Below are 62,312 nucleotides of genomic sequence, written 5' to 3'. Positions count from 1 at the left end.
GTTTCAGAGCCTATAGTGGGTGATGCAGGTAGAGCTCATAGAGTTTTTGCAGCAGTTGATCAGCGTTAGGCAGATCATCAAGGTACAGTGGTTGAGACAATAGGTGCTATTAGAAGTATATCTCTTTCAATATTATTTGACTCAGGAGCTACATATTCATTTATTTCACCATCTATAGTTCCTAAGTGTAAGCTAGATGCGGTGAAGCAAGATCATGGTTGGCAAGTGGAACTAGCCTCAGGCATTAAGGTCTCCATAGATTTTGTAGTTCATAAGTGTGGGCTTAGTTTAGGAAGCTTCGATACGGTAGTGGATCTTTGAGTCATACCCCTTGGTTCCTATGATTTGGTTCTAGGCATGGACTAGCTTGGATCTCATAGAGCCAGTATAGATTGGCCGACACTGACTAATGTGTTAGAGATTCGTAGTTTCATGGGTTTAGCTGGTTATTATCGCAGATTTGTCTAGAACTTCTCTAGGATAGCACATCCTATCACTTCTCTTCAAAGGAAAGGAAAGAAGTTCATATGGACAGAGAAATGTGAGGAAACTTTCCAGAAGCTCAAGGAGCTTTTGACCAGTGCACCGATACTAGCTGTACTTGATCCAAAAGGTGATTTCATGGTATGTACAGATGCTTCTCTTGAAGGGATTGGGGCAGTGTTGATGCAGAATGGACGAGTGATTGTGTATGAATCACGCAAGCTCAAGGATCATGAGTTAAATTATCCTACACATGATCTTGAGTTAGCAACAGTAGTTCAAGCTTTGACTAGGTGGAGACATTTCTTGTTGGGGCATAGACTTGAGCTACATAGTGATCATCATAGTCTTCAGTACATTTTTACTCAGCCTAATTTGAATGCTCGCTAGAGGCGATGGATGGAGTTTCTATGCGAGTATGATTTTGAGGTTAAGTACATTCAGGGTAAGGAGAATGTGGTGGCAGATGCTTTGAGTCACAAGAGACATGTGGTATCATCAATGACTCTTAGTGTGGATTTGAGGAGTTGGATTCTTCAGGCACTTCCTACAGATTCTTGGTATCAGAAGTGTGCAGAGAGATTGATTTAGGAAGATCTTTGGAAGGTAAGTTTGCAGGTTACGTTCGAGAGTTAGATGGTGTTTTGAGACATTTGGGGAGGATTTATGTGCCATTTTCGGATGAGCTTCGTACCTTGATACTAACAGAAGCCCATTGTACACCTTACTCAGCAATTCCAGGTGTCAAGAAGATGCATGCTGATTTGAAACGTTTGTTCTTTTGGTCTGGGATGAAGCGAGATATTGCTGATTTTGTGGCTAGGTGCCTTGAGTGTCAGAGAGTTAAGGCAGAACATTAACACCCAGCTAGAATTTTGCAGCCTAATCTCATTCCTTCTTGGAAGTGGGATATCATCTCCATGGATTTCATTGTGGGATTACCTATGAAAGTTCGATGTCATGATGCTATCATGGTCACCGTTGATCGGTTGACTAAGGTGGCACATTTTTCACTGATTAGGTCTTCCTACACAGTAGCTTCTATAGCTAATGTCTTTATGCATGATATTGTGAGATTACATGGTATTCCTAGAAAGATCATTTCTGATAGGGATCCTGCATTCACATCTGCATTTTGGACATCGCTGCAGCATGAGCTTGGAGCACAGTTAAACTTCAGTTTGGCATATCATCCAAAGACTAATGGTCACACAGAGAGGGTGAATCAAGTTTTGGAGGATATGTTACAGATGTATGTGATGGATAGGTAGACACATTGGGAGGATTATCTCTACTTAGTGGAGTTTGCTTACAACAACGGATATCATAGTTCTATTGGTATGGCACCATTTCAGGCATTATATGGGTGTCCTTGTCATACACCATTGAGTTGGGACAGTCTTGAGGATCGCATCCTGTTAGGTCCTGAGATGCTTCGTGATATGGAGCAGTAGGTAGTGCGTATCCGTGAGCACTTGACTACATCACAGGATAGGCAGAAGAAGTATGCCGATGCTCATAGGATTGATAAGCAGTTTTCTGTGGGTGATAAGGTTTTCTTGAGAGTGCGACCGTGAAGGATTCCGATCCGATATGGAAAGGGTTCTAAGCTAGCACCTCGCTTTGTGGGACCATTCGAGATTCTAGAGAGGATTGGCTCGGTTGCTTACCATCTTGCTCTACCACCCAACCTAGCTCACATTCATGATGTTTTCCATGTTTCAGTACTTCGACAGTATATTCCTGATATTGTACATGTTCTTGATTGGAATGCGTTACAAGTAGAGGATGGGCAGCTGGCTTTGGAGCCAGTTCATATTCTGGAGCAGTAGGAGTTGACCCTCAGGGGTCGAACCATCGAGTAGGTAAGGGTCCAATGGGACCCTACTGATGATTCTTCAGCTACTTGGGAGGATGCAGCTAGATTGAGGGAGTTATATCCCTACTTGTTTGTAGGCTTCCAGGAGTAAGCCTAACCCAAGGGGGGGTGGATGTAGTGCCTACCCTCATTCACATCTTTTTTGGACATTGTTATTATCTTCAGACTATGATAGACTAGTTTTATGTTGATGGATTAGTGGTACTGACACTATCAGACATTATGTTATGGATTCAGTGGTTATATGATGAGATCATTTAGATTTTACATTTCATGCATACATGATGATCATTATACTATTTTTAGTTATTATTGATGATTAGATGGATGGTTTATTATCTTATGTGTTTTATTATGGATACTTACCCCATACTTGCATGTGTATGGTGTGCGTGTTTTCTTATTGTATGGCATTTCTGATGTGGTTAAGGAAGGGAGTCGTAGTCACCTGCTTAGTTAGGATCTACATGATGCACCACTTCCTACCATTGTCTATTTAGCTTAGCATTATATATATCGTATGTACATGTATGGGTTTTCTGCAGGTTGCAGGTATCGAGTATTGACTTCCCTGAATTGCCAGGATGAGCGTACCCTATTATACTATCTCAATGATAAGAGAAGGGAGATAAATTCTCAAGTCCAAATCCCAAACCTTTAAACCAATTGTCCTAGTGACGTAGGAAAAGTATTTGGATATTTTACCCATCGAATGTGTCGGATGACATGATTCGTAATTTTTAACCCTTTAGACTGATTGTGAGTGATTTGATCTATGATGGGTTTTCATATTTTATCTTGGAGGTCTATGGTGAATTTTCTATTGATTAAGTCTTAATATATAGATTTAATTAATAAAGTAATTATTTGAGAAAATTAATATAAAATATCATGTTATTTGATATTTTGATTGTAATTAATTAAATGTGAATTATTGAGGAAAATGAATTAAATAAAAAAAAATTAGAAATTAAAATTAATAATAATAATAAAATAATAAAAAAGTAATAAATAAATAATAATAATAAAATTTAAAATGAAAGTTATAAATATTTAAATAAAATTATATAAAAAGTGAATTGGAGTTATAAGCTTGCATGGGAATTAATGCACTTCTCTATTTCTGAAGTGTCAACAACACGGGGGTTAGTGCATCAATTAAGCACATGGTGTCTACAACCCTATGGCTTATCTTGAAGGTTGGAAAAGACCCATGCTTAGTTGGTGACACCTTCCAGCTGTTTCTAGAAGCATTCTAGATGTTTCCTGAAAGCTCTTTATATTCAGGCATTCATAGAAGCTTAGACATAGCATTGGGAGAGCAATTGGAGCATTGGAGGACACAAGAATTTTGGAGAGGGGAGGAGCTTGCTTTGTGGATTTTTTGAGGAAGAGAAATTTAGCATCAGAATCTAGGTAGATTCTTGTGATTTTACTTATGCTATTTTTGCATCATGCATTCCCTGTCTTCTTCGTGTCTTCCATATGTCTTCTGAGAAGTTTCATATTTATATGCATTCTCAATGTGGGTAGATTAATTTAATTGGGAAACTTTATATGCAAATATCTTATTCTTAATTGTAGATATAATCTTTGTGGAAAGACAGAAAAAAAAAACATACATGGTTATATATTCAGATCTGCATACATATACATAAATATATAAATATATATTTATATATATGCATATGTATACATTTATTATGGATCTATTATAAAATTTGAATATATATATATATATATGTACATATATATATATATATATACACATATATATATATATACATATATATATGTATATATATACATATATATATATATACATACATATATATATACATATATATATATATGTATATATATATACTGATATATATATATATACCTATGTATATTTATATATAATGCACCGAATCGAGCGATTAATAAAATTGCAGTGGAAAATTTATTAATTCGCATCGTGATTCATATCGCATGGAACAAAGTATATTATATATGTTGTGGGCACGTTTCGTTCCTCGTGCCGGCGGAAGGCAGAGACCTGCCGCTGCAGACCTGCGATGGCAAGTCTTTGCCTTTCGCCGGCGTAGGGAACAAAACGTGCCCACGATATATATAATATACTTTGTTCCATGCGATATGAATCGCGATGCGAATTAATAAATTTTCCACTGCGATTTTATTAATTGCTTGATTCAGTGCATTATATATAAATATACATAGGTATATATATATCAGTATATATATATATGTATGTATATATATATATATGTATGTATATATATGTATGTATATATATATATATGTATGTATATATATATATATGTATGTATATATATATATATATATATATATATATATATATATATATATATATATATATATATATATATATATATATATATATATATATGTATGTATGTATGTATGTATATATATATTTGCATTTTATAATAGATCCATAATAAATGGATACATATGCATATATATAAATATATATTTATATATTTATGTATATGTATGCAAATTTGAATATATAACCATGTATGAAAGATTTCTTTATGAAATATCTTCCATAAGAGAGGTGAAGGTCTAGAAAAGGACTCTGAATGGATATGTTGATGTGTTAGGACAACATATCAATTATTAGAAAAGAAGGTTATATTTTTGCAATGCAGACATGGATATTCAACAAAGAATTACCTAGGAATTAGAATGTCAAGTTTTTACCCTCCCTGATACTTATTTAGGTCTCCCTCTTACTATTAAGGAAGTGACCTTCCAATTTTGGCATATGATGGTGGAGAGGATGTAGAGGAAGTTGGTAGCCTAGAAGGCAAAGGTCTTAAGTAACATTGGCAAGTTTCAATTATTCTCAGCTTTGTGCACAAGGTATCCCATTTTATTTCTTATAACCATTTAAGATATCTAGTGAATTCAAAGAATATATTGAGAAGATACATGATAATTTCTTATGGATGGGAGTGAAGGAAAATAAGAAGCTAAACCTGGTTAGTTGGGTCAAGGTTTGCAAGCCAAGATCCTAAGGAGGTTTGAACCTAAGAAGAATTGGAGATCTCAATAAAGCCCTTATGATGAAGGTTGGATGGAGGTTTGCACAAATTTTTTCCCCTTGGTATCACATTATGAATGCTAAGTATTTGAATTCCCTTCCTTTCTTCCAGACTCTTTCCGACAAAGGTCTACCAATTGGTTCAAAGATATGAAACAACATCACAAAGATAAGGAAATATTTGAAAGGGGGAATATGATAGACATTGGGAGAGGGTAATTGGATCAAACTATTAAAGGATAGATGGATTGGGGAAGGTCCTTTAGTCAAAACAAAGTTCACATTGTTAAAAGGAAGGGGGAGATTGGGATGGGAGATATGGTGAAATACTAAATCCAACATGATGAATGGAATACATTCAACACATATAACTTATATGGGATGAATAGAGCCTTAATAGAAGATATTAACATTCGTCTGAAGGGGGCCCATATTTCCTTATTCTCAAAGGACAGAATAATATGGGACAAAAAATCAAATGGTTAATATAGTGTTAAGTTGTCTTATACCTCCCTAATTGGTGATATGGGAAATCTGGAGCAAAGAACTGTTAGGAACCCTCACTTTTTATCCGAAATGAACTTGTTCTAGTAGTTGGTTATGCATAATATTGTTTACACCATTGATAATATGAAGAGGTGTGGCTTCCAATTGTGTAATAGGTTTGTGCTAAGATAATAGGTGGAAGAGTCCATCCCACACCTCTTCATTTATTGTCCTTACTCAGTCAAGGTTTGGAAGAATATTTTTGGGTAGCTTGAATTATCATGGGTTTTCTATCATTCAATTTCCAAATTTACTTTTGGTTGGTAGTGTGTTCTCCATTACCCCCTAATAAAAATGGATTGGAAGGTCATTTCATTGTATGTATGTTGGAATGTATGGAAATAATGAAATAATTGTATACTTAGAGACATAAGAACCCCCCACAAGTGGTCATCTCTAAATGTATGGGAGGAATAAGAAAGGGGGCCCTAAATTGGAAATGGAAACCATGTCCCCACTCTCCTAGATGTGTTGAGCGGGCTTGGGTGAGAGTTAGAGGCATTAATTAGACTATTGAGAGAATGGATAATTCTAAGATTAGCTAGAGGATGCAAACTAAATGGTAGCCACCCCCCCTAAACTGGTTGAAGTTTAATTTTGATGGGTCTAAGTGGGATGTGGGGGCTGATGTAGGAGGAATAATCCAAAATTATCTAGGTGATTCTATTAGAGGATACTCTAGGAAATGTGGCAGTGTCTCAAGCAATGAGGTTGAGGCATTTGGACTTCTATGGGGAGTTGAGTTAGCTAACAACATGGTAATTCAAAATTTGATTGTGGAGGGAGATTCTTTGATAGTCATTAAAGTTGTTAGTGGGGAGAACAAGATGAGCTAGAATGCCACATCGATCATCAGGGATGCCTAATGTATCTTGAATAGTCAGTAATGATGTAAGGATACAACACATGATCTATAGAAGAGGAAACCAAGTGACTAACAACCTAGTGGGTTATGGAGATGAAGTTATTAATGCTCAAGTTTGGTGAGGTGAGAAAGATCTTTCGATGATGATCAAATCGCTTGTTCATAAATAATCACTTAAATAATGATGTATATCTTGGTGCACAACAAGGGTTGTCCTTTCATGATGGGTCTAGCAAGGATTAATCACATGACCGTTAATTGTATTACTATCTTAGTTGGGTGTGTTATGATAGAATTTGTTTTAGAATAGGCCTTTATATATAATGCTAATTCTAGAAAAAAGATGGTAATTGTTATTTGCAAAGAGAAGAGGAAAATCGATACTCAAAAAAATATTTAGGAGGATTTTTCATGACACCCAAGATGGGTTTTCAAATCTTGAGACTGGGAGTTAATGAAAAGTCACAAAGATTTGGTGTTGTGGCCATTTAAGATTAACTTAATCACTTTGAAACTTAAAAGGCCTTTATTCATTTGGGGTTCTCTTAGCTATAAAAGATATTGTATTATTTATAAGGGTTTGTCTCTAATTTTTTCCAAAAGTTTGATTAATTGAGAGGAGAATATAGTGGCTGAGCCCAACTACGATGACAAGGAGTTGGTTGTAGATCTAGATGATGACAAGGTCATGGAAGAGGCAAATTTTAGACTTGAACCATCAAGAATTAAGAAGGCTACTAGGGATGAAAAAGTGGTACATGGTCTTATTTGGAAAAAGGAAGATTCATGCCTTTCATGGAAAGTATTGAGGGCCATGATGAGATGGTCACTTGGAAATTTGTCGACTCCTAGAAGAAGTGTTGGGTCACCATTTATGGGGTCTCTTTTGAAGTCACAACAGATCTCATTTCCAATTTCATTTGCCTCTCTATGGAAGGAAAGTCATGGAGGAAGCAACCTAGAGTCATGGATGAAGTTAGCTTCAAGAGCTTCTTCCACTCTAATGAAGCCCCTGTCCACTTCTGTGATAGTTTCACGTACAAAAAGTCTTCCAAAACCATGGACTATGGTCTGATATATCATCATGCACTACTTTATCCTATCTCTTATTACTACCATTTCCCCATTCTAAATCATTTCCAAAACAACATTTAAATTTCTTTTTCTTTTCTCTTGGTACTCTCTATGAAGGATTGTGTATGGAATATAAGGAAAAAATGTGAGGCAAAAAATTAAATATTTTACCATCAAGCCTTGATGTTTCTTCTATTTAAATTTTACAAAGGCCTCTACTCTCAAATTTAGAGCCTTAGTCCTTCACCTATGAAAATAACTAGCCAAAGCTCCTCTACCCCCACTAAACCCATCTTTAAAGAGGACCTCATGCCCAGGGCTAGGAAAATTAAGGAATAAAAAATTGAAGTCCTAAATGTTGAAAAAATGGAACAAATAGTAATGGGCCCAAGTGGGTCAAGTAAGAGGCTTAGAGAGAAAAACTATTGACCAACCTTGGCATGCCTAAGTTGGACAACTTTGTGAAAAAGTATGGCCCTCATCCTAAATGTGTGACCACTAGAAGAAACTATAGGGAATAAGATGAGGAAGAGATGAAAAGTGAGGATAAAATTGAGGATATGGAGGAAGGTCACTCTAGCTCTTTTCCCTCCAAGGTTTAGGACATGTTTACAACTGATACCAATACCTAGGATTCTAGAAATTTTGAGAATGTGGAGCGTGGCACAATCACTTTGTCATTTAGGATGGGCACTCTAGGTAGCCATTTCAAGGTGGAAAGCACTAGGGGGGAACATGAGGTTAAGGGTATGATGTAGGGAGGAGACCATGCTCAGCAGGAAGAAGTTATGGCTAAAATTGAGAACAAAGAGTAGGGGAATCAGGTAGTGGAGAAATTGGAAAAGTTCATTACTAATTTGATTAAACAGAATGAGGATCTAGAGTAAAATTTTGATAGGGTTTCTAATTTCTCAGTGTACCCAATGCACTTAGAGACCACTACTCTCTACCTCCTTCAAAGAAATAAAGATGGTGCAACTAATGACAAAAAGGTGGGAAAAACCACTCCTCGTATAGCTTCCTGACTGATGACTAGCTTTGCCTGCTTCTGGAAAATCCAAGAAGGGTAAAAGCACAAACCTGTGTCATTGTTTTGTAAATGAAGAAGCTATTAAAAGTATAAATGTCTTCCTTTAATGACAAGAAATTGATATTAATATTTAGAATTTGAAAATGAAGTAAATTAATGAAATATGTAGTAATGGATGAAGTTTAGAATTAAATTTTTTATTAATTATTTGGAATAAGAATTGATATATTTTATTAATTTTTATAGATAATTTTTTTGTTACTAAAAAATGTTGAAAAGTAAGGGTCTAGTTCCCACCACAAAACTATATGGAAAAAAACTTGTTTCCCTTTGATCTCAGACTATGTTATAGATAAAATATATAGCTAGAAAAATAAAAATAAAAATTGACTTTAGACCTATATTTTCTCTTTTATAATTATTCAAATTATCACTTCAAATTGATAGTTTTCATCTCCTACCACATTTTTAGAAGAAAATTATACATTCTAGAAGAGGACTCTCTGCTCTAGAATGTCATATACTTTTTAAATTATTTTGATATGATTTAATATTTTTTTTTATTTCTCAAAATTGACATATTTTTTAGTGTTGAAATAAATGCTTGTAGAATTTTTTAATTACAATAGACTACATCTAATTAAAATACTATAAACTCTATATGAGAATATTCTTGAATTTGAGCTCTATAAAATGGTGTTTATATGTTATTAAAAAATATTATAAAAAAATTAAGAGCTATTGAAATGTCAATTTTATGAAATGATTTTATCTCTTTAGTAATTGGATACACACTAGTACAAAACATGCATTTAATAGACATTTCCAATTGGAGAAGTGTGGGACCATATATAACTTAGCTAGAATGAATTTATCTAGATCATGTAAATTTATTTTTAGATAGAAATACTCAACTTTAGGCGTTCTGATAAGTCAGCCCAAAAGGTGACAAAAATTTGTACTTTAACCTAAGAACCAGTGACGGTTCCCCTACTGGTGTGCTTTGTGTTGTTGTTTTTGTTATGTTACTTAGTTACTCTCTGAGCCTTCGCCCCCCTTTTGGTTTCTTACACTAGACTCATGGTAGGGCCAATGTTTATCTGATGGCCATATTTTTGTATGTTGTTAAGACTTTCGCTACTTATGGTAGTATAAATACTTTACTCCTATGTTTATGGGAGTATTTTTTAAATTTCAAAAGGTGATGGGGTAACCTTATGGTAGTAATTGAGAACTGACCTTCAGATAGTTATTCTTTTCTGTAATGGGTTAGCCCCCACTTTGGTTGCTTCTTAATTTAAAAAATAACACATAATTAGACTTTAGTTCTTTGAAGTATTTAATTTCAAAATCTCTCTCATGAAAATAATGTCCTAGTAGTAGAGAATTATTGAGATGAATATTTGACAATTGAAGGTTTAATTTTTTCAAACAATTAATGAAGAAGACACAATACAAACATTATAATTAAAAATTTAGAAAGGATTGAGTGCTGATAGGTTACTCAAATAAATATATAATAAATATTAAAATAACTTTAGATTGATAATTTACTCAAACATTGATAAGGAGTTGTAAATGGTTATGAACAAGTTTAGTTGGCTATATGTGTTTCATATTTTTATTTGTGTCCAAACTATATTTTAATTTATTTCAAAAGGAAGTAACAACATTAAAAATAATTAACCCAACTTTTCAATATTTTTCATCCATTTGGTCTCCCCTTCTCATCTTTTATCCTCTAGTTTTGTGGAATTTAAACCAAAAAATTGAAAGCCAATGCAAATTATTTCTATGGTAAGTAGCATAGTATTTGTGATTTTAATTTGTTCTAAAATCCCTAATTAGTAAATGACAAAATGCTATGTCTTGTTGGGCTATCACAAAATTGGTAAAATCTTTACAAGTGCCAAACTTTGATCATGATAAAGTGGAGGAGATCGTTTGACTACCTTCATTTTTTATATTATCATGTGAATAACATCATATTTTATATTATTTATTCTCTACTCTAACAAATCCTAGATTCAATAGGCATCTGGAAATCATTACCATTTGAATTGATAAGGAAAATTTTTCAATTCATTGCTTTCAAATCTATTGTGAATTATTCATTTATAATGTCATACTGAATTCTTTAGCTATACATGAATTTTTTTTTTTATTGTAATAGCACATGGTATGAAAAAATTGGAGAGAGGATTGGTGTATTTTAAAAACCTTATGTATTTGACAAAGACTAGAGGTAGCTACTTGTTGTAAATGTCATATGGTTGGCATAAATTCAAACTTTTAAAAATTAATATTAATAGGTTGAATTAACTTTTCTTTACATAGCCTATAAAAACTAGTCATCATTCAAGAAATGAAACTATGTGCACTTATATTCATTCTCCAAATTTAATGGTCAAAATTTGCAAAATAACTACAGTGTATTGTAATACTAGTTACACATTGATATTCATTATCAAAATTAGATGGTTAAAATTTGTAAAATTATAAATTATTATTTTACCACTTTCACTTTAATTTAGGGCTTTGTTATTTTTTTGTTCAGCTAGTTTCATCATTTATTATATTTTGTGATGATTTTGAGGAAACAATCATCGTTTATAACATGTTGTCAATCTCACCTTCTTCAAAGAAATATGAATTTGAACTAGAAAAATTACTTGGTGTTTCTATACATGATTCTTCAACAATTCTCATTTTGACATCAAGAGAGATGTGGTTCAACATTGCCAATTAGATATTTTCTAAATCTACATCAAACCATTTTACCCTACCAGCATTTGACAAGAACTTGGCTACAATACAACTCTTTTTTATTGATAAAATATCTTGAACCATATAATTAATTAAAAATTATATATTTTTTTACAAATTTCTTCCCCTTTTTTAATTGATAAAACATCTTGAACCATAAACTTTATTAAAAATTATATATTTTTCGCAAATTTCTTCCCCCTTCAGTGCAAGTAGTGCATTAAAAAAATGGGACATGGAAAACATTCAACATCATCTTGACAAATGTCGAGATTAAAGAAAATTACAAATCGTTGAATTAACATGTCATCAAATTATAATTTATTCTACTTTGTAGATGATGTTGGTATTTCATGTTTTCTACTTTATTACATATATTTACAATAGTACATGTCACACATATTTTTGAGTTATAACATTTCCTGGATCAAACATTTTTCACATATCATAAACTACATTAGGAACATTCCTTATTCTTCTATTAGCTTCCATATTTCTACAAAATGATGCACTTTTCTATAAACTTGAAACATGGCTTATTTCACTAATTGATCTTGGATTTGGAGTAAGAAAATATGGAATAAATTTCTCTTGTTGTATAATCCTCTATCCTAAGGCTTAGAGGCAAACTATTCCATTATATATGAATTATAAGACCAAAAACACAACTTTTAGCAAGAAGGAAAGAATCACTTACTATAATCACATTTTCCACTCAATCTTGTACAATGACATTTTGTCATTATAGATCGAGAAGTATATTTCAACAAAATGAAACTAAAATGGTTAAGATAGAATGATTTAAGATACCAAGCTCTTTTTTCTATAATATCTCAACAAAAGTGTCAACACTTTTTCATTAAAGGTTTTTTTGGTTACCCTGAGACACACCACCCACATTATAGCAAATTGTTTTACATTAATCTAAGAGGATACTTGAATATGATAAATAAACCCACTCATATACCACTTTAAAAAACATTGAAACCAGAATTACCACATGTTGTAATGGTTCTAATAGCCTAAAGCCCAATCATTCCTTGATTGGTTCTTAGGAAAATTCCACCATTTCATCCTCACTCCTCGTTTCTATGCATACAATGTAAAAAAAAATTAAGAATGTTGTGATATTGGATGCTCAAAGTTGTAAGCAAAAAAGTTTGTAAATAATAGAGAATCCTTTACTTGAGTGGATGCAGTCTAAATTTCTAGATGAACCACTATTTTATTTTGTCTCTTGTATTTTTATATTTTAATTTTTACTTTTTGCATTTCCTTAGCTCAATAATTGCATTAGAGTTTCTTAAACCTTATTCAATTTTTGGAAATCAGTTAAGATTTCTTAGTGCAATGGCTGAGGTAGATAAATGGAAAATCCAAAAAAATTATTGTTAGAATTTTTTATTTATGGAAAGCACAAATAGAACTACTACTTATCAAGTAGGACTCACAACCTACATTACTTGGAAATGAAAAGGGAAAAGGTTCAATGTCAGAGGAGGATTGGGAGAAACTTGATTTGAAAGTAAGTGCAATGATTTTTCTAACACTTTAAAGCACTATGTTATTTAATGTTTTACCAAATAAGACAACAAGAGATCTAGTTGAACCTTTTTCTTCATTAAATGTGATACCTTCAACATTGAACAAAGTCTTCACAATGAAAAAATTACAAAATCTCAAAATGAAAGAAGAGTGAGTGATGTTTAATTATCTAAATGCGTTTTATAATTTAGCTACTTAGTTAATTTTAGTTGATCTACCTTTAGATGATGAGTTAAAAATTATTTTACTCTTATGTTCACTTTCGAATAATTAGGAAGGGGAAAAAATGGTTGTGAATACTTCAGTAGAAGCCAAGAATTTTTTGAAATTTGATGAGGTTGCAGCCACAGTCCTCGATGAAGACATTGCTACTCTTGTATAAATCAAATGATGATAGTAGTACAAATGGTTAGTCGATAAGTATAGAGCACATTTGTTGGTAAATGTTGTTACTAAACTATAGTATGTTGATCGAGTCAAGAGAGAACAAAGGTATGAATATGGAACACTTATAATTGAATGTTATTTATATCTAGAAGCTCTATATGCATTGAAGGAAGCAAGAATTACCAAGGCATGTTATTATTGAATGTAAACATCAAGACAAAAATGTATACTAACTCATATAGGAGGAACAATTTTTTTTTGCAATGTCATAGGTATCTTCTCAAGTAATTGGCTTAAGCACTATGGGTAATTTGTATAAGGGATGAGGCATGAAGTACAAGTTTATAGGTTGATCTGGGTATGTGTAGGATCATGGTGTGCCAAAAAGTGATGACCTAAAAATTATGTACTTTTGAAATGCCTCAATGCATTTCAAAATCTATTCCAACTTTTTTCCTACCCATCCTGATACAAAAGCCTAAAACTAATACCTTTATAAGACATATTATATCTTTGGATAGAAACCCTACATGATCAACTTGAAAATGTCCCAAAAACATGTTATTGGCATGTTCTTGTGTATTTTTTACTTCAAACATGTAGCTGGCAACTTTTTTTTCACCCAAATTTGATGAAACAAAAACAATTTCTTAAGAATGTTCATAACTTTCCATAAATGTAATGTCTGTCAAATTATGAGTTTAGTAAGTAACTATTACTTATTTTCTAATGGAGTTGCGTATAAAGTGTCGATTGACACACTAATTTAAAAACAACTATAACTTTCAAATGGTACAACATTTTTAAAATCCAAAAGATGCACTACATTCTATGCTTCTTCTACTATAAGGAAACAAAAATAAAATTCAATTTTTGTAGAGTTTTGAATTAGTTAAGGTGGACAAATATGAGAGTTTTTTATTCCAAAAATACTATAGTAAAAAAATAGTGATTAATTAATTATTTAGAATAAAAATACCCAAAAGATATGGATCACATCCGTGAATGAGTCTAATACTTATATCTAGAATCTTATTAAAAATATTATCATTTAATTTTGCTTAAGCTGGTCAAACATACATCTACTTATTATTTTTGTCCTAAATTTTTTATTCTATTGCATTAAAATTAAAAAATTTGACCCATCAATTATTTTTAAAATTTAAAATTTTAATTTTTTTCAGATAAGGTCTAGTAGTTCATAAACTAAATTCAATTTCCTAGAGATTATTTTCTATCAACTTTTTGATAGAAAGTTCATAACAATTTGAAAATTGCACACCAAGTTGATATAACCTTGATTTGTTGAATTTTCATTGCCACTTAAGGGCATAGTTTGGTTGACCATGATCCTGCATATACCGATCTATTTCCATCAATTTCAAATCACATCTCTACACTAAATGATAGAGAAACACTTTCATCTCTATCTCTGGAAATTCATTTTCGAGACACATCCAATTACCTTTCCCAAAAGGGATATAAGAAAATGGATTATGTTTCTCATTGAAGTGATTTGATTCAAATATCTCTAGACTTCTAAAGTATACCTCTTTGTTATTTTTTAGTCTCATGGAGAAATGAACCCATGATTAATATATTGTGACATTCAAAAAAGAAGGATTATAACAAATACCATCTTTAAAAAAGTACAAAAATGTTTAGATATTTACCTTCCATCCTCAAATAAGAAAGCTTATAGGAATTTTTTTAGATATTTACCTTTCATACCTTGGGAATTGCATAGCCTGCATTTAAACATCTTTTTCTTTCTTAAATCCTCCATTAATAGGAGCCATTATGCACAATCCTTTAGCTATTTATTACATTATATAAGTAATCCATACATTTAATCTCATTCCAAGTGAGGTACTTTTCTCCCACCTTATCTTTTATTTTTTCTCAATCTAAATTGTCACAAGATCACTATTTATATCTAGAACAAACAACTAAAATAAAAAAGATATCATCTTATTTTTGCAGAATGAATGTAAAATGGTACCTTAATGAAATTATTGTAAGATATTTTTTGAGAGGGAGACATTCTTAGGAATGGTAGCCAAAGTGAGGGCAGTGGTATCATAACTGCTAGTGAAAAGAACCATCGATTTGTTTACGATTTCTGCATCACCTAGACTAATGCCACTCCCTTCCTCGTCTACTCTTAACACCATACTAATAAAGTTTTCCTTCACTTCTTCCCTTCATGATGACCTTCTATAGAGTTGGATCAATGAAAGGAATTGAGAAATCATGGTGGTACACACTTTCTTAGCCTTGGAAAAATCTATAAAGGGAAGGTCAAGAGGTTGAGAAAGAAGCCCAAGGATGAAATCATGAAAATTGCATCTAAAGCTCTCTAGCTCTTTCATAGTGTTTAAACCCATAAGAAAAATAAAATAAGTAGCCATAGGCAACAACATTTTCTTTACCTTGTGTGCAAGCACAACGCGGCTTGAATACCAAATTATGTCGAGATGGTATAGCACAAGCCTTCCAAGCCTCAAAAGTTGATTTCTTTAGGGTTTCCATCCCCATAATAGAATGTGTTATCCACTTCATCCTTTTGTGGTCTGCATTCTCAAAATTAATTAGAGTGTACTTCCCAATTATTGAAAGGTTAATCAAAAGTGTAAATGAAAAGTGCATAACAACAAGACACATAAACATAGACATTATCATCATTATCATCGTTCATCACAAATCATGGCTACATCCACACTAAGAGTATAGGAATATAGTTTATTGAAAAAGTGAGTTTACAAATGGACACAATCAACATGTATAGATCACAAGTGATCAACTAAAGACACATAATAATTGGAGTGAAAATCCCAAGAGACCATTGGTATTTACATAGTTAACAATCTCATACTTAAAGAGAACGAATGATTCAACTGATCACCCATTCCCCTGCTCTCCCTATTGATGTACTTCTTTTTAAGAAGGCCAAGAGAAGTCCTTGTAGATTCAAACTTCTCCTTGGTAACAACCTTCATTAACATGTCTGCTAGATTGATCTCTATATCAATTTTGGCAACCTTTAATTTTCCTTCTTCTACCACATAGTGAACATAGTGAGCATGCTTGTCAATATGTTTGGAATGTCACTGAGAGGAATGATTGCGAGTGATAAAAAATAAACTTTGACTATCAAAAAATAAAACATAATCATCTATTTTTTAGTGTAAATAATTGAACAAGCATTGCAACCAAATAATCTCTCTAGCACCTTCACAAAGAGCCAAGTATTTGGCTTCAATAGAAGAAAGTGAAACATAATGTTGCAGCCTTGAGGCCCAAATAATGGTAGCCTTGACAAATATGAAAGTAGAACTAGTAGTAGACTTAAATTTTTCTCAATCGTTGGAAAAATTAGAATCATTAAATACTTGAAGTTGAGCATGATGTCTACCAAAACATAATGAATAATCAAAAGTGCCCTTTAGATACTGTAATATCCACTTAACCACTTCCCAATGAGGCTTTATGAGATTTCTCATGAACCTACTTACTACTCCCAACTTACGAGCAATATTAGGGCATGCAGAAACCATAGCATACAATATGCTACCAACCATAGACTTACAAGGAATGTTATTCATAGATTCCTTCTCTTCTTGTTTTTTGGGGAAAAAATACTTGAAGTTAGACAAAAGTCAGGAGCAAGAGTAATAGGAAAAAGTTTTGCTTGTGCCATACAAAACCTCTCTACAACTTTGTCAATGTATGATTAATGTGACAAGGTAAGCACCTTCTTTTGTCTATCTCTAGTGATATTCAGTTCAAGAATCTTTTTGGCAGCCCCTAAATATTTTATGGAAAACTAAGAAGCCAATTTTTTTCTTTAACTTGCTAACTATTCGAGGAGCCAACCACTAACATGTCATCAACATAGACTAGAAGAATAATAAATTCACCAGTAGGAATACATTTAAAGTAGACACATGGATCTGATTTGAACCATGTGAAGTTGTGTTCAATCATGAAAAAATAATATTTAAAGTACCACTACCTTGGAGATTGCTTAAGCCCATACACATTTTCTTCAGTCATCAATAGAGATATTCTTTTTCTCTTTAGAAAAAGCCTTTAGGATGCTAAATGTACAATTCTTCATTTATGTCACCATGTAGAAAAGTCATCTTGACATCAAGTAGTTCTAGTTTAAGATCCCAAATGGCTACCAATCTCAAAATTGCCTAGATTGTAGTCATATGTGCAACTGGTCAAAAAACCTCTGCAATGTCTAGTCCCTTTTGCTGAGCATAACATTTTACAACTAACCAAGCAAGGTACCTCTTTCCACCACCATCCTTCTCTTTTACATTATATACCCAAAATTTTTTAAGAGCTTTATTGTTGGTTGGAAGTGGTACTAGGTCCCAAGTTTTAGTGGCTTTAAGAGAATTCATCACTTCTTCTGTCATGATCATCCAATGATTTTTATCAGTACTTTTGCAAGCACCTTTGAAATTAACTAGTTCAATTTGATCAAAGATTAAAATCTCAAGCTTTGCCTCCTTGGGGTAAAGAAATTCATAATCTAAATACTTTGTGGGAATTCTTCTATCCCCTATAGAACACCTTAATTCTAGAATATTTCTCTCATTCTCAGAATTGCATCTAATAAATTCATAGTCACTCCCTTGTGAAGATGTGCAAACTATCTCAAAGACATCCAAGTCTCATTCCCTATGGCCATGATGTGTTTTAACATTTGAAGAACTAAACACATTGGTTCTCTATTCTTCCTATGACTGTTGTTGGAATTGATCATGGGTTGCTTCTTGTGTAGGATTCAAAGGTGTTTTCTCATGTGCATTGCTTAGGACAATAGAAATTCTTCTATCAAGTTCATAAGGAGTAGATGATTCACTCTCCATGGGATGGAAAGTATCTTATCTTTTAGTAGCAAAAGCACCACTGGAATCCTCTCTTAACTTCCCAAATTGGCCACCATCAGTAGAATGAACCATCTCTTATGTTCTGCCATTTTCTAATGATGAAGACTATCAGTAGTGGTAGTATGCACACAAGGTACATTGTGGACATTGTTTTCATTGGGCATGAATAAAGGGAACCACCTAGAAGGAAGTAGGCATTGAAAAACTCTAATACCAAGTTCAAAGGAGTTTGACACCCAAGTAGATTCTCCATGGTTGCATAAGAGGTGCAAAGGATGTTCATTATTTGGCAAAGCTCTATGTTAAGACTATTCACCATGGGCAAAAGCAAAAGCATTGTTGGAATTTCCTATGTTCCCAAACATGTTTTCATTATTGTGACCTATCTCAAGCATGGAGTGACTACCAAAATATTGATCAAGGTGTCCACCATTCTGGGATGCCAATATACCCTATGTAATGGCATAGTGATTTTGAATTTGAAGCTAATATTCTTCCTCATTACCATGGGGTCTAGTCGGAGGATGTTGGTAACAATTAACATGTTTTGTCTATGGTGGAAGTAGAGTTTTTGTATGATACAAAGGAACTATGTTCTAATAAACTTCATCTCTAGGAAGAGGTGTGGTATCTTCAAACAATTTTGTAGGCTACAAATGATTACAATCCATGCTCATAGAAACATAGGATGAAGATAGAGTAGGATTTGGGGCTAGAACAAAGGTAGGAGTAGAAACCATAGTTTGAGGTTGATAATTTATTGAAGAAGTGTTCTTATGAAACATAGACATAGGAACAAAGTCTTTAGTAACTCATTCATGTGGTTTTGATTGAAGAGGCAAAAATTTTGTCTCATTAAAGACCACATCTCTACCTTGTATATTTTTTTTTACAACAAGATGACATAGTTTAAATCCAAACTGACCTTCACCATAGTCCATGAAGATACTTTTCTATGATTTTGAATCTAGCTTGCTCCTTTTTTCTTTAGGAACACAAGAAAATGCTTGACACCCAAAAACTCAAAGTGTAACTAGGAAATCCTTCTAAGTCATTCTTCTTCTAGAATTTCAAAGTCTAAATGAGATGAAGGACTTTGATTAATCAAAAACACTATTTTATTGTAGGCATACATAGAACTTTCTCAAGTATGGTTTGATTTAGCTTCTCTGCTACTCCATTTTCTTGATGGGTAAATGACACAACTTTCACCCATCAAATACCATGATTTGCACAAAATTTATCGAACTCCAACAAATAGAATTCACTTTTGTTATCTAATTTTTATTTTTATTTATTTTGTGCCCACTCTGATTTTTAGTAATAGCTTTAAAAACTTTAAATTTTGAGAAAACTATGTATTTTCTAGAGATCATATAAACCCAAACCTTTCTAGTACAATCATCAAGAAAGGAAGCAAAGTAATTTGTGCCTCCATAAAAAGTTACCTCTATGGGATTGAAGACATTCGAGTGCACTAAATCCAATGGTTTTTTCTTCTTGTCATGATCATTCTTCAAAAACTTGACACATTTTTGTTTCCCATGAAGACAACACTCACATAATTCCAAATCTACTGATTGGAGACCTAGAAGTTGATCTCGATTAAACATAATCTCTAGCCCCTTTTTTCTCATGTGGCCTAATCTTTGATGCCAAAATGCGGCATCACTATTCATAATAGTCATAGTAGCTCCTACCTCATCATTAATTTCTACAACATATAGGCTACCAACTTTATCCCCTTTGGTGATAACTATGGAACCCTTGGTAATTTTTCATGTTTCTGTGAGAAGTGTAAGAAAGCCTTGACTATATAATTTATTGACAAAATATTAAATTCCTTTTTAATTTGGAAATATTCCTAACATCCTTAAGCAATAATTGAGGACCTCCTTCAATTGATAACAAAATATTACCCTTTCCTACAATTTGTAGTGCCTGCCCTCGTTCGCATCCTTTTTGGACACATTGTTGTTATCATTATAATACTATATTAGACTAGTTTTGTGTTGATGGATTAGTGGTATTGCTTTGAGACTATCAGACATTATATTATGGATTCAGTTGATAAATGATGAGATTATTTAGATTCTACATTTCATGCATGCATGATGATCATTACATTGTTTTCAGTTATTGATGATGATTAGTTAGATGGTTTATTATCTCATGTGTTTTATTATGGATACTTACCCCATACTTGCATGTGTATGGTGTGCATGATTGTTCTTATTGAATGGCATTTTTGATGTGGTTAAGGAAGGGAGTCGTAGTCACCTGCTAGTCAGGATCTACACGATGCATCACTTCCTACCATTGCCTATTTAGTTTAGCATTATATATATATATATTGTATGTACATGCATGATTTTTATGTAGGTTGCAGGTACCGCATATCGACTTCCCTGAATTGCCAGGATGAGCGTACCCTATTACACTATCTCAATGATAAGAGAAGGGAGATAAATTCTCAAGTCCAAATCCCAAACCCTTAAACCATTGTCTTAGAAAGATAGGGCAAGTATCTGGATATTTTACCCATCGAATGTGTTGGATGACATAATTCGTGATTTTTAACCCTTTAGACTGATTTTGCATGGATTGTTCTATGATGGGTTTTCATATTTTTTATCTTGGAGGTCTATGGTGAATTTTCTATTAATTAATCTTAAATAAATAGATTTAATTAATAAATTAATTATTGGGTGAAATTAATATTATATCATGATCTTTGATATTTCAGATTAAAAATAATTAAATAAGGATTAGTTGAGAAAAGAATTAAATAAAAGTAATTAAATAAAAATAAATTAATAATAATAAATAATGATAAAATAATAAATAAATAATAATAATAAAAGTTATAATAAAATTAAATAAAAGTTATAATAAAATTAAATAAAAGTTATAAGCTTGCCTAGGAGTAAATGCACCCTTTTATTCTCTTATGTCAACAACATGGGGGTTAGCGCACAAATTAAGCACATGGTGTCTACAACCTTATGACTCATCTAGAAAGTTGGAAAAAGCTCATGCTTAGTTGTCTATACCTTCTAGTTGTTTCTAGAGGCATTCTTGAGAGTCCTTTATATTCAGGTACTCCTAGAGGCTTAAGGGAGGATAATTGTGGAGATCATTTTGGAGAGCGTTTTGGAGCATTGGAGGACTCGAAAACTTTGGAGAAGGGAGGAGCTTGCTCTGCGGGTTTTCTGAAGAAAAGTGAATTAGCATTAGAATTCAGGTAGACTCTTGTGATCTTGTTTATGCTATTTCCACATCTTGCACTTCTTGTCTTCTTCGTCTCTTCCATATGTTTTTTGAGGGTTTCTCCTATTTTAATTGTATGTATTCTCAATATATGTAGTTAAATATTATTTGAGAAAACTTTATATGCATAGATCTGAAGAGAACATGGAGCTAGGGTGTTAAATCCATTAGCAAACTTATTGAGTAAATTTGGAAAACAAATATTCCATGGTTTCATTAAAACTGAAATCCTTTAAAAAATTGTGTATATATGAACATGCTAATTCAGATCTGCAAATATATATATATATATATATATATATATATATATATATATATATGTATATGTTATATATATATATATATTATGCTTAATTAATCTCTGCATATATATATGTGTGTGTGTGTCTGTGTGTATATACACATGTATATACATATATATATACATAAATACATTTATATACATATATATACATACATACATATGTATATATATATATATACATACATGTATATATACATACATGTATATATACATACATGTATATATACATACATATATATATACATACATATATATATATATACATACATATATATACATATATACATATATACATATATACATATATACATATATACATATATATATATATATATATTATTGAGGACCGAATGTTTAATCACATCGCAATTTATGTTTTTCATAAAACGTTATAAATTTTTATTAACAAAAAAATGATTCGCATATCATATGTGGGTGGGGAGGGCCGAGCCTGTACCCCCACCTCTGTAGCTATGGTAGTGGCCAGCGACACTACTGCCGTAGGCTCTGTGACCACTGTCACAGGCCTGTGACAGTAGGCCTGCACGGTACCTCTATTTTTTGGTGGCGTTTGTTATCATATGTGGTATCGACTTTGATAATACGCATTTTGTGATTCATTTTTTATTTTTATAAAATTTTGTCATTATTAATATATATATATATATATATGTATGTATATATATATGTATGTATGTATGTATATATATGTATATAAGTATATATGTATATATAGTTACGAACAATTATTATATTTAAGAGATTGAATTAATGGGTCATTCTTTTAAAAGATAAAGGTTTTAAAATATCAATGATAGTTTGTCAATTATTATTTAAAAAGGAAAGATATTAATAAGTTAACTTAATTAAACTTAGTTTAATTAAGGTTAAATCAAAGTTTTGAATAATGCAATTTATTGAATCGATAGTTGATTATTGGAACTCGATAGGAGTCATTTTTGAACAACGTTTATATAAACCATTTAATGTTAGAACAAGTAGAAAATTGAGTCTAATGGTTTTGGGAGAGAAACTTTTTAACAAATACATGGGATGGGAAAAATGTGAAAACATTCCTCCATTCATTATTACAATTGGGAAACGAAAAACTGAAAACCTCCACATTTAATTCAAGTATATAATATTAGCAAAACCAAAACATGTGCTTGCATTGTGTATTTCTTTATGCTTCTATTTTGGGTTGACTAGTGTTGACCAATTATAGGATGTCTACTAAAGGCTCGAGAGTTATGATTGTGATGTCATGATGATGTTTTATTTTCGATCTTTATAAACCCAACCAAGGTTATGTGATGGAATGCTCTATGTAATGTTTGTAATTACTGATTGTTATAGTTGAGATTCTTATGTATGAGACACTTGACCTAATCATTCCTAAGTCATCGATCAATTATCCTTGGGTTATTTTCCAGTTGCCATGATGGGACTGATATGTTGTTTATGATGTCATGTTGTGACATGTTTTGACTCAACCATTTTGGAGTCTTCGATTAGTATGATTGAGTTATATTTTGGTTAATAAGAACCAATGGATACTTTTTATTATCAGTGATACTTCAGTTGCCAATAGAGAGTTCATGATTTTCTATGGATGCTTTTTGGTTGCTCATGGAGATTTGATGCTTTTATTGTGGACATTTGATGTTCTTATTTTGGATTATCTTTTGGAATTTCTTTCCAGTCGCTTGTATAGGATTGGGGTGATTTATGATTCCATGAGCTTAGGGTAGGTTATTTGCTAGTAGTGTCAGGAAGTGGCTTGCAATGGGGGCTGGGGCCCTAAGAGGCTGCTAGGGTAACTCATTGTAAGTTGTTTAAACAAGTGAAAACATTCTCACCTAATACTGACTTAATGAACCTAAAAAGATAATTGTTTTGTTCTCACCCATGCCTCGAGTGCTTGTACAAACTAGGATGGGAGTAGAGAGAATGCTTGGTTGCGACCTTGCATTCCATAGTATGCCTTGTAAGTATGAGAGGATACTAGTGGCCACATGAGGATCAATAGGGACCTGTGGAGTTTAGCTAACTGCCAGGGTAACTTCTACATGATATATGCGATGACACTTTCCTGCTTGCATAGTAGGTTTCCTACAAGTCATTGTGTGCCTCTGAGATTAGATGTTTATTTGTGATTGGAACCTTTGAGTTAGTATACTTTTAGGATTCCTGGACTTAGAGAGTTTTCTTATGCTATGTGGTTTTGATAGCCTGTTTGGGACTTGAGATTATCTCCTCAGCACGGTGGAAGTGGACCACTTAGGTACCATGCGATCGGGTGGTAGTGTTTTTCCACTCTTATCATTTGAGATCCAGTTGAGACATCGTGGGTGATGCATCCTTCATGATGATGGATATGTATCCTTACATTGGTTATTAGCATATGTTAGATGATGTTACTTTATGCTTATATTTGCATGTTAGATTATTTTCTGCATATGATGTATTATGTATAGGAGTGACATTCCTACTATGCTAATACTGATGATCTCTTCGGAGATTTGGAATGTTATGCACGGAGGGATGGCTAGGATCCATGCTGGTCTAATGATGCTATTTATGATTGGGAGGAACCATGCACTTAGTTTATTATGTTGATCTTTTGTGATGGATGTATATATCTTCTATGATGATGTATCATGTGTATCATATGGTTATCTTTACTTGATGTACCTTATTTCACATATGTATATTCTTTTAAGCTTTTTATACCCTGTGACATGTACAGTGGATAATTGAGCATTTGGAAATGTAATGTGTAAACATTGGACTTATCATTATTATTTCATGTGGTTGTTGTATTAGATGGATTCATTAATGTTAGTTGATTTAGATGTGATTCAATGTTAAGGGATCTTAAAAGTATGTAACCTGTTATGTTATGTTTACTTCTAGATGTTTATTGCTATTGCTTTCATTATTCTTGTATCAGTTGTGAATGATATTTCTTTCATGTAAAAAAAAAAAATGCTACCAAACTTAGCGAGATTCTAGGTTAATTCTTTGGATCCCTTGGTGAGGCGTTACACAATTTCACAAGCTTTTTTATCACCCAAATAGACATTCCCATATTTACCTTCTTTGTAGTATGTAAAGGCTTTGCTACAAGAAGATGCATGAAATCAAGCCCCATAATCAATTACCCATGAGCTTGAAGTTGTGTCACTTGTTGCAAGAATCAAAATACCATCATCCTTATCATGAATAATGTTTTCTCCACTACCCAAAACCTTTTCTTCATCCCTTTTATATTTTCTATAGTCCTTTTTGGTAGATTATGGTGATTGATCAGGAAAGTACTGTACATACTTCATAAATTTTTTTTTTGGGCCGTGGCTGACATATTATGGCCGACATATGGTTGACATGTTATAACCCTAAAGCGGGTTAATACTTGTATAAAAGGGTTTAGGGTTGGGCATTTTTCATTATGTTGTGATGCAAAATTGGTTCTTGCAGTGGTATTGAGCTATAAGGGATTACAGATTGTAATCAGGTTGTAATCACTGGATTGTAATAAGATCAGACTTGCTGTTTGGTGGATGTCGCCTAGGGATTGGGTGAACCATGTTAAATCTTGGTGCCTTGTGTTCATTTCTGCGTGATCTATTATTTTCTGTTATTGGTTATATTTGCATGTAATTTTTTTTTTAATTTCTGTCTGTGGTTTATCCTAACAAGTGGTATAAGAGCCTGGTTTTGACCTAGTCATGGGTTCAAATCTCCCCGGTGCCTTCTCGACCCGCGTAAGCACCTGGTATGCACATTGAGGGGGAGATTTTTGGGTGATGTGACGTGCTCCCCTACCCACAAGTGGTTAATTATGTGGTGTTCCATGTTCACTAACAGTCATGGCTTTTGGTGCAACGACAAATGGGCCCTACAAGTGGTATCAAAGCGAGGTTGTCTTTTAGTTATCCTCTACAGGAAACTCTCACGGTTAAGTGGGAGTCTCACGGTTGATGGGAGCGATGGAAGATGAGGGTAAGCTGAGGGTTGATAGGTTTAATGGGTAGAACTTCTAGTCATGGAAGATGCAAATGGAACACTATCTATATCAGAAGGATTTATGGAAGCCGTTGGAAGGCAAAGCCAAGAATCAGGGAACTATGTCAGAGGCTGAATGGATCTTTTGGATAGAAAGGCACTCAGAAGCATTCGATTATGCTTGGCACCATCAGTGGCATTTAATATTACAAAAGTAAAGACAACAGAAGATTTGATGAAAACCCTAACGACACTGTATGAAAAGCCCTCTGCTTCAAACAAGGTATTTCTCATGAAGCATTTATTTAATATGAAAATGGCAGAAGGTGGATCTGTTGCAGATCATTTAAATGAGTTTAATACTATTACTAGTCAGTTATCTTCTATGGGTATCAATTTTGATGAAGAAATCAGGGCTCTCTTGATTTTGTTTTCTTTGCCTGAAAGCTGGAATGGCTTGGTAATGGCAGTGAGTAATTCTATTCCTAGATCTAGTACCCTAAAATATGATGATGTGATCGGTGTTGTTTTTAGTGAGGAAACTTGTAGGAAATCCTCAGGTGGATCTACATTAGGAAGTGCTTTGAATGCACAAAGTAGGGGCAAAATGACTGAAAGAGGAAGTAGCTCTGGAAATCATGGGAAATCAAGAGGAAAGTCAAAGGGGAGGAGGTCTCAATCGAGAGGACCAAATGATTGCTGGTACTGTGGGAAACCAGGGCAAAAAAAGAAAGATTATTAGAATCTAAAGAAAAATGAAGGAGCTAAATCAGATGGAGACAAGGAGGCAAATGTGGTAAGTAACAAATCCGAAGAGGATGCTTTGCTTCTGTCTTTAGAGAGTGTTGATGATTCATGGGTTTTAGATTCTAGTGCTTCATTTCATGCTACACCTCATAGAGGTTATTTCATTGATTATATCCAAGGGGATTTTGGGCTTGTTTATTTGGGAGATAATGAACCCTGTCAAATTGTTGGAAAGGGAAAAATTAAGATTAAGTTACAGAATGGGAACTATTGGCTACTATATGAGGTAAGACATGTTCCAAAACTAAGTAGGAATTTAATTTCAGTAGGGCAACTTGGTGATGAGGGTTGTGTAGTTACTTTTAATGATAAAAATTGGAAGGTTTCAAAAGGTTCCCTTGTAGTAGCAAAATCTATGAAATTAGGCACCTTATATCTTTGTATAGGTCATATTGTTCCTACTACTTTGATTGTTTCAGAGAAAAATGAATGTTCAGGAACAATTCTTGCAGTTGAGAAGGGAGAACAAATAGCTGTTGTAGATTATGATACAACGCTGTGGCACAATAGACTTGGGCACATGAGTGAGAAAGGTATGAAAGTACTTCATTCAAAGAAAGTTTTACTAGGTCTAAAATGTGTTAATATGGATTTATGTGAAAGTTGTGTGTATGGAAAACAAAAGAGAGTGAGTTTTGTAAAGACTGGGAAGGAAAACAAAAAGGAGAAATTAGAGTTTGTGCATACAGATGTATGGGGACCAGCTCAGGTATCTTCCCTTGGTGGCTCTCATTATTATGTTACATTTATTGATGACACAACTAGAAAAGTATGGGCTTATTTCCTTAGACAAAAATCTAATGTATTTCAAACTTTTAAGAAATGGAAATGCTTGGTTGAAAATGAGACTGGTAAGAAATTAAAATGTCTCAGATCTGATAATGGTGGTGAGTATTGCAGTCATGAATTTGAAGATTATTGCTCCACTAATGGTATTCGTAGACAGAAAACTATTCCAAGGACTCCACAGGAAAATGGAGTGGCTGAATGCATGAACATGACTATAATGGAGTGCGCAAGGAGCATGAGGTTGCATGCTGGGTTTCTCTTACACATGTGGGCGGAGGCTGTCAATACTACAATATATTTGATTAATAGAGGTCCCTCTACTCCTTTGGGTTGTGGTATTGCAGAGGAAGCATGGACTGGTAAGAAGGTGAGTTATTCTTTTCTCAAGACCTTCGGTTGTGAAGCTTTTGCTCATATAGACTTTGAAAATAGAACCAAGCTAGAAGCTAAATCAAAGAAATGTGTCTTTGTTGGATATGACATTAATGAATTTGGTTATAGGCTTTGGGATTTTGAAAATCTTAAATTTTTTAGAAGTTGGGATGTCATATTTAATGAGAAAGTGTTGTACAAAGATCTGTTGCAGCAACATGAGAAGAAAGAAGATGATTATGTAGTGCTGGATGATACTCCAAAAGTTGATGTTCCAGCCATTCCTCATGATGTGCAAAAATTGCAACAACAAATAGCACACACACCAGTGAATGTTAGATGGTCAACGAGGAAAATTAGACCTCCACAAAGGTTTTCTCTCACTTTGTATTCTATTTTACTTACTGATGCTGGTGAACCTGAAAGTTATGATGAAGCTGTGCAGGTGGATACTAAGATTCAGTGAGAATCTGCAATGAAAGATGAAATGGACTCTTTGCTAAAAAATAAGACATGGGATTTTTGCAAGTTGCCTGTAGGTAAAAAGGCTTTACAGAATAAGTAGGTTTATAGGTTGAAAGAAGAGGAAGGAGGTAAGCAAATATTTAAAGCCAGGTTAGTTGTAAAAGGATTTGCATAGAAAAAGGGAATTTATTTTGATGAGATATTTTCTCCTATTGTTAAAATGACTTCTATTCATACTGTTTTAAGTCTTGTGGCTACTGAAGATTTGCATTTAGAGAAGCTAGATGTTAAAATAGCTTTTCCTCATGGTGATTTGGATGAAGAAATATATATGGCTCAACCACAAGGTTTTGAGGTCAAAGGTAAGGAGAACTTAGTGTGCAAATTGAAGAAAAATTTATATGGCTTGAAGTAAGCACCTCGGCAATGGTATCTGAAATTTGACAGTTTTATGCATGAGCATGGATATAACAGGTGTCATTCAAATTACTGTGTTTATTTTAAGAGGTTGGATGATGATAGCTACATTATTTTATGTTTATATGTTGATGATATGCTTGTAGCTGGGTCTAACATGGATCATATTAAGGGGCTAAAACACCAAGTAGCACATGCATTTTCTATGAAGGATTTGGGGGCAGCAAAACAAATCTTTGGTATGAAAATTTGTAGAGATAGGAAGAACAAAATTTTGACGCTATCTCAGGCTGATTATGTTGAGAAGGTGTTGCAATGTTTCTCTATGGAGAATGCTAAAGCTGTTAGCACACCTTTACCTGGTCATTTGAAATTGACTAAGGAGATGTGTCCCAAGACATAGGAAGAGGAGGATAAGATGTCCAAGGTACCCTATGCTTTAGCTTTAGGAAGCTTGATGTATGCTATGGTATGCACTAGGCCAGATATTGCACATGTAGTGGGAGTCGTCAGTAGGTATATGAGTCATCTAGGATTTGAGCATTGGAACACTGTCAAGTGGATTCTCAGATATTTGAGAGGAACATCCAATAAGTGTTTAAACTTTGGGGGCTCTACTACTGATTTACAGGGCTATGTTGACTCAGATTTGGCTGGGGTTATTGATACCAGGTGGAGTACTACAGGTTATGTTTTTACTGTTGGTGGGGCAGCCGTGAGCTGGGTTTCTAGGTTATAGAAGATTAATGCTCTATCCAGTACAAAGGCAGAGTATGTTGCTACTACAGAGGCAACCAAGGAGATGATATGGCTTTAGTTCTTCTTGGAAGAATTAGGACATCCTCAGAAGGATAATTATTTGTTCGCCGATAGTTAGAGTGCCATTCATCTTGCAAAGAATTTAGCTCTGCATTCTAGGACCAAACACATACAGTTGTAGTACCATTTCATTTGGTCAATTTTGGAGGATGGACAGTTAAAGATGGAGAAGATACATACCAATGAAAATCCAACAGATATGTTGACAAAGGTTGTAACATGGGAGAAGCTGAACTCCTCTTCAGCTTCGGTTGGTCTTTCTGACTAAACATGAATAAAAGAACAATAGAGTCCAAGGTGGTTTGATCCAATGGGAGCCCCATGTGGTAGTGGTATTGGTATAGGATCAGTCTCCAAGTGGGAGATTGTTGTTTAGTGTGGAGCCTGATCAGTCCCCAAGTGGGAGATTGTTAGATTATGGTGATTGATCAGGAAAGTATTATACATATTATGGCCGACATGTTATAACCCTAAAGCGGTCTAATACTTGTATAAAAGGGTTTAGGGTTGGGTATTTTTCATTATGTTGTGATGCAAAATTGGTTCTTGCGGCAGTATTGAGCTGTAAGGGATTACAGATTGTAATCAAGTTGTAATCACTGGATTGTAATAAGATCGGACTTGCTGTTTGGGTGATGTAGCACAGGGATTGGGTGAACCACGTTAAATCTTGGTGCCTTGTGTTCATTTTTGTGTGATCTATTATTTTTTGTTATTGGTTATATTTGCATGTATTTTTTTTTAAATTTCTGTCCGTGGTTTATCCTAACACTTTTTAATGTGACCATCCTTTCCACAAAACCAACAACCATTTTTCCTACCTTGGGATTATGATCTTCTAGTTGATTGTGACCTTAAATTGTTATTATTTCTGCCTCTATGGTGATTTCTTCCTCTATTTTCCATTCTAACCATCGTTAGAGCATCATCAGCTAAAGACTCTTTGTTGGTTCTCCTCATGTCTTCACTAAGAAAAGTCACAACTACCTCATCATATACCAACTTGTTTTTGCCCATAATGGAAGTGTTGATTGATGTTATTGCGCCATCCCAATTGTCTAGTAAGGAGCATAATAAGATGAAAGCCTTATTCTTGTCATCTTGAGGCATACCAATGGAGTTTTCCTAACATAAAAGAGTATTGAACTCATTTATGTGATTCAAATTTTTTTTTCCTCCTTCATCGTCAATTTATAAAACTTATTCATGATAACAATCTTATTTGCAGTAGACACCATTTTGTACATACTTTGAAGCTTGTCTCATATTGCCTTTTTTGTCATTTCATTGTTTACATTAAACAATACAATTTGAGATAGTGAGAGAAAAATATTTGCCATTTCCTTTTCATTAGTTGTATTCCAAGTCTCATCCATCATGTAGCTTGGCTTTTTCACTTTACCTCCAATTTCTATTGCAAGATCATGCTTGATTAATAATGAATGCATTTGTACCTTCCATAGATTGAAATTCTTCCTAGAGAATTTATGCACTCTTGATTCCTCCACGACTTTGCAATTTGGTCAACAAAATTGATCACAGTCTTTGAAACCAATTGAAAGGTTAGTCAAAACTATAAAAGAAAAGTGTAGAACAACAAGATATATAAACACAGAGTTTATTGTGGCTCACCACAAATCGTGGCTATGTCCATACTAAGAGTAGAGGAATATTATTGATTGAAAAAGTGAGTTTACAAATGGATACAATCAACATTTATAGATCACAAGTGATCAACTGAAGAGACATAATAATAATTGGAGGGTACTTAACAATTGGAACATTCAAGGACTTGGGCAAGCTATTCCTGAACAACCCATTTTCATTGGTAAGAATGAGCTCATTTTCTTATGAGCTGAACATGACTACTACGGGGCTATCCAGAATATGGGTTTTAAAAATTTCATCATGCTTAGCCTTTCTCATCTCATACTAGATGTCAAGGTTCAACTTATCATTCCATGAGCTCAAATAATTGATTGATTCTCCCTAGTAAGGGATTTGAATCCCACTTGGTGGAAGAAGATGTATATTGCCTTTAGCTCTCAATCTTATAGCTGCCTAGACAAGTGGAGAATAAATGATAGTAGATATGGATGTTCTTTCTGCTACAACACAAGAAATGAAAGCTAATTCTATACAAATCTAGCTATAGTGGTATGGAACATAGAAAAAAATGCACATAGATGTCATTGTCACAAAAACATCTCCCACAATGTCATGGCTGAATGTTTTGATTAATAGAGAGGCATTTGGATTCTTGAAGGGTTTGAATTCCTTATATGAAAAAATAAGGGCCTATTCGGTAGTAGGAATAAGAATATGGGAATAGAAATACATATCTTGGAATTGTTATTCTAGAATAGAAAATAAGAATAAATATTCCTATTCTTGTTTGGTTTAGTTAAAATTTGATGGGGAATTCATAGACCCAAAATTTTATGTTTTCTAAAATAAATAAAACTAGAATAGGAATACCTATTCCAATTCCACCTATTTAGGTAGAATTGTAAATGCTCATTTTTTGGGCCAAAATTGGAATATGTATTCCTATTCACAATTCCAATTTGGTGCACCCAAATAGAGAATTTGAAATTTTAAGAACTTACATATTCCTACTACCAAACAGACCCTAAGTGTCTTCATTATACAATAAATTATGTCACTGATTAGATGTTAGGCATGACATACAAGTAAAGAGAGTAAATAACTACCATTAGACCAAACTTGCAAAAATGGTAAATCTTATCAATGGGGACACTTATTTCATTATTATTTAAAACTCCCTTTCCCCTTAATAAGATTTGCATTTGAGGTTATGATTAGTAAATTGTGGAGACAAAATTTCTTAGTAATGTGTTGTGACAAAGTTTCTTAGTAAAGTATCAAACTAGTCAAATATTAATTATGTATGGGAAATGGGTAAAATTGGTAGGTGCCTACACTCAATTTTTAAATATTAAAACTCAATTATTAATCACAAATAATATCTAAACCCTATTTTTTGTATAAAGTAAAAACATAATTGTGATTATCATCTCCTCTTTTTGGGTTTCTCTACCTAAGTGTGAAGCCTTTTTAAGAAACCGTGTCTAGGCTTTGAGGAGAAAGAGAGGAGAGGAAAAAATTGTAGAGATGGGTGACAATTTGATGCGCATTGAACTGGCTATGATTGATGAAAATATGAGGAAGCCCCTAGTGTGGTATTTACTAAAGGAGGGTGGTTTTGTCTTGTTCATGGAGGCACTTAATAGGCATGGAAAAAATTGCTCTATGCAATTTGTTAACTCCTAAAAAAGTTGTAGAGTTACCTTAAATGGTATCTCATTTCATATTTTGGAGGAGGCAATTACTTTGGCGATAGGCTTGGTCATGAAGGGTAGGAAATGGTAGAAGGTAATGAGGGTGATAGACGGTGTGAGCCTATAATGTTTCTACGTGGATGGTGATGAACTGATTCAGCATAGAGGTGGTTTCATGCAGGAGAAGCTTCCTAATCCATGGAATGAGGTTTGTTTAGTTTTGATGAAATATCTTACCCTAGAAGGAAGGTATGGAGTCTACTACTACTATCACTTTCCTCCCCTTAATCATTTTTACCACTAGGATTTGATTTCACTTCCTTTCTTCCTATAGCATGAATTAGAGGATACTATAGTTGATGTGAAAGAAAAATGGAAAAGGGAGTTAATTTTACCATTTTACACTAGGTTTTAATTTTTAGGCTGTATCAATTATGCCTCGCCCTGGCCCCCTTAGGATTGTGGAAATTGACATTCTTGCCCATCTGAACCCTTGACCCCAAATGGGTCCCCTTAGGATCATGGGTCCTAGAGTCCCTACCCCACAACCTTCACCTAGTGGGTCCCCAGTGTATCCCTCCCCCATGGGGAAAAGAGTTAGGAAGGATAAAGGAAAGGAGAAGCAGTTGGTGGAGTCAGAGGATGAGGGGAGAGGGGGTAGGAGGAGATCAGGGAGGTTAGCAAAATCTAATGCTAAGAGGAAGTTGAAGGAAGGAATCTTGTAGGAGGAGGAGTTAGATTTGAAGGATTTGGCCTGCCCCAAATGGAGGATGAAAGAAAAAGCAGTAAACTTTGGGCTAGGAGGTATGGAGGAGGTGGAAGAGGAGAATTCAAACTCCTCTAGGTCAGATTTAGGTGAAGGAAAGAAGAATAAGGAAGTGTCACATGTTTTAGTGATAGTTGAGCTGGGGTCTGTGGACCTAAGAAAGGATCAGTTCCCTGATACTGTGGACATGGTGCCTTCCCCCATAATGATCTTCTCCCCTATTAAGGTTGTTTTTGAAAATGCTACTAACCCCCTAATTATGCAGGATACTACAAAGACTGGTACTAATGGCCATCCGGGTGGTTTTCATAAGGCTGGTAATGAGGCATGAGAGAGAATTCATGTGTTGAGGAGAGAATGGGCCTATTGATCAAGTTCATGGTAAAAGTGACACATGCTGCTTCAACCACTTTGTGCCTTCTAAAGGATGCTAAAGGGGACTTGTCTAAAGAGGACTCTAAGATGCTATTTGACTTCCTGGCAGAAGACTGGGCGAACATCCTGCTAGGGAGGAAAGAGGACAAGAATTCTTAAGGGATCCCTCCTTTTTCTTTTTTATGTTGTTAATCTGCTAGTTTTTAGACTTATTAGGTTGCGAGGCTATTAGGCCTTTGTTAATATGTTTCTATAGTTTCTTAAGTTTGATAATATGCATTTTGTTTAAGCTTTCTAATACTCTCTTAATTATGGTTGCAAACTTTGTTTTTGTTTCTAGTAGAGGGTTAGTTTAGTTTTGATGGTTTTTCACTGGGAGTTGACCAGTTTTTCTAGTATGGGTCAACCCCCTTGTTTTGGCTGCTATTAATTCAAAAACATAGTTGTACAAGTGGTGGTAATGCTTTTTGAATTTAATTTGAATACAATGAATGTAATTATAAATATATATTTTTTCTCCATGGGAAGCCAACCAAAGAAAATAACTTCACATCCGTCTCAAACTTGGACTCTCCTCCTCCTGACATTTTGTCCATTACTAGTAATATAAGATGCAATGGGAAATACTAACTAGTAGGGACATATTCGATCAAATCTACCTTGATGTCAAAGTTCAAAGCGGCCCCTCTAGTAATCTAGCATACATTTATCTAAGTATTAATCTCCATAACCAATAGACTAATATTTTTATTAGTTCATGTACACATTATATTTTTTATTAATTTGATCAATTGTAATAAAAAATTAAAATTTTTCAAATGAGTTGTTATAATATGATTTGAGTTAAAATTTTAATGATTAAATTTTTTTCTATTAACCACCCCTTAATATAAGGGTCTAAGATAGACAATCATTTCCTTTTAAATAATTGAATATCTTTTAGTTCGTTCGAATGGATTTTAAGGAGGTTAATAGACTTCGAATTGCGTTCTTTGAAATGTTGATGCTTCTTAATTGGGATCGTTAACCTATTTAGATTATATTCTTTATGATTCTATTTTACATCAACCCATAGTAACCTTGTGATAGCATGCTTTCACACCCTAGTTTAAATTTCAAAATTTCCCCATAGAAAGAATTTCTGGTGCATTTTTTTGCTAATGATGCTATTGTAAATCTCGGTTCATTTAAAGGGCAGTGTTTTAAGTTAATGTTGAACCTAAACTTTGAGCCTCAAAGTTCAGAGGTTCAAATTCAAAGTTCAAAATTGAGCTTGTAGTTTAGAAAGTCATGGTTCAGATCCTAGTTCAAATTCAGTTGTTCTAAGTTGAAAGATTGAAGTGTACAAGAAAAGTTCTAAGGTTCAAGTTTTTCTAGTTAAAAAGAATGCAAATTCAAGTATAGTGCTTAAAAGATTAAATGTTTAGCTTCCTAAATAAAAAATTTGTGACTCAACAACACAACTACACATCCAAATAGCTGGAGACATGTCATAATTTCTAATGGGATGAATGTAGTGCTTATGGATTGGCGGTCAAGAGCCTTATAAGAATGTTTTTCTAAGAGCATTATTGATGTGGTAACTAGTCCAAAAAAATGCAAAGTTAGAATTTGAAGTGCCAGAATACTCACAAACAATTATACATAGTAGGTGGCTTGGTTTTATGTTTAGAGTTCAATCCACAAGCACAAAGTAGCAACAATAGTGGATTCATTCCTAGCTATCCAACTCTTTCTTTCTAAATAGGGTGGTTCCACAACTCTTAAGTCATCTTTAGTAGCATAATCGAGGCCAATTTGTGTGGAAAATCTTCAAAAAAGAAGAAGATGTGTTGTTACATCTAGTATCTATGTTTTTAGTACTCCTTGCTTAGTTACTAATAGGAACTTGAGCATTATACTGATTGAGAAGGAACACGTACATGTTACCAAAGGGGTCCCATGGCTATATAAAGAATGAATAAGAGACTCTCAACACACCCATTCTAAATTGTAGGGAAAGATGTGCTTTAGGTCTCCAAGAAGATTCTTCCATGGCTTGGAAGCTCTACCTAAGGACAAATGTAGCATATATATTATAATTGCGTATTCATTGAAATATAGGAATACTTGCAGGAAGGAGAAAAAGCCACAAATGGGCTACATGTTTGATGTTAGGTCATCAAACCTAAATTCATAAAAAGTCTAAATAAATGTACAAAGATAGAGCTCAAGTTTGGTATCATAGCTTGCATAAGGTCCTTATGATACTAGTGAAAACTCATGAGAAGGAGGCTCAAGAACTGTTTGACCAAATGCTAAGCACTGCATGTGAACCTGTGTGTAAATTATGGATCAAAATATAGGTTGGTATGGACTTTATCCCAACATCAATAACTGATACATTATTGGGAAAAGTTCATTGAAAGGTGGAGAATTAGGAGCGTGGTAACAATTTGCAGATGGAAGTTGTCTCAAAAGGTGGCTATTTCCACAAATAGAACAATATTATATCAACATGGAGGATAAAACATTAACTTGAAATTTAATTTAAAAAATCCGTGGTCTATATTTACATGCGACTAGTGTTGTTAAGGAGATCATCCATTAGAATTTGTTGTGAAGAAGGATCAACTTATCAGCCAAGATAAGCATATGTTTGTTTGAATCACAAAACACAACCTGTACATGTGAATTGCATGACAAAATGCTTGAACATGGTTTTCTCTATATTAGAACTTAAAGACTTAGACTTAGAAATGTCTCTTCATGCAAATCAATGGTGAAAGTCTAATGATATTGCAATTGCAAGGGTAATGTCTTGTGGTCTCCATATTCAAATAGTGTGAAGTCAATACTTAAGTATTAACCCCATCATTTGTGAAATAGTCAATTCCAATGGGAACCTCACAAAACTGCAATATGGAATTTAGACATTCGATGGTCAATATAGAGTACAGTATTGATGAAGGTTAACTTTGACTATTTAAGACTTTTGATCTAGGAATTAAGCATACTATGTGATGTTTAAGCCATTCCATTTGTGAATACCTTTCCAGTACTGAAGAATTGTGATAACCTAAGCAATATTTTGGTACAAGGAACACCACTTTAAAAGGAACCCAAGTGTCTTGAGCTAAATTTTTGACAACCTGAAACATGGTAATTTAGGAAAGAAACATCACTAAATAATATCGATAGCGATCATGGAGAGCTCATCTGTGGATATGGAGGCATGTAATCCATTCAATGCCTGATATGTTTGTGATTGATCTCCTTCATTTTGAAAAAAATTACTCTTTATCAAAATATAGTTATACATAACGAGAATGAAGATTTGATTAAATCATGCCAAATACCATAAATCCATGTTCAAGCTAATTTTAGGTTTGGAGAATCCTCACTAATAAATGATTAATAGTGTTAGAATTGGGTATGTGCAGGATCATGGTGTGCCAAAAAAAGGCAATGTGAAAAAAATAGAGTTTGAACACGTCTAAAAGTGCTTCAAAATCCGCTCTGACTTTCTTTCACCTATCCAGGTACCAAACCTGGAAAGTAAGGCCCAAGCCTTATCGGATATTTGATTTGAGATCATATATTCAATATAAGATCAGATATCAGATCTCATATCGGATATCGGCGACATAAAAATTGGAGGGAAAGGCACAAAAATTAGAGGGAAAAACAAATTTGTAAGTGATATAACTAATTTGAGTTATGAAATATGTAAAGATATAATATATAATCTATAAATATATAATATAATAACATAACTATTATATATAAAATAATATATAATCCATATATTATATAATAATATATATATATATATATATATATATATAACGTAATGTAAAGATATAATATATAATAATATATTATGTTACTATTATTATTATTATTATCTATAAATATAATATATATTATTATAATATATTATTATTATTTTTACTATATTCTTATTAAATATAATAACGTACTATATTATATATATGTTATTAATACATATTATTATTATTATCACATATAAATTATAATGTATAATATATTATTATTATTATTATCATATGTAAATTATAACATATAATATATTATGTTATTATTATTATAATCTATAAATTATATATATATATATGATTGTTATAATATATTATTATTATTTTTACTATATTATTTCTAGTGGAGTCATTTATATGGGTCAAAAAGGCTCACAGGATGACATATGACCCCTTTTGACACATTCCATGACGACGTATGTCCCTAAGGGATCCTAGGACCCCTAGGGACATATTAGAATAGTTTATATTTGTCGAAGGGGGTCACAGGATGACCTCTGAACACTTTCGACATATTCCAAGATGACATTTGTCCCTAGGGATCCTAGGACCCTTAGGGACATATTAGAATCCTTCATATGGGTCGAAGGGGGTCATAGGGTGACCAATGACCACTTTCAACACATTTCATGATGACATATGTCCTTAGGGGTCCTAAGACCGCTAGGGACATATTAGAAACATTCATATGGGTTGAAGGGGATCATAGGGTGACATATGACCCCCTTCGACACATTCCACGATGACATATGTCCTTAAGGGTCCTAAGACCCCTAGGGAAATATTAGAATCTTTCATATGGTTTGAAGGGGGCCATAGGGTGAACTATGACCCCCTTCGACACATTACATGATGACATATGTCCCTAGGGGTCCTAGGACACCTAGGGACATATTAGAATGCTTCATATGGGTCAAAAGGGGTCATAAGTTGACCAATGACCCCTTTTGACCCATTAAATGATGACATATGTCTCTAGGGGTCCTAGGACCCCTAGGGACATATTAGAATCATTCTTATGAGTCAAAGGGGCTCATAGGGTGACCTATGACCCCCTTCGACCTATTAGATAATGACATATATATTAGAATCGTTCTTATGGGTCAAAGGGGGTCATAGGTTGACTTATGACCCTCTTCGACACATTACATGACGACATATGTCGCTAGGGGTCCTAGGACACTTAGGGATATATTAGAATGCTTCATATGGGTCAAACGGTGTCATAGGTTGACCTATGACCCTCTTCGACCCATTAAATGATGACATATATAGCTAGGGGTCCTAGGACCCCTAGGGACATATTACAATCGTTCCTATGGGTCAAAGCGGGTCATAGGTTGACCTCTAACCCCCTTTGACCCATTACATGACGACATATGTCCCTAGGGGTCCTAGGAACCTTAGGGACATATTATAATGTTTAATATGGGTCAAAGGGGGTCATAGGTTGACCTATGACCCCCTTCAACCCATTAAATGACAACATATATTCCTAGGGGTCCTAGGACCCCTAGGGACATATTAGAATCTTTGACCCATTACATGACGACATATGTCTCTAGGGGTCCTAGGATCCCTATAGACATATTAGAATCATTCATATGGGTTAAAGGGGGTCATAGATTGACCTATGACCCCGTTCAACCCATTACATGATGACATATGTCCCCACAGGTCTTAGGATCCCTTGAGACATATAAGAATCGTTCATATGGGTCAAAAGGGGTCATAGGTTTACCAATGACCCCCTTTGACTCATTAAATGATGACATATGTCCCTACCGGTCCTAGGACCCCTAGGGACATATTAGAATTGTTCTTATGGATCAACGGGGGTCATAGGTTGACCTATGACCCCCTTCAACCCATTAAATGATGACATTTGTCCCTACGGGTGCTAGGACCCGTAAGGACATATTAGAACCATTCTTATCGGTCAAAGGGGGTCATAGGTTGACCTATAACCCCCTTTGACCCATTACATAATGAAATATGTCCCTAGGGGTCCTAAGACCCCTAAGGACGTATTAAAATCCTTATAATTGGTCAAAGGGGGTCATAGGGTGACCTATGACCCCCTTCGACCCATTACCTGATGACATATGTCCATAGGGGTCCTAGGACCCCTACAGACATATTAGAATGCTTCATATGGGTCAAAGTGAGTCATAGGTTGACATATGAACCCCTTCAACCCAACAAAAGATGACATATCTCCCTAGGGGTCCTAAGACCCCTAGGGACATATTAGAATCATTTTTATGGCTCAAAGGGGGTCATAGGTTAACCTCTGACCCCCTTCGACATATTACATGACGATGTATGTCCCTAGGGGTCCTAGGACCCTTAGAAACATATTAGATTCGTTCATATGGGTCAAAAAAGGTCATAGGTTGACCTATGACCCCCTTCGACCCATTAAATGATGACATATGTCCCTAGGGGTCCTAGGAGACCTAGGGACATATTAGAATCATTCTTATGAGTCAAAGGGGGTCATAGGTTGACCTATGACCCCCTTTGACCAATTACATGATGAGAAATTTCCCAGGAACATCTTAGAATTGTTCATGACCCATTACATGATGACATATGTCCCTAGGGTTCCTAGGACCCCTAAGGACATATTATAATCTTTCATATGGGTCTAAGGGGGTCATAAGTTGACCTTTGAGCCCCTTCGACCCATTATATGATGACATATGTCCCTAGGGGTCCTAAGACTCGTAAGGACATATTAGAATCGTTAATATGGATCAAAGGGGGTCATAGGTTGACCTATGAACCCCTTCGACCCATTAAATGATGACATATGTTCTTAGGGGTGTTAGGACCCCTAGGGACATATTAGAATCGTTAGTATGGGTCAAAGGGAGTCATAAGTTGACCTATGACCCCCTTCGAACCATTACATGATGACATATGTCCTTTGGGATCCTAAGACCCTTAGGGATATATTAGAATTGTTCTTATAGGTCAAAGGGGGTCATAGGGTGACCTATGACCCGTTTCAAACCATTACATGATGACATATGTCCTTAGAGATCCTAGGACCCCTATGGACATATTAGAATGCTTCATATGGGTCAAAGGGGGTCATAGGTTGACTTATGACCCCCTTCGACTCATTAAATGATGACATATGTCCCTAGGGATCCTAGGGGTCCTAGGACCCCTAGGGACATATTAAAATTGTGCTTATGGGTCAAAGAGGGTCATAGCTTGACTTATGACCCCCTTCGACAAATTACACGATGACATATGTCCCTCGAGGTCCTAGGACCCCCAAGGAGATATTAGAATCATTCTTATGGGTCAAAAGGGGTCGTAGGGTGACCTATGACCCCCATCAACTCATTAAATGATGATATATGTCCCTAGGGGTCCTAGGACACCTAGGGACATATTAGAATGCTTCATATGGGTCAAAGGGTGTCATAGGTTGACCTATGACCCCCTTCGACCCATTAGATGATGACATATATCCATAGGGGTCCTAGGAACCCTAGGGACATATTAGAATCATTCCTATGGGTCAAAGGGAGTCATAGGTTGACCTATGCCCCCTTCGACCTATTACATGATGACATATGTCCCTAGGACCCCTAGGAACATATTAGAATCATTCTTATAGGTCAAAGGGGGTTATAGGGTGATGTATGACCCCATTTGACCCATTAAATGATGACATATGTCCCTAGGTGTTTCAAGACTCCTAGGGACATATTAGAATTGTCTTTATGGGTCAAAGGGGGTCATAGGTTGACCTATGACCCCTTTCGACCCATTAAATGATGACATATATCTCTAGGGGTCCTAAGACCCCTAGGGACATATTAGAATCATTCTTATGGGTCAAAGGAGGTCATAGGTTGACCTATGATCCCCTTCAACGCATTACATGACGACATATGTCCCTAGGGGTCCTAAGACCCCAAGGGACATATTAGAATCATTTTAATAGATCAAAAGGGGTCATAGGTCACCCATTACATAACGACATATGTCCATAAGGCTCCTAGGACCCATAGAGACATATTAGAATGCTTCATATGGGTCAAAGGGGGTCATAGGTTGATCTATGACCTTGTTCGACCCATTAAATGATGACATATCTTCCTAAGGGTCCTGAGACCCCTACGGACATATTAGAATCATTTTTATGTCTCAAAGGGGGTCATATGTTAACCTATGACACCTTTCGACATATTACATGATCACATACATCCCTAGGGGTCCTAGGACCCCTAAGAACATATTAGATTCATTCATATGGGTCAAAGGGGGTCATAGGTTAACCTATGACCCCCTTCGACCCATTACAAGATGACATATGTCCCTAGGGGTCCTAGTACCCCTAGGGACATATTAGAATCATTCTTGTAGGTCAAAGAAGGTCATAAGTTGACTTATGACCCACTTCGACACATTACATGACGACATATGTCCCTAGGAGTCGTAGGACACCTAGGGACATATTAGAATGCTTCATATGGGTCAAAGGCTGTCATAGGTTGACCTATGACCAAATTCGATCAATTAAATGATGACATATATAGCTAAGGGTCCTAAGACCCCTAGGGACATATTACAATCATTGTTATGAGTTGAAGGGGGTCATAGGTTGACCTCTAACCCCCTCTGACCCATTACATGATGACATATGTCCCTAGGGGTCCTAAGACCCCTAGAAACATATTAGAATGCTTCATATGGGTCAAAGGGGGTCATAGGTTGATCTATGACCTCCTTTGACTCATTAAATGATGACATATCTCCCTAAGGGTTCTAGGACCCCTAAAGACATATTAGAATCATTCTTATGGCTCAAAGGGGGTCATATGTTAACCAATGACACCCTTCGACATATTACATGATGACATATGTCCCTAGGGGTCCTAGGACCCCTAAGAACATATTAGATTCATTCATATGGGTCAAAGGGGGTTATAGGTTGACCTATGACCCCCTTCGACCCTTTACATGATGACATATGTCCTTAGGGGTCCTAGGACCCCTAGGGACATATTAGAATCATTCTTATGGGTCAAAGGAGGTCATAGGTTGAATTATGACCCACTTCGACACATTACATGATGACATATGTGCCTAGGGGTCCTAGGACACCTAGGGACATATTAGAATGCTTCATATGGGTCAAAGGGTATCATAGGTTGACCTATGACCCTGTTCGACCCATTAAATAATGACATATATAGCTAGGGGTCCTAGGACCCCTAGGGACATATTAAAATCGTTCTTATGGGTCAAAGGGGGTCATAGGTTGACCTATAACCCCCTCTGACCCATTACATGACGACATATGTCCCTAGGGGTCCTAGGACCCCTAGGGACATATTAGAATGCTTCATATGGATCAAAGGGGGCCATAAGTTGACCTATGACCCCTTTCAACCCATTAAATGATAACATATATCCCTAAGGATCCTAAGACCCTTAGGACATATTAGAATCTTTGTCCCATTAGATGATGACATATGTCCCTAGGGGTTCTAGGATCCCTCGGAACATATTAGAATAATTCATATGGGTTAAAAGGGGTCATAGGTTGACCTATGATCCCGTTCTACCCATTACATGATGAAATATGTCCTCAGGGGTGCTAGGATCCCTAGGGACATATTAGAATGGTATATATGGGTCAAAGGGGGTCCTAGGGACTTATGTCCCGAGGGTTCCTAGAGACTTATTAGAATCGTTCTTATGGGTCAAAGGGGGTCATAGTTTGACCTATGACCCCCTTGAACACATTATATGCTGACATATGTCCTTAGTGGTCCTAGAACCCCTAGGGACATATTAGAATAGTTATTATGGGTCAAAGGGGCTGATGGGGTGACCTATGACCCCCTTCAACCCATTACATGATGACATATGTCCTAGCGATATATTAGAATCGTTCTTATGGGTGTAAGGGGGTCATAGGTTGACTTATGACCCACTTCGACACATTACATGATGACATATGTTCCTAAGAGTCCTAAGACCCTTAAGGACATATTAGAATGCTTCATATGGGTCAAAGGTTGTCATATGTTGACCTATGACCCTTTTTAACCCATTAAATGATGGCATATGTACATAGCAGTCTTAGGACCCCTAGGGACATAACAGAATCGTTCTTATGGGTCAAAGGGGGTCATAGGTTGTCCTATGACCCCCTTTGACCTTTTAAATGATAACATATGTCTTTAGCGGTCCTAAGACCCCTAGAGACATATTAGAATCATTCTTATGAGTTCAAGGGGGTCATAGGTTGAACTATGACCCCTACGACCCCCTTCGACAGATTACATGATGACATATGTCCCTAGGTGTCCTAGGACCCATAGGGACATATTAGAATTGTTCATATGAGTCAAATGGGGTTCATAGTTTGACCTATGACCCCCTTCAACCCATTACATGACGACATATGTCCCTAGGGGTCCTAGGATCCCTAAGGACATATTAGAATCGTTCATATTGGTCAAAGTGGTTCATAGGTTGATTTATGACCCTCTTCAACCTATAAGAATGATTCTAATATCTACCTAGGGGTCCTAGGACCCCTAAGAACATATGTCATCATTTAATAGGTCGAAGGGGATCATAGTTACCCTATGGGCCCCTTTGACCCATAAGAACGATTTTAGTATGTCCCTAGGGTTCCTAGGACCCCTTAAGGACATATCTCGTCATGTAATGGGTCAAAGGGGGTTATAGGTCAACCTATGACCCCCTTAGACCAATATGAACGATTCTTATATGTCCCTAGGGGTCTGAGGAACCCTAGGGACATATGTTGTCATGTAATTGGTCGAAGGGGGTGATAGGTCAACCTATGACCCGCTTTGACCCATCTGAATGATTCTAATATGTCCCTTAGGGTCCTAAGACCCCTAGCTATATATGTCATCATTTAAGGGGTCGAAGGGGGTCATAGGTCAACCTATGACACCTTTTGACCCATATGAAGCATTCTAATGTGTCCCTAGGTGTCCTAGAACCCCTAGGGACATATGTTAGCATGTGCTGTGTCAAAGAGGGTTATAATTCATCTTATGACCCCCTTTGAACCATAAGAATGATTCCAATATGTCCCTAGGACCCCTAGGGACATATGTCATCATCTAATGGGTCAAAGGGGGTCATAGGTCACCCTATGAGCCCCTTTGACCCATAAGAATAATTCTAATATGTCCCTAGGGGTGCTAAGACTCCTAAGACATATGTGTTCATATAATTGGTCGACCTATGATCCCCTTTGACCCATAAGAACGATTCTAATATGTTCCTAGGGGTCCTAGGACCCCTAGGAACATATGTCATTATTTAATAGGTCAAAGGGGATCATAGGTCAACCTATGAACCCCTTTGACCCATAAGAATTATTACATATGTCCCTAGGTGTCCTCGGACCCCTAGGTACATATGTCATCATTTTATGGGTCGAAGGGCGTCATAAGTAAACCTATGACACCCTTTGATCTATATGATGCATTCTTATATGTTTCTAGGGGTCTTAGGACCCCTAGGGACATATGTCATCATGTAATGTGTCGAAGTGGGTCAATTGTCAACCCATGACCCCCTTTGACCCATAAGAACGATTCTAATATGTCCCTATGGTTTTGAGGACCCATAGGGACATATGTCATCATGTAATATGTCAAATTGAGTCATAGGTCAACCTATGACCACCTTTGACTCATAAGAATGATTCTAATATGTCCCTAGGGGTCTTAGGACCCCTAGGGACATATGTCATTTTGTAATGGGTTGAAGGGGATCATAAGTCAACCTATGACCCCCTTCGACTCATATGAATGATTCTAATATGTCCCTAGGGCTGCTAGGAACTCTAGGGACATATGTTGTCATGTAATGGGTCAAAGGGGGTCATAGGTCAACCTATGATGCCCTTTGACCCATATGAACGATTCTAATATGTCCCTATGGGTCCTAGGACCCCTAGGGACATATGTCATCATTTAATGACCCATAAGAACGATTCTAATATGTCTCTATGGGTCCTAGGACCCCTTTGGACATATGTTGTCATGTAATGCGTCGAAGGGGGTCATAGGTCAACCTATCACCCCCTTTGACCCATAAGAAGCATTCTAAAATGTCCCTAAGGGGTTGTATGACTCTTAGGGACATATGTCATCATGTAATGGGTCAAAGTGGGTCATAGGTCAACCTATGACCCCCTTAGGCCTATAAGAACTATTCTAATATGTCCCTAGGGTTTCAAGGACCCTTAGGGACATATGTCATCATTTAATGGGTCAAAGTGCTTCATATGTCAACCTGTGACCACCTTTGACCCATAAGAATCATTTTAATATTTCATCATGTAATGTGTCGAAGGGGTTCATAGGTCAACCTATGACACCCTTTGTCCCATAAGAATGATTCTCATATGTCCCTAGGGGTCATAGGACCCCTAGGGACAAATGTTGTCATTTAATGGGTCGAAGGGGATCATAGGTCAACCTATGACCCCCTTTGACCCATATGAATGATTCTAATATGTCTCTACGGGTCCTAGGACCCATAAGGACATATGTCATCATGTAATGTGTCGAAGAAGGTTGTAGATCAACCTATGACACCCTTTGACCCATAAGAACGATTCTCATATGTCACTAGGGGTCCTAGGGGCATATGTCGCCATGTAATGGATCAAAAGGTGTCATAGGTCAACTTATGACCCCCTTTGACCCATATGAACAATTTTAATATGTCCCTAGGGGTCCTAGGACCCCTGGAGACATATGTCATCATTTAATGGGTCGAAGGGGGTCATAGGTCAACCTATGACCTCCTTTGACCCAAATGAACAATTCTAATATGTCCCTAGGGTTCTTAGGAGCCCTAGTGACATATGTCGTTATTTAATAGGTTGAATGGGGTCATAAGTCAACCTATGACCCCCTTTTACCCATATGAACAGTTCTAATATGTCCCTAGGTGTCCTATGACCCGTAGGGACATATGTCATCATGTAATGGGTCGAAGGGGTTCATAGGTTGACCTATGACCCCATTTGACCCATAGGAATGATTCTAATATGTCCCTAGGGGTCCTAGGACCCCTAGGGACATATGTCGTCATGTAATGGGTTGAAGGGTGTCATAGGTCACCCTATTACCCACTTTAACCCATAAAAATGATTCTAATATGTCCCTAGGGGTCCCAGGACCCCTAGGGACATATGTCGTCATGTAAAGGGTCAAAGGGGGTCATAGGTCAACCTATGACTCCCTTTGACCCATAAGAACAATTCTAATATGTCCTTAGGGTTCTTAGGACCCCTTTGGACATATGTTGTTATGTAATTTTTCGAAGGGACCTATGACCCCCTTTGACCAATAAGAAGCATTTTAATATGTTTCGAGGTGTCTTAGGACCCCTGGAGACATATGCGATCATGTAATGGATCAAAGGGAGTCATAGGTCAACCTATGACCCCCTTTAACCCATATGAACAATTCTAATATTTGCCTAAGTGTCCTACGACCCGTAAGGACATATGGCATCATGTAATGGGTCAAAGGGGGTCATAGGTTGACCTATGACCTCGTTTGACCCATAAGAATAATTCTAATATATGTCGTCATGTAATGAGTTGAAGGGTATCATAGGTTACCCTATGACCACCTTTGACCCATAAGAATGATTCTAATATTTTTCTAGGGGTCCTAGGACCCCTAGGGACATATGTCATCATGTAATGCATTGAAGAGGGTCATAGGTCAACTTATGATCCTCTTTGACCCATAAGAACGATTCTCATATGTCCCTAGTGGTCGTAGGGACATAAGTTGTCATGTAATGGGTCAAAGGGGGTCATAGGTCAATCTATGACCCCCTTTGACCCATATGAACAATTCTAATATGTCCCTAGCGGTCCTAGGACCATGAGGGACATATGTCATCATTTAATGGGTCGAAGGGGATGATAGGTCAACCTATGACCCCCTTCGACTCATATGAATGATTCTAATGTCCCTATGGGACCTAGGACCCCTAGGGACATATGCCATCATGTAATGTGTCGAAAGGGGTCATAGGTCAACCTATGACCTCGTTTGACCCATAAAAATAATTCTCATATGTCCGTAGGGGTCCTCAGGACATATGTCATCATGTAATAGGTCAAAAGGGGTCATAAGTACACCTATGACCCCCTTTGACCCATATGAACAATTTTAATATGTCCTTAGGCGTCCTAGGACCCCTAGGGACATATGTCATCATTTAACTGGTCGATGGGGGTCATAGGTAAACCTATGACCCCCTTTGATCCATATGAACAATTTTAATATGTCCCTAGGGGTCATAGGACCCCTAAGGACATATGTTATCATTTAATAGGTCGAAGGGGTTCATAGGTCAACCGATGATCTCCTTTGATCCATATGAACAATTCAAATATGTCCCTACAGGTCCCAGGACCCCTAGAGACATATGTCATCGTTTAATGGGTTGAAGGGGGTCCTAGGTCACCCTATGACCCCCTTTGACCCATATGAACTATTCTAATACGTCCCTAGGGGTTCTAGGACCCCTAGGGACAAATGTCTTCATGTAATGGGTCGAAGGGTGTCATAGGTCAACCTATGACCCCCTTTGATTGATATGAACGATTCTAATATGTTCTTAGGGGTCCCATGACCCCTAGAGACATATGTCATCATGTAATGTGTCAAAGAGGGTCATAGGTCAACCTATGACCCCCTTTGACCCATAAGAATGATTCTAATATGTCCTTAGGGGTCTTAGGACCTCTAGGGACATATGCCATTATGTAATGGGTCGAAGGGGATCATAAGTCAACCTATGAGCCCCTTCGACCCATATGAATGATTCTAACATGTCCCTAGAGATGCTAGGACCCCTAGGGACATATGTCATCATGTAATAGGTCAAAGGAGGTGATAAGTCAACCTATGACGCCCTTTGACCCATATGGACGATTCTAATATGTCCCTAGGGGTCCTAGGACCCCTAGGGACAGATGTCATCATTTAATGGGTCGAAGGGGGTCATAGGTCAACCTATGACCCCCTTTGACCCATAAGAACAATTTTAATATTCATGTCCCTATGGGTCCTAGACCCCTAGGGACATATGTCATCATTTAATGGGTTAATGGGGTCATAGGTCAACCTATGACCCCCTTTGACCCATAAGAAAGATTCTAATATTTCCTTAGGAGTCCTAGGACCCCTAGAGCCATATGTCGTCATGTAATGCATTGAAAGGGGTCGTAGGTCAACCTATGACCTTCTTCAACCCATAAGAACGATTCTAATATGTCACTAGGGGTCGTAGGACCCCTAGGGATATATGTTGTTATGCAATGGGCCGAAAGGGGTCATAGGTTAACCTATGACCGCCTTTGACTCATATATATTAATAACATACATATTAATATATATATATATATATATGGTTATTATATTTAATAAAAATATTATGTTATTATATATATATTAATAACATACTTATATATATATATATATATTACATTATTATATTTAGTAAAAATAATAATAATATAAATTATATTTATAGATTATAATGAGAATAACATAATATATTATTATATATTAATATATTATATGTTATATCTTTATATTACGTTATTATATATATAATTATAATATTATAATACATATTTACATAGTAATATAACAAAAATAATTTATAAATCATAAACTATAAAATATTATGTTATAATATATATTACGTTATTATATATATTAATAACATATATATATATATATATCTAAGGTTATTATATTTAATAAAAATATTACGTTATATAATATATATTACTTTATTATATTTAATAAAAATATTACATTATTATATATATATATATTAATAACATACTTATATATATAATATATATATATTACGTTATTATATTTAGTAAAAATAATAATAATATAAATTATATTTATAGATTATAATGAGAATAACATAATATATTATATGTTATATCTTTAGATTACGTTATTATATATATAATATATTATAATACATATTTACATAGTAATATAACAAAAATAATTTATAAATCATAAGCTATAAGTCTTAAATCCAATTTTCCCTCCAAAATGGGTTGGGATTTCAAATTTCCTACCAAAATTCACCTAGCCATATCAGATATCCGATTTCAAATTGGATATTCGATTTGAAATCCGATATCCGATTTCAAATTCGATATTCGATTAGGTTTGGTATTTACCAAGCTTACCTGGTCAACCCAAAAGACGTGTTTGAAGAGGGTTTTAGTGATACTCAGACTTCGGGTAGTCGTCTGACAATTTTATTTTAATTGAAATTGAATGAAACGAAAAGGGTTTTTTAATATCGCTCTCAAGATTCCATCAATATAATTTTTGTCAAATTCTGAGATCAATAAGTATTTATTAGTTAATTATCAATGAAGATTATTGTAAAGTGCTGATTGACATACTGATTGAAAAACAGCTATCATTTTCAAACGGTATAACATTTTTTAAATCTAAAAGTTGCGTCACATTCTATGCTTCGCCTAGTATAAGAAAAAAAAATTAAATTAAATTTGGTAAAATTTTATATTAGTTAAGGTGGTCAGACATAGGACTTTTTTTTTCTAAAAAATTTTTGGTAGAAAATTCATATTTAATTATTTATTTGGAATAAAAATACCAAAAAATATGCATCACATCTGGGCATGAGTCTACTTTTCATATCTATAATTATATTAAAAAAATATTATCATTTGATTTTGATTAAGGTGGTCAGACATACACCTACTTTTTATTTTTGCCCTGAAATTTTTGTAGTACTGCATTAAAATTCAAACTTTTGACCAATCAATTGTTTTTTTCTCCTAATAAGGCCTAGTAGTTTAGAAACTACATTCAATATCCTACATATTATTTTCTTACAACTTTTTGATATAAAGTCCATAACCACTTTAAAATTATGTGTCAAGTTGACATAACCCTGATTTTTTGATTTTTCACTGCCACTTAAGGCCATAGTTTGGTACACCATGATCCTGCACATACCCAATTGTTAAGCAGGGGTTGTCGACACTTGCCTCAAATAAGAGACTAAGAGGCACCTCACTACTCATTATGGAACTCTCTAACAAAGGTATGATTAACCATTTAATCTATGGTTATTGAAAAGAGATAATGATAAGAATCCATAACCACATGAAGAGATCAAAAAGTTAAAAGAAAGGAAATGAAGAGTTTTCCAAGAATGAGTTTAATACACTGAAGAGGAAGACTTATTAGGCGAGAAAAAGATAAATATGTCAAAGAGAGAGAAAGATGATGCATTTTGTTTTCTACATGTTGTGTGGCTACCTACAAAGGGGCACATTTTCTGTTTGTAATAGGGAGATAGGAGAAGGTTATTTATTTTTCTGCAAATGTTGATTTTAATCACAGGGATAGGGAAATCATATGGTTTCTTTTGTTTTGTGTATAAAGTGAAGAGAAATTTATATCTATTAGATCATCTAGTCTGAATATATCTTTTTTGGATTGATATTAATTATGTGGTCATATAGTTCATGTTTTGGATGTAGTCCCATGTTTCTTATAGTTTGTAGAATAAATAACACAATCCTTCATTTTCTCTGTAATTTAAGGAAGGACTGAATGAATGGTCATGTGGATGTTTGTTGATCTATGTATTTTTATTCTAACCTATAAATCTAGCAATCACATTTGTTTCATGTTTATGAATGAATGTTAGAAACCCTTGGTATCTTAAGGTTAAAACTACTTCCTATTATTTTATTCATTGTAAATCTTTCAATGAGGGAGCTACACCTCTCAATTTAGAGGAGGGTTATCAGCCTATGATAACTCATTTAACTATTAGTTCTATTTTTTCTTCTTTCTAAGCATTTAAGAGTCAGTTTATTTCATTATTTTTTTGAAGGACAAATCTATTTACTAATAGATTTTTGGTGACTCCACTGGGGATCAAAAACAAGGATTTAGTGCCTATCATTTTGTTTCTTGGTTTTCATTTCGTCTCTATGTATAGGAGACTGGTGACTCTGTGTAATGACCATGCTAGAAAGAAGGGTCTTAAAGAAGAAAAGACCTAACCTTACCATCTTGAGCATCAACAAGATCAATGACAAAACACTACAAGATTCCTGGAAGCACTGCAAAGAGAATATTTCACATGCTATGAAAACCAATCTTATCCTTGAAGACGATCATACTTCTACCTTACTATGGAGGAGCTTGTGTCAAAGGTTCCACAAATTGAAAGACCTAGAAGAATATAAGAAAAGAGTATAGTGGTTTCAGAAAGAGTTAGAAATGGATGACAGTGAGGTTCTAGTTATTCAAGTCTCATCCCTCTCATACAACTACCTTGTTATGAATGAGAAAAAGGTTCAGGAAGAAATCTCTAAACCTCATAAAGAAAAAGCATTGGTGAGTCCAAATCAGAAAGGTTTTGAAAACACAATAAACTTGGGAGAGAATGTTGCAAGTGATTCTTTTCTACTTCCACAATGCAAAGGTAATGATCCAAACAGTCCTCCTTATGTAAAGGTCTATAATGATCATATTCTAAAATCTTCCTCCTTTCAAGAAAATAATATTTATAACCTTCTTGATTGTACTCTTTTGCATTCTTCTAATGAGGCTTGTGGTAAAGATGAAACTACAAAGAAGATACTCCTACCCACCAACAAAGAAATGGTGCAACCTCATGAATATCAAACATCAACAAGTTTTGAATGCATAAGTGGAGGAAATCTCCTTGAGCCCATTCCTTTTCCTAATGATAAAAGTGTTGGTATTTCTTCTTCCTTTGACCAACTCAAAATTGAGTATTTTTAGCCACTCATGCAATCTAAAAATATTAGTCCTTTGGATTCCATAAGTTTAATAGAAAAAGAAAAAGCTGAGATGTATGCAATATTTTGTGATGGAAAGAAGCTTGAGCATGCTCAAGCATCCACAATTTAGTTGGGTGGTGATTCTTTGAATGAAGATGAGATTATCAATGAGTTCTTGTTAGCAATCAAGAAAGAAGATTCCAAAGGTAAATGCTTGGATAATAATGATGCAACCTACCTGGTCAAGGATTTTTCAAGCCGAGATGCAAAAGTAAGCAAGGTAGAGGAATTGTGCATAGAACTAAAGGATAAGGTTACCTAGAGTAGACCTCATCCTTAATACCTGCCAAAAGAATCTTTTTAACACATAGACAACCCTCTATTCTAGCTATCATCTTTCAATGAGAAAGATTGTTTCTTTTCTCTTGGGATAGAAAGTGTAGAAACAAGTAGCAAGCAAGGAGAATGCCAAGTTCCCAAGGTAACATAGCCCAAAGAACCATTAGATATCTTATCAAGTACATTACTAGATATTAGAATAGTTTCTCTCACCCTTGTCATTCAACGAAGAAATGGTTACAAGAAAGAACTTTCAAATCTAATAGCAACAAGTGATAAGGATTCTTTTAATGAAGAAGAAATTATTGAATAACTCATATCAGTAATCAAGTTTGAAGATTCTAGAGGTAAAAATCTAAATTTTGATTTGATTGGTACATTTGGCTTGGAGGAAATATTTTTTGAAGTAGTAGCAGCAAAATTTGATGAAACCTATGTATATCGTGCTAATCCTATGCTAGATGAAGCATTTCCCCATTTTGAGTATGTTTCTAATGTTGAAAGTCTTTCCAAAAGTTAGGTTTTCACGGATACTAACAATATAGATGAAATGCATTTCTTTGTAAAAATCCTTGAGCCTATTTTTCTTCAGTCACCAGTTGAAGATGGTCTTGAGAATTTTATATTGGAGATTCAAGTAGAGGCAGATGCCTATGATAAGCTATGGTTATTTGGATCTGAGCATTAGTTCACAAGGATCTTCCACACATTTCGCTTAGCTTGCAGTAATAAGGAAGTTGTCATGTGTAGGTTACACCAAGCTATCTCATTCGGGAGTTTCCCATTTTTTTGAAAGGGATCTCCCTTCTCTAAGACAATGAATGGCTTTGTGTAGGTTTTCCCTAGCTCTGATTCTTATGGTGAGTTCTTCTCACCTGTATATACTTGTAAATAGTTTGTTGCTTTCTGAGCTTTTTGTGGTGTTTAGGTTTCTTGGTTTGTTTTGCTTGCTTTGTTGGTTTTGGGTTTAGTTTGTCTCTTTTTTGGCATTGCTAGTTTAGGTGTTTGGTGTTCCTTGTTCTCCTTCTCTCCCCCTCTCCATAGGTAGTCCCTTCGATCTTTGTTTTACCCATGACTCTATTTTCGAATGGATAAACACTATTCTTTTACAAGAGATTACTGAATTCTTCATGTCCCTCACAACAGGCATCCCCAGTTAGAGCAAGTTGTTAGCATGCTTTCACACCTGAGTTTAAATTTCAAAATTTCTGCATAGGAATAATTTTTGGTGATTTTTATTGCTAATAATGCTATTGTAAATCTCAGTTTGTATAAAGGGTGGTGTTTTGAGTTTATTTTGAACTAGAACTTTGAACCTCAAAGTTCAAAGGTTCAAGTTCAAAGTTCAAAATTGAGCTTGCAGTTTAGAAAGTCAAGGTTTAGATCCTAGTTCAAATTCAGTGGTTCTAAGTTCAAAGATCAAAGTGTATAAGAAAAATTCTAATCTTCAATTTTCACCAGTTCAAAAGAATGAGGATTCAAGTTTAGTGCTTAAAAGATTCAACATCTAACTTCTTAAATAAAAACTCTGTGACTCAACATCATGACTGTGAATCCAAAAAGTTGGAGACATGTCACAATTTCCAATGGGATGACTTTGGTGCTTATTGATTGGGGATCAAGAGCCTTGTAAGAATGTTTGTCCAAGAGCATTAGTGATGTAGTAACTTGTCCAACAAAATGCCAAGTCAGATTTTGAAGTGCAAGAATACTAAGAAACACTTATACATAGCAAGTAGATTGGTTTTATGGTTAGAGTTCAATTCACAAGCGCATAGTAGCAACAATAGTGGACTCATTCCTAGCTACCCATCACCTTCTTTCTAAATAGGGTGGTTACACAACTCTTAAGTCATTTTTATCAGCATATTCAAGGCCAACTTATATGCAAAACCTTCAAAATAGGGATGTGTTGTTACATCTGGTATCTATGATGTCGGCACTCCTTTCTTACTTACTGATAGGAACCGAGCATTATAGTGATTGAGAAGGAACACATATGTGTCACTAAAGGGGTTCTGTGGCTATATAAAGAATGAATCAAAGACTCTCAACCCACCCATTCTAGATTGCGGTGAAAGATGTAGCATATATATTAGAATTGCATGTTCGTTGAAATATAAGAATACTTACAAGAAGGGGTAAAAGCCATAGATGGGCTACATGTTTGATGTTAAGTCATCGAACCTAAATTGATGAGAAGAGTAAACAAAGGTACAAAGATAGACCTCAGGTCTGGTATCACAATTTGCAGAAGGTCCTTATGATTGTGTGTGAACTCATGAGGAGGCTCAAAAGCTATTTGACCAAATGCTAAGTACTGCATGTGAACCCGTGTGTAAAGTATGGATCGAAATGTATCTCGGTATGGATTTAATCCCAACATCAATAACCACTGCATTATTGGGAAAAGTTTGTTGACAGATGGAGAATTAGGAGTGTGGTCACAATTTTGAGGTGGAAGCTGTTTTGATAGGTGGCTATTTCCACAAATAGAACAATATTCTATCGGCGTGGAGGATAAAACATCAATTAAAAAAATCTTTGGTCTATGTTTACATGCGATTGGTGCCGTTTAGGAGATCATCCATTAGAATTTTTTGTGAAGAAGGATCAACTTATCAGTCAAGACGAACATATGTTTGTTTGAATCACAAAACATAGCCAGTGCATGTGAACTGTTCGATAGAATGCCTAAACATGGTTTTCTTTAAATTGGAACTTAAAGACTCAGACTCAGAATTGTCTCTTTATTCAAATTAGTGGTGAAAATTTGATGATATTGCAAGTGTGAGGGTAATGTCTCCCAATCTCCATATTCAAATAGTGTGAAGTTTGATACCCAAGTATGAACACCATCATTTGCACAAGAGTCAATTCAAATGGGAACCTCACAGAACCGCAATATGGAATTTAGACATTCGATGGTCAATATGGATTACATCGTTCGTGAATACCTTGTCAGCATTGAAGAAATATGTTAATTTAGGCAATATTTTGGTACAAGAAACATCAGTTTAAAAGGAACCCATGTGTCTTGAGCTAAATTTTTGGCAACTCGCAAGATGGCAATTTAGGAAAGAAGCATCACTAAATAGTGTTGATACCGATGATGGAGAGCTCATTCATAAATATGGAGGCATGGAATCCATCCAATGCTCAGTATGTTTGTGATTGACCTCCTTCACTCTGCAAAATCCACTCTAAATCAAAATACAATACATAAGGAGAATGAAGATGTGATTAAATCATGCCAAATACCGCAGATCCATGTTCAAGTTAATTTTAGGTTTTGGAATATCCTCACAAATAAATGATTAAGAGTGTCATAATTGTTAAGCAGGTGTTGTCGACACTTGTCTCAAATAAGAGACTAAGAGACACCACTCTACTCATTCTGGAGGTCTTTAACATAGGTATGATTAACCATTTAATCTATAGTTATTGTAAAGAGATAATGATAACAACCCATAACTACTTGAAGATATCAAAAAGTTAAAAGAAAGGAAATTAAGAGTTTGCCAAGAATGAGTTTAATAAAATGAAGAGGAAGACTTATCGGGAGATAAAAAGATAAATATGTCAAAGAGAGACATAGAGGAGGCCTTTTTGTTTCTACATGTCGTGTGGCTGCTAGGAAAGGGGAACATTTTTATTGTGTGATTTGTTTTGTTTTGTGTATAAAGTGAAGAGAAGTTTATATCAACCACATTGTGTAGTCTGAATATATCTTTCTTGGATTGATACTGATTTTGTGGTCATATCTTTTGTGTTTTGTATACAATCTTGTGTCGCTTATAGTTTGTAGAATAAATAACATAATCCTTCATTTACTCTACAATTTAAGGAAGGATTGAATGAATGGTCATGTGGCTATTTGTTGATCTTTTTGTTTTTATTCTAACCTATAACTCTAGCAATCACATTCATTTTAGGTTTATAAATGAATGTTAGAAACCCTTGGTATCTTCAGGTTAAAGATACATCTTATTATTCAATTAACTCATCCAACTATTAGTTCTATTTGTTCCTCTTTCTGGGCATTTAAGAGTTAGTTTATTTCATTATTCCTTTGAAGGACAAATCTTTTTACTAACACCTTACAACTTCATTTACACTTCACACATCAAAATCACAAATATATTTACATATCACATAGATTTTTTATTAGATTTGCATCTTTGTGTACTATATGAAATTACTATTTTATAATTATTATCCATTACTTTTGAATCTTTCATCACAAAAATGACAAATCTCTACATTGTAAAGATATGGTGAAATAAAAAAAATACTAACACTCCCTAAACAATAAGGTTTATGTATAAATCATAAAAACAATCAAAAGTAATTGGTCACATATCTATGATAATAAAATTTAAGAATATTGTTAATATTTTTAAATTTCTAACATGTATGTAAATGAATAAAATTTGAGCTCTTGCACTCTTAATTCTTCCAAAGCATGATTTTTTTCACTTCTTTAATATTTGTTTGGATATTTATTTGATAGTTTTATTTTTACTTTAAAGCTACATTTTTATAATAATTTTCATTCTAATGATTATATTTTACTTATAAATCATTAAAATATATAATATAAATAATTTTTTAATCTTATGTTTTTCATTTTTTTAATATGTTAAATTTTGTTTTATAATTAAAACTTAAACCTAATTTTTTGTGGATTTGAATTTCCAATCACTTTTAGTTATTTATTTAATGTAATATATTTGGTATTAATAATTATTATATCAATTTTTATAATTATCAAAATAAAAAATGACAGATATAAATAATATGTTTTAAAATTTGTTATCTAGTTATTTACATCTTTCAATGTAAGAATTATAATTTTAGTATGAACAATTTTAATACAGATCATCTCTATGTTTTATTACTATAGAAGATTACTTTTTAATATTTTACATTTATATATATATTACTTATTATTATTTATACATGATTTTAATGTATACTCTATTATATTCAGAGAATTTTTAACCACCATCTAAATCATATCTCTAAGTCCATAAACTCAAATAAAAAAATGACAATTAATAATATACGGCTAAACTATTTATTAAATTATTATTCATCAGTACTTAAATTACATTTGTAGCATAATCTTATATAATTATCCTTCTTAGATCCACTACTTAATTGATAAGTATGGTTTCTATCTTCACCTCTATCTATATATTCTTCACTATCTTTATCTCCTATATCAAAAGTCCTAACTGTCCCCTTTGAAGTAGGAACTTAACAACTTTGTGTCTCTTATTTTGGAAATAGTGGATGCTAAAATATGACATAATACACAATCTAATTGATTGCTTCTATGTTGGAAAACACATTTCCTAATAATATATGAGAATAATCAATAAAGTGAAATGGGCACCATAGAACAATATGCTGATGACTATATTATTGTGTCTTGTAGATTTCAACTTCTTTAGGCTATTCATAAAACAATAAAACAATAAATTGGCTATTTTATATCCTCCAATAGACATCTACTTGTCTAGGCTACTAGTTTAAGCATTGAAGGCAAACCAACTTTTGGTTAAGGATTGAAAAATATTGTAAATGGGTTCATCGCCTTCCATGAAATCCCAATTATATCTCAACACTAAATGAAACATAAATAGTTCCATAAATATTTTTGTAAATTAATTTCCTTTCCATATCCAATATTCTTGTCTGAAGGGGATGTTAGGAAATGACTCACATCATTCATTGAAGTGATCCGGGGAAAACTTCTTTGGGCTATCAAAGTAATCCTCTTTGCTACATGTTTTTCTGATAGAATAATGAACCTGCAAATAATAAGTTTTGCATTAGTAAACGTGATAGGGGAGAGGAACTAGTAGTCGTGAGGGCTAACTTCGTCAACATGTAACTGCTACATGGGATGTCATAAGACCTTCATTTTTTTTTTGAAATGTAAAATGGACATTGAACTACCTACAACTAAGGTTTGAAGGTGTGGCTCATCATGCAACTCGTTAAAATAGTGCACCTAGTGAAATGTGTCTAAAAAATGACTTTTTGAACATTCAACCAAAACTTAATAAAAAAATCTCTACTAATTGAATTTAAAACTATCATTTGTTGTTAATAAAATATTGTATAACTATATGAAATGTAACATATATGCAACTTAAATGGACCAAATAGTTATTATAAATCTTAAATATTTGTTATATATAACTTTTATATATAACATAAAAGAAAAAATACTTCAACACAAAAAATATATTTGTTGTTATAAAAATAGCACACTATTATATAAAATACAACCTATATTCAACACAAATGAAGCATTAGTTGAACACTATTTTTTTTTGACAATCTCACACATTTCATGAGAAAATATAAGACATTTATTGGTATTCACCTTTTATATTTGTGATGATACATATTATTGATATGATTTACTTTATGCATATACATTGCTATCCCAATTGTTGTACACATAAAAATAGTATTTGTGCACTAAGATATCAGTACTTATTTAAGTGAGCATATTATGTTTTGAGTGATACACATATATTAGATAGCTATGATATTTTGTTTGAGACAAAAAACTATTTATTTCACTCATTAATGAATTTATTTATTTATTTTTTCTATAGCATTTATAAGTATTCATGTGTTCAAGTATTGGTCTATTTTTTTATCAATACTGAATTTTTTATATATTTAAAAGTAGATCAAATAAGTACAATATATAGAAACAATGTGTTCAAAGATTGGATAATATATTCATGATAGACTGATTGACTATTAGACTCCACTTAAATATTCGTTCCTCTCCCCTAAGAACTCTTATCCTCTTCTCTAGGAAGAAAAAATAAAAAATGGAAGATGCAATGAAGATAAAAATAAACTTGGGGGAATTTTTCAGTCTACAAGAGTGTTTATAGTGTCTTTGTCCATGCTACTTGAAGATATCCTCGAGTGTAAGTCGGCTTGAGGCCTTAGACTTTGCGTGGATGAGTGGATGACATGCAATGAAGATTATGATGATACGTGTTAGAATTTAAGTCCAACGATAGTGGTTATTGTTGATTTACACGTGAAGAAAACAAAATTGAAATGACCGTTTTGTCATTTTTACAAAGAAAGATCAAACATGATTATGGAAGTATACTGATCCCAATCTTATCATGAGTTGAATGGAAGGAATCCGAATAGTACCCAAATGACCAGCATAAGGCAGAAGAATTATATTGGGTTAATTAGCTAGTTATGATTTATACGTTTACACAAATACAAGAGTTAAACTTTATTGTGAGAAAATCTTGGCTTAGGTATTTCTGAAAAACATAAGTTGTTTTTGCATTGATAATGAATATCATGGGAAGTGTACGCCGTTTCAAACTTTTTTCAAGCTTGGGATTCTTTCTGTCTTACACCTAGACACCCTGATTTTTAGTTATTATGACCCATCCCTTATCATACTACTAATCAACCTTATAGATACTAAATAGACTCATCATTTATTAACATAAAGTGTAAGAAAAAAAGTACGTAAGTAAGTAAGTGGGTTTTATAGTCCACGACACTATGCCATAGTTTTTGGGTTTACATATGGTGACAGTGAAAGTAAACAAACAAAATATCAAAATGAACATTTTTGGAGAAACTTCCATGATATATGATCCATCATTTATTAACATAAAGTGTAAGAAAAGTAAACAAACAAAATATCAATATGAACATTTTTGGAGAAACTTCCATTTTATATATATATATATATATATATATGTAAAATTAATATTTTTTTTAAGAATTTATTTTAATAATAAGAGATCCATGATATATGACCCATCATTTATTAACATAAAGTGTAAGAAAAGTAAACAAACAAAATATCAATATGAACATTTTTGGAGAAACTATATATATATATATATATATATATATATATATTAATAATAAGATATGTTAGTCTTTTTGATAGAGAAAAAAAATAGGAGTTGAAATTAATTTGAAACCATATAATAAGTAAAATAGAATAAAGCATAAATTAATCTTCATTTACAATAAATATTTCATATCAACACATTTATTAATAAAAGGAATGAAACATTATTTATAAAATCTAGTAACAATTTGTAACAATTTCTTTAGATTTATTATGTAAATAAAAAATATGATCCACTGTTTTTTATTTTTAGGTTCTACCATAAAAGGAGACTAAAATTTTCCATTGCATCTAGGATAATTATTTTGTAAACCTTGTTGGAATTCTTATTGGTTTTTGTTTAAAAAATAGTAAGAGGGTGTTGAGCCGTGGTACAAACAACAAACACTAGACACTGCTAAACAACATATTAACAACATGTAATGCTAGACATCCATTAAATACATCAATTAAAGTTTAACTCTATAAAAAAATCAAAAGTCTAAATGTGGAAAATCTGCTAACCATGGTTAACATTGCTAATGATCAACATGGCACAAGCCCCCATACAAGATGCATTCTTAAACCAAAAACAAGAACAAAGGACCAAAGTGAGCCATTTAAAACTAACATCAACCACCCAATCATATGCAAGAAAATAAACGAAAGGGCGGGGGAAAACTCATCCTTGGAAAGCCCAAAAATCAACTTTAGCAATTGGGTAGCCTATTCTTCTTTCACCCTCATAGCCATTGGTCCATAACTAACAAAACCACCTATTCAGGTTAGAATTTCCAAAAATCTTTCGACCCTCGGTATAGTCCCTTCCTATCTCAATAGAAAAGGAATCCACTTCAATAGAAGTGGGGGGAGGAAAGATCATGAAACCTGGAAATATTAGCACTATTACTAATGGAAGCCCAACTACCTTCCCCTTCAATAATGATCACCTCCACCACCAAAATCACAAGGATTAACTCCACCTCTGTAGGAGTCAATCTCATTGTCAAAATCATGTAGGAAGAGAAGTCCACCAAAGAAGAATAATAAAAGCCATCCTCCTAGAATAGTTTCCTTCCACCTCAATAAAAAGGAGTCCCACCT

General features: G+C 34.4%; 1 pseudogene; it reads right to left on the bottom strand.

Moving 5' to 3' along the window:
* Positions 1-13,928: 13,928 nt before the first annotated feature.
* Positions 13,929-32,028, bottom strand: LOC149561283 (cytochrome P450 716B1-like; annotated as a pseudogene).
* Between the last annotated feature and the right edge of the window lie 30,284 nt (positions 32,029-62,312).

Source organism: Cupressus sempervirens, chromosome 4, assembly GCF_028749045.1.
Source record: "Cupressus sempervirens isolate cs-2001-9-10 chromosome 4, ASM2874904v1, whole genome shotgun sequence".
Taxonomy (NCBI): Eukaryota; Viridiplantae; Streptophyta; class Pinopsida; order Cupressales; family Cupressaceae; genus Cupressus; species Cupressus sempervirens.
The sequence above is the reverse complement of the archived record's forward strand: the minus strand, read 5'-3'. Positions and strand labels throughout refer to the sequence as shown.